The sequence below is a fragment of the Panicum hallii genome, chromosome 6 (genome assembly GCF_002211085.1).
Source record: "Panicum hallii strain FIL2 chromosome 6, PHallii_v3.1, whole genome shotgun sequence".
NCBI classification, from domain to species: domain Eukaryota; kingdom Viridiplantae; phylum Streptophyta; class Magnoliopsida; order Poales; family Poaceae; genus Panicum; species Panicum hallii.
This window is the reverse complement of record NC_038047.1, coordinates 4,099,990-4,157,999: the sequence shown is the minus strand read 5'-3', so window position 1 is coordinate 4,157,999 and position 58,010 is coordinate 4,099,990. Positions and strand designations below refer to the sequence as shown.

Sequence of the window (58,010 nt, the reverse complement as noted above, 5' to 3'; positions counted from 1 at the left end):
CTAAACTTTATGTTTCTTGCACCTTCGATTTTCTAATCTCGACGACACCCTACCTACAAACTCACCATCTCGGGGATATCTCTCAATGGGCGTGGCGGTAAAACACCGCACGTGGCAAGGCGCGACTGCAGCGGTGGGCGGCGGCGCCTCGCGTCCTGCGCTGGAGACACGCGGCCCTATGGCTGCAGCGGTGCAGGGCTCTGGGGTGGCTACGGTGGCGTGTGGCGGGAAGGCGGTCTACGCGAGGTGCAAGGAGGCACGACCGCCGGCACTGCCTCCGAAAGGCCTTCACGGCCGTGGTCCTGGAATGCCGGGCGGGATACGTGCTGTGGTGTGGATGGGATGTTTCGGGTGAAAGCTTTTGCCTGTATTCTTGTTGGTGGCGATGGCGGCGGTACCCTAGGGTGTTGTTCTACCCGTTGGGGGTGTCATCTTGGAGCTCCAATCCCGCGGAACGGGTTCTCTGGGTGAAAACCCTGTCCAGTTCTCTGGACCAGCGATGGCGGCATCATTGGCGTTGTCCTCTCCTTGGAGGTGTCATCTCTTGAGATCCAACTCGGCTTTGGCATTGCTTGACGATGGTTCAAGGGAGCCTCTTTCGGTGGCGGTGCAAGACGGCATGGTGCAGGTTGGCGAGCTTCATGGGAGTTGCTAAGCTTGCGTGGGACAGCGTCGGGAGACGGTGCTTGCAGCATCGGCATCGTAGGATGACTTGGTTTGCAGCGGACTGCGGCGGGTGCTCAGCTCCGCTGGGCTACACCGGTGTGGTACATCATTGAAAGACGGTGCAAGCGACTACCTTGGCTTGCTGGCACGACGGCGGGAGCCATATGCGCAGGTGGAGCAACGAAGTGATGTCGACCTTTGGCGATGGGTTGGTTGTTCGATGGAAGCTCTAGGAAGCAGGGCATCACTACCCTCCATCCTGATGGCGACTTCTGAAATGGATCCGTGACGTGGGGTGCTATGGCGGACGTGGCGAGGCCCCCGCATGCGGTGTTTCTTTGAGGCGGCGAGAGTGAGGTGGAGTCCAACGGCGGAAGTGGCGAGGCCCCCGCGCGTTTGTGATATCATCAACATATCTATGCTATGGTATTATCATGTCGTATGCTACTGGTGACTCGTATTTTCAGATGTTATAAACCAGCTGCAATTACTGTTTGTATGTAGCAAACATGCTGGAATGAATTATTGGATTCACTGTCCCGCGCTGGTGATTACTGCAATTGTCATTGGAATAGCAGCTTGTTGGTAGTCTTACTCGCATCAGACGATCCTCCCTTGTGCTCCCTAGTGTCTGGCATTGACTGCGGAAGATTAGATAATCTGGATCCCTGCTTTACCAATGGTAAGTGCCAACAAGTGTGCTGCTTCCTTCTCAATCCCCTCTTCCGGAGTCCCGGTCATCTTTCTGTGGTATTTGGGCATAGTTCATGAGATTTTTATGAAACTTGTGGCTGCTTTGATAATCTGGAGCTTTTAAGGAAAATTTGTGTGCAAAATACTGTATGAGACCAACAGACCACTCAGATTCAAGATTGCAATTGTTCTGCATTTACAAGAAACAAAGGAGGGACCAATCCTATGGGGAAAATTCACTACATTAGATCAATGACGGATCTATCAGTTACTAACCGAATACATCTCTACAAGGAAGCTAGGGAGAGGGGAATGTACAGATGGGGGTGGTGAGGCTGTTACCCTTGCTATCTAAAGCTAAACTCCCCATGATCAGGTAGGAAGTTGTGAGTCGGAAAAAGAATCCTGTAGACTAAAATCTCCAAAAGGAAGAAACAACCAAATGACATCTTCTCTGCGTGGCCCCGGTCGATGGGCGAACGCCGATGGCTACATCCCGTCTCTCGGGACGGGTGTCGACTTCGACTCCTTTCAAAGCCTGTGTGCGATGGGGCTCTTCCAGCTCGGGGTTAGGTTCGTTGTCTTCCTCGACGGCGGCGGCCGGCGAAGAGGATTTCGAGCTACTTCGGCTTGCAGATAATCCTAGGGTCATGGTTGTAATGTTTATTTCTTTCAGGGTCTTCTGCCAAGTTTGGTTGCTACAACTGCCTCTGTATCGTTACCGTACGTCTCTGTATCCGTACGAGTACATGTACGTTTTCCTTATCTAGAAATACAGGAACGTATTATGAAAACAACACTGATTCTTCTAGGTTTGACCCGATCCAATCCCTTTTCAGTCCAAAACCAAGCACATGCTTAGCACTTGGTGTGCACGAATCACTCCCCTTGGAACAGGACATTTTCTTGGACATTTGATCTGTTCCCTCCTTGCCAAGCTCTACGAATAGAGGAGCGTCGCCAACATTAGTAAGCACCACGTCTAAATTAGTAAGCACCATGTCTAAATCAAGCCCAGGCAACAGAAAAGAGGCACAGATATCGGTAGGCATCTCATTGATCAGAACCAATAGCCTCCTGATTCCCCTGAACTCCTTGCAGTATTTTTTTTTTTAGGGGGTGAACTCTCCCCTTCTAGTAGACTAGATGAGCTGGGTGATGTGGACTTCATCATGTAGTGGGTCAAGTGGTTAGTGGGTTGTGGATCTGGGCCTGAGCCCCAAGTCGCTGTCCGGTAGGGTTGCTGGACCATGCATATATATAGGGCTCCCCTCCTTCCTCCGGTCGAGGGGAGAGAAGGAGGGGACGAAGACCCAGGCGACGGATCTCGCGTCGAGGTTTGCTCGGTTGCGGGCCAAGTTCGAGGAGGGCAGCGGCGCCGGCAGCACCAAGCATCCCATGACTGAGAGCGAGGAGAAGGCCTTCAAGTCCGCGGTGGCCGGTGCCGGCAGCACCGAGCATCCCAAGACCGAGGGGGAGGAGAAGAAGCCCTACAAGGTGGTTCTGGGGTTTGCTCGGGTGCGAGACGACCCCGAGTTGCCCGGCGGCCTCAGCATCACGTTGGACATGAAGTACATGTACGTCTACGCCGTGCTGGGCAGCGGCCTCAACAAGCGCTCGACGACCAAGGCCGCCAAGCCGGCGGGTCCCGGAAGAAGAGGAAGAAGCTGGTGAGGCTCGACAAGGAGCGCATCGAGATGAAGATGATGGAGTCTCCTCTCAGGCCCTACACGCTCCTCTCTGACGACCCTGTCCTCCGCGCCATGGATCTGGAGATCGCCGCCGAGGCCCAGAGGGACATCGACAGGTATGCTGAGATGTGCAGGCAGTACGAGATCCAAGGGTACGCCGACATCGAGTACACCGACCCCGAGGACGACGACGACGAGGACCGCATGGACTGGCGGCCGTGGGCCTACCTCAAGGAAGTGGGATTGGCTGATTGATGATTAGGGGGCCCTCCTCCTTAATTTACAAGTTAATAAGATCCAACTATCCATGCTAATGCTATGTTATTATCCCAGCGGTGTCTGGTGTCAGTATGATGTAATGTGATTGATCCCTCCTGTGAGGTTGTGATCATCAACATATCTATGCTGGTGACTCGTATTTTCAGATGTTATTAAATAAACCAGCTGCAATTACTGGTTGTGTGTAGCAAACATGCTGGAATGAATTGTTGGATTCACTGTCACGCGCTGGTGATTATTGCAATTGTCATTTGGAATGGTAGCTTGTTGGTAGTCTCACTTGCATCAAACGATCCTCCCTTCTTGTGCTCCCTAGTGTCTGGCCATGGCCTGATAGGATTTGAGGATATCTGGGTCCCTGCCTTACCCCAATGGCAAGTACCTTCTCTATCTTCTTGATCTTCCGGAGTCCCGGTCATCTTTCTGTGGCATTTGAGCAAAGTTTATGTATGTTAGCTGACTGCTGGGACAGCTAGCTGTTCGTGAGGTTTTCATGAAACTTGTGGCAGCTTTGATAATCTGGAGCTTTTAAGGAAAATTTGCGTGCGAAATACTGTATTCATCCAAGAGACCACTCAGCTTCTTCGACTTCCAATCAAACATGAAACAACAGCGTTCCACTCCCCAAACCAAAAGAAGCCACAAGGATCATTGATCTAAGGATGGATGATACCGACCAAAGTTCATCCTGGTGTCTTATTAGCTTCAACAGCATCCCCCATATTCCAATGTTTGTCCTAAACACATATTTACTATTGGACAAGCAGGATCCGAGATTACATCAACAGCGTCACAAGAGTCCTCAATATCTTGCAAACAGTCGAACTTGAAAGAGCACAAATGAGAAGTTGGGATTTACAATTTTATTTGACACTGCCAGCTAGCTGCTTGCACTTTCACTTTCTGCACAACACAAAGTGGGCGCAAATCCCATCACCATCTGTGTAAAATGATAGGACAAGTGACAGCTGCAACAGAACTCATGAACAGTTTCATCCGTCAACTTTTATGCATATATCATTTCCTGTAAAACCCCTAAGCCCTTAAAACCATTTTATTGACTGAAACAGAAACAGCCCACCTGAACCACAGAAATGCAACACACTCCCTACATTCTGTAATACATTACTAGATTCAAGATGGCAATTGTTCTGCATTTACAAGAAACAAAGGAGGGACCAATCCTATGGGGAAAATTCACTACATTAGATCAATGACGGATCTATCAGTTACTAACCGAATACATCTCTACAAGGAAGCTAGGGAGAGGGGAATGTACAGATGGGGGTGGTGAGGCTGTTACCCTTGCTATCTAAAGCTAAACTCCCCATGATCAGGTAGGAAGGTGTGAGTCGGTAAAAGAATTCTGTAGACTAAAATCTCCAAAAGGGAGAAACAACCAAATGACATCTTCTCTGCCTACAATCCTTTTTACTAGCCTAGGAAAACGTTTGGTCTCGTCTTGAGCCAATGCACCATCTCCTTGTCGAGCGGGGAATTATTCAACACGGCGTCCATCATAGGACTACCAAAGAATCTCGGGTCGCTCTTGAACACCCATATTCTGTCCTTTGGCCATGGTCTCTGTGCCTGCTTTTCCTGTAACCAACCGTCCAAATTTTTATTATATACAAGATAAAATGAAACTAAGACAGTCAAAGGAAAACTATTCCTAATTCCTAGAATGAAGATGTCAGTTTTCACATTTCACACTTTTGAGACAAAGTGATCAGTGTGATGCCATGAAATGAAATACACATGCTAGATCACAGATGAAATAAACTTAGAAGTCCATGTGCATAACTGTCACCCAAAGTACCCATATCATGCCAAGTAGCACTTACCATGCGTGATAACATGAATCTCACAGTCCTGTTGCCATAAACTCGCTCTTGTCCTGGCTTTGCAGACTTCACGTAGAAGGACGAGACATCTGGTAAAGACAAGCAACCTTTTCTAGCTCTTGTCAATCTAGATTCAGGTTCTGAATTCTGGCTATACCAATAGATAAGCTGGGCTAGGCAGTAATCTTCTGGGTATGTCTTGCAGTACTCCTGGAAGCCTGGTCCCAGTTTATCAGCATATTTGGGACCTAAGTCAAGCGGACTGATATGAACTGGTGGAGATTTTACTGTCTTATATTCCTGCAAGCAATCATACTTGAGTCAGCTCTAAAGAATAGATAGCAAAACCACAACTATCGTTTTCACAATATAAAAGCTGTAAGCTTTCACTTGCTTTCACTTACCCGTACTCTGAAAAAACACTTTGTATAAGCGTACATGTGAATCAAATCTGCAGCAGCATCATGACGGCACTTGTAAGTGCATGAAAGAGTACGCAGCTCATCACGCAACCTGTAAAAGTAGGATCAGATTCCATAAGAAATTGAAGGGTAGTCATAGTGCAAATACAGGGAACAATGATCAGGTTCCAAATTTACCATAGGAGAGAATTCCGGATGCCTCCCTCAATATCTTCAGAGTCCGACGGTTCATGAGCACGGATTTTGGCCTTGAGATCACTAAGTACCTCTTCTTCAACATGAGGTTCCATCGACTGAAGGAGTTCAGCAACTATTGAACAGTCCCCTTTCCAGACGGTAGATACTAGACTTTTCCCAGACAACCTTACTAGAGGAGGAGGAGCATTCTTTGGGTCCCCAAATATGCATCTCATAACATATCTCACCTGAAGATTTAGTAGACAAGCCAATAAGGATACAGCCAATGATACAATATGAATGGCAGTTAGTTATCACCGGACAAGCTCAAGATCAAACATAAAACATTCACCTTGTCAAGTGTATGCACTATTTGCTGTAATCTTGAATTTAAAACTCCCTCTGCCTGAGAGTAACAATAGAATTAGGTTAAACTCACTCAAGTCAGAAAGGGGGAAAAAACAATTAGGAGGCCTGACCAAGCCAGCAGCTAATGTACCTGAACCTCAGCATCATTCTTCTCAGAATCCATGTTTATATCTATAAGGAATTGGCGCTTCTCCTCCACATTGTGCTTTAAGATCTCATCAGGGAGTTTCTGTCTCTCAAGGTATATAAACCGCACCTTTTACAACAAAACTTAATATGAGGACCAAGCTAAATTGATTACGATGTCAAAACAGAAACTGAACAAAAGACAGATATTCCAATTACCAGGTGAGCCGTGTAAGAAACAAGCCATCCAGGCAAACCGGCAAGCAAACAGGTACCAAGACCAGCTCTACCCAAGTCAAATAAGTCTTGTTGAGAGACAGAGTTTGCTTCACAAGCCTGTAGCAGCAGGCTGTGCCGATCGAGCACACCATGGAATTCCATTAACACCTGATTCACGATGACATCAGCAGATGTGAGCATGTCAAAATGATGCAAATGATCAATGAGTATTGGCACTACAAGCATTCCTTCCAAAACTATCGACCAGAATGCTTCCAAAAGTTTACCTTCTCAAAAGCTCCTTCACCAGAAAAATTTAAATAGCTGCCCCGGCATACTTGACTTCCACAGAGGCAGATCGATGCTTCGTGTTCTTCTTTGCTCTAGCAAAATAAGTATGTAAACATAAGACACTGCAGTTTAAGACATAATTTCATAAAGGAATCATCCTTCTTAATGCTATGGGTGTAAAGATATAAAGGAACCAGAAATAGTTCTACTGCGTGTTCGAGAAAAAATATATAAAGGAACCAGAAATGTGCTCACCTCAGTTACAGAATTGTAATCAAATGTGATTTCCTCGCCTTCTGCAATTGGTCGAAGAGTGTAAACTCCAATCATGTATTTACCATCCACAGCTGTCACTCTGGGTTTTTTATTTAGAAACATAAATCAGTGCATATTAGTCTGAGAGAGAGAAAACGTCCAAACATTGCAGACACGTAAACATGCTAGCACATACATGTATTCAAATTATCAACGGTATGAGTTGATTAGCATAGAAATAACGAAGCAACAGGATACTGAACTTGTCTACATAACTTGATAAATTGAAACTCAGAATAGCACTGTGGTCCATCAAATAGAATGACGCTGGATATGCGAGAACTGGGACATTATATTGCTCAATGCTCTAATTTCAGGTCCATGTATAACAAAACATTAAATATTATTATGGAATGCCAAGAATCTTGAAAATAGTATCGAATAATCTAACAGCCCACAGCAGAAATCAACAAAAAGGATTTAGAGTAACAACAGAGCAACAGCATACAACATATATGACAAGAACATTTCAGGTGCAAATTTTGGAAGTGAAGTTGAATGCTACATTTATCAATATTGTTGACTTAACAGGCACACTTGCATAGCCTTCATGTCAACTTTTGCATTATCAAGCATATCAAAAGCAGAACAATCGAAGAATATTCTATAACCACAGAAGCAGGGAAACAGGTAATATTCACAAGTTACAGATCTTAAGCTTAAGAGGAGCTCACTTTGCTTCACAGTTCGGGTTGCAGGAGTGGCAGATCCTACTTGCATAGTTGGCCTTGTGCATTGCATCAACAAAAACCAAGTCATATCCATCTCGGTCTCCCTTTCATCATGACAAAAGTAGAAGGTTAATAAGATGGAAAAAAAAACCATGAATTGGAATAATGTAGGTCACAGGGTAGATATCACTATAACCAGAGGCTGAACATTACCTTTGGCCTTTCTAACATAATGTTGTAAAACTCGGGAGCTTGATCTTCACTGTTGTTTTGTATATGCTTGATACCATCTTGCTTTTCATACCATCTCCAAGAAGGGTAAACCTGCAATGTTTACAAATTGACATATCCATGGCTATAATATTGCCCCTCGTTAGGTGGAATTGATGAATGTAAAAATTAAAGCATACCTCCCCAAAGAACTCGACAACAAAGTCATCTTCACCAAATCCACCCTTTTTGTTACAGACAACGCCAAGACCCTGGAAAAGATGACATGTAGAAAAGACTAGAGCATTAGTAAAGGCTTTAGAAAAGAAAATGACACTGCATTTATGGCAAACTATTGTCGAAGGCGTGCCTTTCTGTAAGCAACACAGTTCTGATCAGGACGATTCCTCATGGCCTTTAGCATTCCCAAGCATATCTTTGAAGTTCGTCTGTCACCACGTTCCTCTGCAGACCTTTGGATTTCTTCAATGACAGGCCTGAGATTGTAAGTCATAGGGGTATTTCCTGAACCAGTGAAATGCCTAACTTGCTTATTCAAGGTGTTCAGAAGCAACTGCATTGAGAATATTTTGGTAAGTTAAAAGGCATGAGATAAGAGATAGGGACAGAAGGAAGCGGGGAGGCACTGTAATCTAGCGCCAATTACCTCCTCAATAAAGATATGCCTGTCAGTAGGTGACAAGTCAAGATCAGCAGGCATAATGTCACACAGTAGATTGTGTGTGTATGGATCTATGCCATACACTTCTTGCTCAAGAATTTCATCTCCTGGTACTTTTCTAGGCTGAAAATCCTTAACCTCTGGAAGCTCCAAGTTTTCAGTGCCATTCTTCTGCGAGAGCAACTTCTCAGAATAGTCATCAGGTAAAGCAACCCGCATTTTTCGTCGTACTTCCTCCTCATCTGCTACAATAAGGTACTCCTCAATAACTTCATACTTCCTAGTAACTGGAGGAACAAGGCTGGCTTTTGTCATGCGGCCACCCAATATACGATCATCAGTCACAGATTCGTTGGGTTCAAGTAACTTTAGACCATTTCCCTTTAAATCCCATGCTCCGGAATGTACATCTACGTCACTCTCGGTATCAGAAACAGTAGTTTCGCTCTCAGTTTCATCACCTTCAGAGTAGCCATCATCATCATCAGATGTTTCACTACCAGAGTCGACATTCTTTTTCTTTAATTTAGATAGGCTTCTTTTGATTTCACGGTCAAATGCACGAGATGAATCAGCTCCAACAGCTACCGAATTTGCTCCCCTCGTTTTGTTTTGTTTCTTTTTGAGTTTTGTGTCAGACGAATACTGACTAATATCCAGGCTGTCCTGGGCTGCTGCTCCATTTCTCTCAGAAATGAACCTTGGGTTCCCTAGCCTCTTGGCTAGCTGTATGAAGGAGACAACAATTTGCTTTATATCTCCCGAATCATTGCCATCTTTGTATCTGGGGTAGGATAGGAAATGTTAGAAAATGCAACGATTTCATAACCTTCTAGAAATCCTTAATTGGGTTAGACTAAGTCATTTTACCTCAGTGCATCTTGGCACATAGAACGGATGTCATGCTTGATGGTATGAAAGCCATGGCGAGCATAATACCCATTTTTCAACCTAACTTCAATCTTAGCAACCTGTAAAATAAAACAGACATCGGTGTGGAGTATTAGTACATCTTATTAGACTGTCAGAAGACTCATTCAAATAATTAGAAAATGGTGATGGTACCTTTGGAATGAAAAATTCAAATCTGTTACTCTTCATGATTTCTCTGAGTCTGTTTATGACAAATTCTTGCATCTTCCTGTAGCTGCTCTCAGCCTGCCTCTGCATCAAACGCCTCATTTGTGCATCTCTTGACAAAACCGCAGAGGACTTTCTAGCATCAAGCAATTTTGATCGTTTGTAGAAACCTTGTCCAAATGAAAGATTAGCATTCTCTCTATTTGAAATATCAGCAAAATAACCATCAAGCTCATCAGAACCGTCCAGCTGATTAGTAAAGTTCCTTGCAACTTTCGATAGGTAGTTGTTTCCATCACTTATCTGCTTCATGGTTTTCATTTTCTGGTGTGACTCCTCAGAACTCAACGAGCTCCTGATCCATTTTACATGCTGAAATTTATTTTTCAGATCCCCTAGATGACTGCAACCTTGGATGTGCACATAAGATATGTGCGGAAGCTGCTCAAGTACTTTGCCAAGGGCATGGGAGCTAAGATTCGAACACCCAGCTAAAACAAGAGTCCTAATATTTTGCTTCTCATAACCAGCCTGAAAGATAAATGATTTTGAGTCCAATGTTAGCAGATGACAAAAGTAATTTCTCAGAGTTCAAACAGATGGGTGAGATACATACCATAATATCACAAAACACAGAATCAGTACAAAGAGCACCAACAGAAGACAGATCAAGGAATCTAGACATGTTCCTGTAATACTTCGCAGCAGCATTCCAGCTCCTGCAGGTAGCTGCAGAAGAAATAAGTGACTTCACATCTGCCCTCATAAAATGGAAGATTCTTGCTAACACATGGCCATTTAGGAGACCCCAACTTCCATTTTCTGTGCTAGGATTCACAGAATCATCATCAACAGAAGCAGATCCAGCACATAACTCTTCAAAACAAATATCCTCCTTCCGACTGGCAAGAATGTCATCCGACAAGTGAATATCTTCATCACTTTGGTCAGGCAGCAACTTTGCCCTTTTTGCAGACCCACCATCTTCTGCAATGCCCGAAAGAAAAAGAAAGGTTATGGACGTCCACAAAAGATGTTCAGTGTTTAACTGGAAGGAATTAAATCAGCATGCAATAGTGGAATAACTGGAAGGAATTAGATCAGCATGCAATAGTGGACAATATTTAAGGTTCAAGACTCCAAATGCATTAACATAAGCAGAAAGTCAAAATTGAAGTGCAGAAATTAGTTTACAATATATGTTGTCTAAGACATGATCACAGTACCTGGCAGGAAATTCCGAGATAATGAATTGTGAGAAAAATATGCTTCAAATTCCTTTTTGGGCTGCTTTGCTGAAATCCATGGATCCAAGACCTCGTTTATAGCTAAAGTAAGTTCCCTGCTCTTGAAATATTTCATGACTAGTTCATGCAATTTACCACGTGTGTAACCCACAAACTGGGGGTGCAACTCATGGAAGCTACCTGATCCTTGATTCACACCAACATTGTATTGATCTGACTGCATATGAGCAGCTGTAGAATTTGAACTTTGTGCCGCACTAGGAACAGAGCAGAGAGATTTTAAATCCTTAAGTACAGGAAACCATGTGTTATCAATCTTACGGAATACACTGCTCCGTTCAACAATAGTGCCCTTTTTAACTAATTCTTGCAATTCAGAGTAAGAAAATGGACCATGCTCATGCCCAGTGCCATCAAGGTAGTACCAGTCACCCCGATTAACTGACAATTCATCAGCAGTACATACACGGTCCTTTGGAATGTTTGGAACAGACTTGGATTTGTGTAAACCTTGGGAATCATGGTCATGATGCTTCTTGAAATGCGATGAACCTTCATGGACAGAACTTCTCTCAGTCCCAATTGAATGAGAGCGTGAAGATCTAGACAGTGGCCGATCAGCTCCTCTGGGTTTTGTACGGGGTTCAACAGATGATTGGTCTTTAACAACACGAGAATTTATCCTAACCACTGGAAGCATCATCCCTTTCACTCCCCTAGGAGGTTGTCTGCTCTGACCTGGCCTCCCAGGCACAGCACTTTTACAGGTGTCACTAGCACTGTCAGTGTCCTCTTCTGTCGATGAGAATGCCCACAATGGTAGGTCATGCTTTTTAGCACGTACAGGGTAGTACAGCTCATCCTTGCAGTGCCAGCGAGGATCCTCATGGCTACCTTTTGGCATTTGACACAGAGGATAGCCTTCATTGAGAACAAGTTTTTTCCTGAATGGATTATCTTGGCTCAATTCATCATTTCTCTTCCAATCACCACCTTTGCAAGACCATCTCCCAGAAAACCATTCGCTAGATTCAACATGATGGTGAAAGTTGTTCTTCTCCACAGAAACAAGGCTGTAAGTGTCTGTTGGTCTGTTGTCTAGGAATTCTGTGCCTCTATTGATCCCATCATCTCCTTCAGGATGTATTTGGAACCTTGTAAAATCTGACATTATAATACAAAAATCAAACATGTCAGCAATAGTAGAACAAAGGCCATCAAAGTACTATATGGTGGACTGGTGGTATCATGACAAAACTACAAGAGAATAATTTCTGTAGTTTTTTGGGGAATGGTTTTCAATATACTGGCAGAAGGAATACTAGGTTCAACAGCAAATGATTAAACATGACCAGAGTCAGCATCTTAAAGTTGGACACCATCTAAAATTAAGTTAAACATATAGCCATGGAAATTAGATAAGAAAAGGTGCAGATCCTAAGGCCAAATGAAAATTAAACTGATTCAGTACCTTCAGGTCGACTCCATCTTTCCCAATCAGCAGGTTTAAAATCTGCACCTAAAAGATCTGCAATTTCCAAATGGCAAAAGGCACCATCATCAGTATAACCATGAGGTACTCCAGGGATTTAGGAGCTGTGGGAGAAAAATACTGGTTGAGGTAGTTGAGGTGAGACAAGAGTGCAAGTACTGAAACGTACAGTGCAATTTTCTCAAACCAACCAAGTACAAAAACAATAGAAGTTCTGTATTTGCATTTAAACCCCCTAAAAAGTGTGGATTGTGCAATCAAAGATACAAACTAACTTTTTTTAGCAAAGGCCAGATCAAAAATCTAGCTTCAAAACATGAATAGATCTGGTACAGGCATACAAAAATTCAAATATAGAGCTTCTGAAGGACAGTTGTGGAAATAGCCACTTTTATGGCCATCAGATCAAAAAAAGCTCCTGGGGGTGCATATGCAAAACAGAAGAAGCAACTAAATTCTGAGAAAATCCAAGGTCGAGGCCATTAGATATTGCAACAGAACACTGTACCCAAAACAAGACCAAGAATACAAGTAATAGGCCCAAACGGCCCAAACCCGGGTGAATGGACATCATAAAACATCTTATCAGCTCAACATCTGACACGATGGGGAGGTTGCCTCCGGCCAAAAAACAAATAGCCAAGAGCCCCGAAATAGATGCAACTCCAAAAGGAACCCCAAAACAACAGAGAACCCCCACCCCAAAAGTCCAGCCCAGCCCACACGTCAGAAGAAACATTTGAATCATAGGTTCAAATAGCAAAGAAAGCTTTTGTTTTTTTTTTACCTCCAATGATCTCGAGCTCCTGGCCAGGTACCAAAATTGATCCATCCATCAGTGCTTCAACTCTATCATCAATGTAGAAATCTTCACTATCTTCTCCAGAAGCTTCCTCCATTTGTTTATCCTCAGCTCCTGATGCAGCCGCCTCCAGAGCTTCATCAAGCAAATTTCCTGGAGCTTCTGGAGGGCTAACCAGCTGTGTTGAAGCATCTGAATATAAAGAGGGGATGTCGGATGGGACCAGTGGTGAAGCTGCATTCTCAACAGTCACCCATCGATTGCTATCAGCATGTTTTATCAGATGATCAGAAAGAAGATATCCATCTTCCACCAGTTTCTTCAAGTCAGCAAGCTTGGAAGGTCCTTGCTCGATACCGAAGTGATCAAGGTAAAACCACCTCCCTAAATCACAAATTGGTTCGGTGGGTTCAGGTGCCGCACTAGTGTGAGGTGGGGTGTCGCAGATATCCATGTCTTCTATCATGTCTTCTGCAAGAACTCCATTTGGCTCCGGTTCTGGTGGTGGAGGCAACGGAGGCGGTACGACAGGTGGCAGAGGTGGAGGTGGCGGCGGTGGAGGCGGCGGTGGCGGTGGTAGTGGGGGTGGCGGTGGCAGCTCAGTGTACTGAGTGCTCTCAGTTGCCTTTTCTTTGGAGATTTTCTCCTCAGTCTTCACATTGCTACCACTCTTGGTCTTTGAAGATTGCTTCGTTGATTTGCTTTTGTGCTGTGGCTTTTCTGAGCTGCTGCAATTTCTGTTCTTCTTGATTGCTTCATGGCTGTCAGTAGCCCGAGAACGTTCAGATGGCGATCTGTCATGACGAAATGGGCTACGGTCTCTGAAATCCTCATGCTGGGCCCTCCCGCGAGGGGAATTATCAACACGACTTGGCGTGTTATCCCTGAAGTGGGGCTGACGAGCTCTATGACGAGGTGAAATATATGGACTGCGGTCTCTGCTATCGTGGTGACGAGCACGCTCTCGATGTGGAGAGCGCTCCAAGCGGCTCGGGCTCCTGTCGTACCTGTCGTGACGGAATCGATCATGAGGAAAACGGCCCAAGATGCCTGGGCTCCTCTCGTGCCTATCATGCCGGTCCCGTGTTGGCGGTGAGACCTCACGATTTCTTCCAGATAAATGTCTCCCAGCAGACGAACTCCTCCCTTCTCCCTTCCTGCGATTTTTTGACCCTGATTGATCAAAGGTGTCAGCTTGGTGCTTGTGATTAATGCTCTGAGGTTCTGCCGGCCGGCTCTTCCTCACACTCCCAGTGCTGCTGCTCTCTGGCTTAATTTCACCAGGCTCTTCATCAGAATCCCGCGAGGAGCCTTTCTGGACAGATGAACTTGGCCTCCTGCCATTATCATCGCCTCGTTGGGACTTGCTATCCCGCCTTTTTTCAGGCAGTGCAATCTCCCCTGGCTCCACCTCATCCTTGCTTGACTTCCTGGCGCTGGCGCTGGCGCTCTTCCCAGAAGACCTGTCCTTCCTTTGCCGCTCCGGCACCAACTCCCCCTTGTCAACCTCCCCGTTCCTCCTTGCCTTCTTCAATGGCACCGCTTGCTTGGTACTGACAATCTCCCCAGGCTCCACCTCTGCAGCAGCCGTCGAAGCCGCCAGCACCTTCCGCCACTTCTTAGGTGGCATGCTCCTCTCTGGCAGCCCGTTGGTCTCGGGCTCCCCATTGAGCAGCTCCCCCTCCTCCAGCTCGGCAGCTGACGCCGGCTGCTGGCTCTTCCGGTGCTGCTGCTGGTGGTGCTGGTGGTGGTGGCCGTGGCCTTTCTCCCCCTTGTCCGGCATCACTTCTCCCGCTCCTCCTCTCCTCACGAGGGCGCTGGCACCGAAGCCCTCGACTGCACGGACGGCGCACGCGACTCCCCCATCTCCCATGGAAAACCTAGGAGGCTGCCGGGGGCCGCCGTCCGCCACGCTGTGACCCACGGCCGCGCTTCAGAACCCTAGCTCCCCGGGGCTCTCCACGCTCATATCCGTCGCCGGCGCCGCAAAACCCTAATCACAGAGCAGCAGCACGTCAGCCAAGGGGGCGGAATCAAGCAGCAGCAATGGGAGCGGGCGCGAATTGGCGCGGGGGGGACCGGGCCGGATCGAAGCGGCCACGGATCGGGGCGCGTACCTGCGTGGAATTGACGCGCGGCGCCTCAGATCGGGAGATCCGCGGCGGCGGAGGCTCGGTCGCCGGCGGCGAGCTCCCCCTCCCCCACGCGCGGCACCGGGAGCTCCCGGGATTGGGGGGGCGGGCTCCACGCCCACCTCGCGCTCGCGCGTCGTCGCCTTCGCGGGAGGGCGCGGGCGCGGGCGCGCTCGCTATCGCCCGGGTTTGTGTGTGTTGGCTTTGGGGGCTAATGCCTCGTTTGTTCGTAAAGCCTCCTCCGCGGCTTCGCTCTTATGGGAACGAAGACGGGGACGCGGCGCAGTCGGTCTATCCCTCTCCCGCAGGAAGGGAGGTCGCCCTTTTACGGGCCAACGTTTTCCGGATTTCACCGGTGGTTCCCGCCGTATTTGCAAACTAGTCCGTCCTGTTTATGCTAATCCTTAGCTAGCTTTTGAGGATCTGGTGGAAGTTTTGGCGAGTGGTAGGACCGATAGTGTATTTTACTCTGCAGAGTATATCTACAATGGGTATGATGTTTTTTCTGAATAAATCGGAGTAAATACGGTATGATCTATATGATCCACAAGGTCGCACCTAGCCTAAATTGTCCTAAGTGGATTTGGCAGCTTTTTTAGAAGCAAAATAAGATTTGAAGGTAGAAATTGATTGTATCATTACTGTTCATAAGACGATCAATGAGGTGGCTGATTTGTCGTGAGTAGATTTGGCGCTTTCTAGGCTCGAGGTGTGATAAGTCACGAAAGTATTGCAGGTCAAAGTTTGGAGTGACTAATTGACAGCAATTTACTTTGCCTGAATAATGACACTTTTGGAAGGTACCTGAGTTAATACGGTATGATGTGTTAATGAGGTGGCTAATTTGTCGTGAATAGATTCGAGTTTCTAGGCTCAATGCGTGGTAGGGTTGAAAAGAACTAAATTAATGTAGGTAAAAGTCTGGAGTAAACAATACATTATGCTATTTTACTCTACATGAATTTTGTGTATTTTTAAATATTTTTTGGAAGGTTTTCGAGTTAATACAGTATGATCTATAAAGTCATAGTTTAGGACTAGCCTAATTTGTTGTTAGTAAATTTAGTTGTTTGATATACAAGCATAATAAGATTTTAAGGTAGGAAATTATTGCGGCATAACCTATTCATAAACCAATCAATGAGGTGGTTAATTTTCCGTGATTATATTCAACAACTTGTATATTTTTTAAGGTGAGATAAAATTCGAAAGTATGAAAGTATTTTAGAGCAAAGTTTGGAGTGAAAATTTTGACCGATGGTTTTTTTTTTTTGCATGTGAACAACTTATTATCTTGTATGAACCTAACACCTTTGGAAGGTACCTACGTTAGCGTGGTATGGTATGTGTGGAAGGTAATATGCAAGAATAGGTATTATTCATAGTCAATTACTGGCTTAGGCCATGTTTGGATACACCCCAATTTGTGAAAGTTAGACTGTAAAGACTGAATTCTTAAAAGCTAGATTGTAAAACCTTGGAGTTATTTAAATCCCTAGATTATAAGGTTTAAATTGCTTCATTAAGATAATTATCTGTGATGCCTCCCAAGACAAGGTCAATAGAATTTGAGGTTAATTTTCAAAAAAAAAGTTAATAGGTATTTTGGTCTTTTGCAGTCTTCAAGTTGGTCAACGTTATTGGTAGATTATAGAAGTTGGGTTCAAAGTTAGGGTGTTTGGATAAGATTGTGAAAGTTGGATTCCACAATCTTGGAGTGGATCCAAACTTGGCCTTAAACTATTGTCACCTTGTTGGTAGATTTGGTAGTTTGATGTACAACACACTATAAAATTTGAATGATAAATTATTGTGGAACTATCCCTTTATAAAATAAATTAGAAGTTAATATGTTACAGTTAGGGGTCTCTAGACTCAAGGTTAGAAACCACACAAGCATACTAGCAATATCTAATTGTTAAATAATGTGAGAGGTAGCCTCATTTACAACAAAATTTCAAGCCAATATATCAAAAAAATTTATCGAAATATAGTTGTACTCCTAATGAAGCCCTTAATTATTTAGTTTTTTATTCTAACTTTTCTTTTGTGAGGTATGGAAGTTTGGAGTACTTCGATCATTCTCAAATTCTCCTCATGGTAAGTCTATCACCTTCTATGGAACAGATATGATAGTTTTGGAATACACATAGTGAAGTATCATTTGGCATGGTTAAAGGTCGCCTAGTAACCTAATCCGTTGCTAGTAGAAAAGAAATATGTTCTTGTGATATCATATGGTTGCTAAATAATTTAAGAGCATACCTCTCAAAAAAAATTCCAAACTAGTGTATTCCACCTAATTGGATTGCACTTCATATGAAGTCTTGGTATTCTTTTATGAAATTAGCGTACATGGAATATTTTTTTTGTAATTGTGTTGCCTATATGATTAAAATACACATATGAACCCTAAATTTACCATTCATGTTTGAAAGTTTCTAGGTTGTATTCAATAAGGTTGGTAATCAGGAAATCACTATGGTATTATCTACTTCATTTACACACTGCTGAGTGATGAGAATATTTGTGGAAAGTGAATATTATTATAGTAAGAATACATATATGACTAGTTCTCTAATTTACTCAAACTGTTTTTACATATATATTGACTAGACTAGTGGGATGGGATATGAAGGGGGCGAATATCACGGGTACCCTCAAAGTATGATCCCAAGGGACTAATCGCGGATTAGTCCTCCTAACCGTGCAGCTGGGCCTAATCGGGCTGTCACGCGGCCACGGGCGACCTTCTACCTGAAGGAACACCGACAGCCCAATAACATGCCTAGACGCAGGGCACGAGCCACTTCGTCCAACCGCCAGGAGTCATGCTCCGCCTTGCCCGCCCCCACGGGTGTGGACCCAGTCTTTTCCGACCCTTATGGGGACGGTTCTGCCTCGCCTGACCCCGAGGGCACGGGCTCAGCCTCACTCGACCTCGGAGGAGGAGCTCCGCTTCGCCCGACCCTGAGGACGGACTCGGCCTTACCCGCCTCCGGTATGTGGGGCCCTCGAGATCCCATGGGAGTGAAGCGTTGCGTCAGAGGTCAAACCTCTGGCGCAGAAACAGGTGAGGTCACGCTTGGACGTGACTCTCGGAGGTGACAGGCCATGACGGCAGACTCCCGCCGTCCGCCATGCTGGGGCTTGAGCCGCAAAACACATCGGGAGCTCACATCGCCCGTCTTGTCGAAGAGCACGTCGTCCGCCATGACGGGCGTCGCGTGGGCAGGCCCGCCGGGAGCCTGCGCCGTCTATCCTGTTGGAGCATACGTCGCCCGCCACGACAGGGGCTCGCGCCACCGGACACACCGGAGGCCCACGCCGCTTGCCCTGTTGGAGCGCACTTCACCCGTCGCGCCAAGGAGCGGCATAGGGACACCCCGTCATCATCTACAGGGCTAACGGGATCCACATGCAAGGAAGGGGAGCAGCAGGATCCCGGGGACCTCCTTTTCTCGCTCCTTATCTTTCTCTCTTTGTCTCTCTCTCCGGTGTATCCGACCTCTTCGCTTACAGAGGGGGACTCTAGACTCACACACACGCACACTTCACCACCAGAGATTTGGAAGTCCGTTCCCTCTCTCGACCGTTTGTAATCCCTACTGCAAACAAGTGCCAGAACACGAGCAGCTCGAACTGGACGTAGGTACCTTCTGCCCGAACCAGTATAAACCCTTGTGTCTCTTTTGCACACCATCCGGGCTAGACGCGCAAACACAAATTCACTAGTCGGCGGTCCGAAACACCGACAGGATGTATAAAGGGAAAAAACACCTAAGCACACATAGTTAATATTAGAGAAAATGGTTGTCCAAAAATGTCTCCTAGTTAATTATCGAACTTATCATCTCCTGCAACCTTCCATATTATTACGTGACTCCATGACAAATAAATAAAAAAAAATGATGTATTGTATTTGTTTTTGCTATGTTTTTGAATTATTAGCCCTTTATAGACCATATTGTGTCTTTAGCGTCATATTTCAATTTTAATTATTGTAGTTATTATTAGTTAAATGATAAATTACCTTTATCCTTTAAATGGTATATTTTGGGATACCACTTGAAGTCTATAATTATGGTGCAATAGTTCCCTATGCATAAGCATTGCATGGATCTTTTGTTTGCATGTGCTTTGACTCTTTGAGTGCATCTCTTGGTAATAAGGTATTTCTTGCTTGACCATGTGCAAATCATTAAGGTACAAACCTAGTAATCGAGGTATATGAAGGTTTTACGCATAAATTTATGCTCAAAGCTCTATGCTAGCATATCTTACCTTTCCATGTCAAAATATATATGGAAAAAATATCGAGCTAGTTAAGATGAGTAAAATAGTAATGTCTATTCATGACGTTATTTATTTTCTTTGTACCTGGATATGTTGAACTAAAGTAGATGAAGTATGCAAACTATTATAAGCTTTGAAATGAAATGCCAAGTGTATTTTACTTCTACTATGTGCAAGTCCACGTTGAGTCTGCTAAAAATATTTTCCACATCGCACCTACTTCCCTTCCACTATAATGGTTTCCTATACAAGATTTATCGATTAATCTTACTATAATCTCGCCGCTCACAAATCTTATTGAATCCAATAGGTGCGTGCATGAGAGATACCAGTCGTAGTGGAACAATGTGCATCTTCTAATGTTAGAAAACCTGAATTATTTGTCTAGATTTTCAAAATGTTTGATTGGAGTCATAGCATGCCGTAGGCAAATGTCCACTTGCAGTCCCTATGCATGGACAATTTGTAGATATCCGAATGGAATTCATAAAAATATATCAAACAAATGAGCCGAAAACACAACTACTAACCGGTGATGAATTACTTTAATCTTTAACATGAACGAAGGAGATCCTTGTGCAGGAGTTATGCTCTTAACATATCTTGTACCAAGTACAATCTACGAGTCTTTGCAACACCGATGCACAATAAAATTTCTTATCCCTCGTGGCATGGCTATAAATGTTACAACAAGTTTTCAAATGCCAATAGGGATCACATTCCAAAATTAGCCCCTACTACGCAGTTACACACTCCTGGACAACACTGCGGATTTTTCTTGTGAACCGCCAAACGCTAGTGGGCAGTGGCCGCCAGGCCCTTGCCGAGCCCAACACCACAAGGCCAGGCCCCACGACTCTCCCTCCTCGGTTCCTCTCTCTCTCTCTCTCTCCACCCATTTCGAGCACAAGCAGACTCGGAGACGCCAAACCGGATCGAATCGAAACCGAAACCCTCCCTACCCAATTCGAGCCGCCGGAGAAGCTTCCGTCGGGCGGCGGCATGAACAAGCGGCCCCGCGACGACCCGTCCTCCTCCTTCGCCTCCGCGCCCAAGCGCCAGTACGGCGCAGGTACTCCCCCTCGTCCCCCTCCCTCCCTCCCTCCCACCGCCCCGCCCGGCGCCGGCCCGGGGCGGGGCGGGGGCGGGGGCCGCCGCGGTCGGGTCGGGTGGCTAAGTAGGATTTGGGGGTTTGCGTGGCAGGCGGCGGGTATGGCGCGCAGCAGGGCTACTCGGAGGAGCGGAGCAGCGCGCGGCGGGTGGCGGACCACTACAGCGCGCGCTCCAACCAGACTCTCGAGGAGCGCGAGAATAGCCCCATCATCCACCTCAAGAAGCTCAACAACTGGGTGGGTCACGATTCGATGTCCCCCCCTGAATCCCTCGGTAGAATGAGGAGCCCCTGATGTTGGATACGTCCTGCCAGTGACCGTGCTAATCGAGTAACCGCGGAATCTCTCTTTGTGTCGGCAGATAAAGAGTGTCCTGATCCAGCTATACGCACGCCCGGGCGACTGCGTGCTCGATCTTGCTTGCGGGAAGGTAAGTGGCACATTGCGTTTACCTTGTACTACAGAGAGCGGTGATAGTGTTAATATAAGCTAATATGTTCTGTACCGCAGGGGGGTGATTTGATAAAGTGGGACAAAGCCAAGGTTGGCTACTATGTGGGGGTTGATATTGCTGAAGGCTCGGTCAGTTTCTATCACATACATTTATGCTATATGTGCACAACACTACAATTAAGCCATGAAATGCTCTATTTTAGCTGTACATTTCACTTTGCATTTTTTAAATTTGAATCCTTGGTACCTGATAAATTCTCAATTGAGCATGATGGGCCTCTGAAGCATATTTCTTTTTGGTGCTCTCTCCTGTTTTTACAGTTTTCTGCCTCTTATTGGTCACAAAAAGGGATTGATAGATTTAACACTTCCTGTTGTAGACTCATTTTATTTGCAACATACTTTGATGTATTTGCATCACTTCAGACCATTTACATATAAATGCCCTTACACTTTCAGATAAAGGACTGCATGACTCGCTACAATGGCGACACAGATCAACAGCGCAGGAAGAAGTTCAGTTTTCCTGCACGACTTATTTGCACTGATTGTTACGAGGTAAAACAGAAAGAAAAAAAGCTACTTGATTAACCATAGACTAGTTGGATGGTTCACTTTTGCATTCACAAATCCACTAACAGAATGAACATGTTGCCAGGCATAGAGCCACAGACTATTCTGAACAGTTTCTTATTGTCTGTAATTTTGTCAAATCATATATTGCCTTATTGAGATGAAAATGAGAATGAAATAATTACCTGATGGATCAATTCCTTTTTTTCTTCCTTAGGCTCGCCTGGATGAGTATTTATATGAGGATGCCCCATTTGACATATGTAGCTGTCAGGTGTGTGATCTTGCTTTGTGGTTCTAGTCCTTGAGCTTTCCATTGACCACTGCTATTGTTGAGAAATGTGGGTTCCACTGTATCCTTCCTAATTGTCATTGCAGCTTTTTATTTGTTGAACCTTAAATCTAAATGGTCATGGATGCGTTCGTAATAGACAGTTATCAGTTAAATAATTTTCAGTAAGAATATGGTTTGACATTTAGTATCATTGCTTTGCACAACAAACAAAATGTGACTACGATGTTCCTAAAAGAAAATGAGTCCATGATGACTAAATTCCTTTTAATTGGTAATTCATCATCAAATATTTCTTTTAGTAGAAGTTGACTGATTAAATTGTATAAAGAGCTTTCTTGGTGTCGGAACAAGGAATTCTCTTTGATCATACAAGCTCCATTATTAAGGACCCTATCTCTATATTTCAGTTCGCTTTACATTATTCATGGTCAACTGAAGCACGCGCTAGACAAGCCTTGGCAAATGTGTCTGCATTGCTTCGCCCTGGAGGCATTTTTATTGGGACAATGCCTGATGCTAACGTCATTATCAAAAGGCTTCGAGAATGTATGTTTCTGTAAACAAACCAACATCTTGTATTGGTTAACTTTATCACAATGTACTTTCTGTAAGCTGTGTGATAAGTATATAAACTCTTCTGCTATGCTCAGCTGAAGGGTTGGAATTTGGGAACAGTGTTTATTGGATTAACTTTGGTGAAGAGTACGCTGAAAAGGTAACTTCGGCTAAAATATTTTATTTACATTTTTCCTTTTTTGGTTTAGAAACTGATGCATTTGATTGTTTTGATGATGGTATAGAAATTCCCTGCATCCAGGCCTTTTGGTATCAAGTACAAGTTTCACTTAGAGGTAACACTGGGACTAGTTTTTCCTTCATTTATGCCTCATTCCTGTTAGTTGAATATGCTTACAAGGGGTTGTTAATCTTGGCACTAGTTTCTCTTAGTTTTTTGAACTTAAATATGGATAGGCTAGCTTGACTTCCCTTGCAGTTTATGGTGCATCTTTAGTATTTTCCCAGATTGACTTCCCTTGCAGTTTCTTTTGTATTGATAGATTCTGGATAAAAAGTTGTGCTGCAATAAAATTCTTCTGAAACATGCAGGATGCTGTTGATTGTCCAGAATGGGTTGTTCCATTCCATCTCTTCAAATTACTGGCAGAAGAGGTATTGAATTGTTTCTCTTCCATGCTGCCTATGCCCCAAATGGTTAGACAGCATCCTGCAGTATGATCTCAATGTTACATATTGTTTCTCAATCTTGCAGTATGATCTCGAGCTGGTTCTGATGAAGAACTTCCATGAATTCGTACACGAGTACTTGCAAAAGCCAGAGTTTACTGAACTGATGCGGAGGCTAGGTGCCCTTGGTGATGGAAGGCATGACCAAAGTAATTTCACTCCGAAACTTGTAGAATGGTTACCCTTGAATGCTGACGCTTTTGCCCTACCTTAACACTAAAACGTAAATTGCAGGTACACTGTCCCAGGATGAGTGGGAAGTTTCATATCTCTATCTTGCTTTTGTCCTGCGGAAGGTATCACAGCACTCATTATTCCCAATTCTGTTAACATCTGAACTGCCCACCCAATTTGGTAAAATATTCCATTTTTCACAGCGAGGGCAACCGCCTAGCCAACGGAGATCCAACAATGCAAACAGAGGCAAGATGTTCCTCAACGAGGGCGATATCGAGTTTCTCGGGATATAGTCAAGTGTACCGATAGAGAGCTTGCTAACAGCTTACCGATTCTATGCTCCACATAGCATGAAAGAAAGTTGTAACTTTAGTGACTCACCTGTCTGTTCCTCCAATTTGTATCTGTTGTATAACTCCACAAACTTAAATGTATAAACCAAGGACACATAATGCAGTTTTGCAGCAATGAATTAATGAATAATAATAGGATTCATAGCTCATCATCAGCTCCAAAATTTTAAAGTGCACTCACAAAATTCACTTGTAAGCACACATTTTGTCGTCTTGAACTTTCTTTGCTGGGGAACGTGGCTTCTGTAAGGTTGATGATACTTCGCTGGTTGCTGAATCATCCATGCAAGAAGTGACCATTCGAATGGTCAACTCGGATGATCCAATGCTAAATTGCTAACTGAAACGACATCAGGCGGCTGCTTTCCCAATGGGCTGATGGGCTTGCGCTCTATGTGTCTCAAATTCAGTGGGCCGTCGCCAGACGACGACTCAAGCTACTGACTTCAGAGCTTGAGCTGAATATTAGTACCATCTCGGCAGTTTGCGGAGAGCAAGCACAGGATATAACGCTGATGCTAGGAGGAGGGAGCACGACCTTACTTGAACAGGATCTGTTCTCTACCGCTTCATCCTTTACCAAAAAGGAGGCAAGCTCTCAAGTCTGGTTGATGAGCCCAGACCTCTGGGCCAGAGCGTGATTAACGGGCCAGGATGCTCCGGCTGGTGCCATCTGACGGCTGTAGAGGATCGTTCCTGCCAAGGCCCCCTGCCCTGGTCAGGGTGGCTCAGAGGTTGTCTGACAGACTACCTAATTTTTTTATTTTTTTCACATTTCACATCGGATAGGTCCTCTGCCTACGTTACAGTCCTTTAATAGAACAGAACACGATTTCTTTACCCAGTACTAAGAGACGTCATCAACATTCAAGCCACACATTTCACAAGCTTGTTATAGCATAGATAGTCTTTTATTGTACTGTCTCCACAAACTGATGATACCAAGGACACAAGCTGTGCATTACATTCATAGTTCTTGACCAAGTAATTTTCGACAGATTCAAAGTCCGTAGGTCCCAGGAGAGGCCCTCATGAGCTATCATGCCCTCTTGAACAGAACAACTAGGATGACCGCTATGGTTAGAGCCATGAAGGAGCCACCGACAGCCATCTCTGCTAAAGAAGGGCCCTTCTCAGATGACGAGCCTGCTCCAGCCTGGGCCTCCGCTGGGTGACCAAACAAGTCCTGGAAGAAGTGGGTAATATTATCAACGACATCCATCACTGTCTTCTTCGCGTTGTCCACAAAGTCCACGAAAGGTGAACCGGTGGGTGCATTTTCAGAGGCCGCGTCTTCAAACTTCTCCGGTGATTCTACTGTGGCGGCTTCCTCAGGGAGTGTCTGAACTAGAGATGCGTCACAGGAGATGACAATAAGAATGGTCATACATGTTGGTAGCAATGATGATTACGATATAGTAACTCTGGCTAAGGAATTATGAGGTACATACTTGTCTGATGTGTCTTGTAAAATTCCATAACCTTCTCATTCTTCAATACGGCATCCCAGACATTTCTATCTGATGCAAGGGAGGCGACAACACTCTAGAGATCAAAGAGCCAAGGCAAAACAGTTTTAGTGAGATTAACAGAACAGAAGACATCAGATCGGATCAATCTAAGTGATTCGTGACCATAGCATTGTATAACAGATCAACATTGTATAACAGATCAACTAATATAAACCATGTATACAGGCTATCCTGCTTATTGAAACTTTGTAACTGCAAAACAAAGACTACACATAAAACTGACTGATGCAGACCAAACACAAGCAGCAAACAAACATGTATCAATGCCTTTCTTCCAAGTTCATAACTATAGCAGATACAGTAACACAACAAATCAGTCTAACAAATTCAGTAAACTCGGTGGCATGTTATCAAGGGCAATGAGTGTGGTGACTTCCTTTGAAACTGATACCTATTAGAGTGTCAAATAATTGATTTTGTGGAGTCTATTAACAGAGGTCAATGCAAAAACTGAAGGAGACCAAGCTAGCATCAACAAAATAATAGTGTCACAAACCTGAGCCTCGGGGCTTGATTTCAGCAGTGTAAATGCCTGGACTACATGTCCAGGCATAGAAGGAATTATTGCATCCGTTGTCAGCTTATTGAGCTCTTTGTCCTGTTCCTTAACAACCTCGACTGGTGACTCATTGAAATAAGACCTGGAAAAAATATTTTATGCGGACTGGGTTAATACATCCGAATTAAATGTTAAACAAGAAGTATGACTACACTCTAAAGATTCAACATAGTTGAAAGCCATCAACGCATTGAAGACATCAAGACAGAGAATATGAATGGTACAGGCGCCTCAAAGCAACACACCATCGAGGGGTATGTTAGATGGACATGGATGATAAAACATGAGTATGCCGCATGTAAGTAAATGGCTGGTAATCTTTTTTAGCATGTAGGCATCAACTAGACAACTTGAGTGGGAGCCTAAATACCCAAAACTGGATTCACCTTGCAGTTCCAAATCAGTCTATTGTGCTGCAATGATGTGTAGGGTTCTTATCACTAGCTGGGGAATCAATTTCGAATCCCAACACCCCACCCTAAAAGACGAACCAGACGCTTCCCAAATCCCATGAAAAGGAACCATTTCAGTCAAGCAGGTAAGGACGACCAGATAGCAAAGAATTACTCCATCTAATAGAGGAGATCGAAATCCTGATAACCAATTAATTCCACTAAAAAACCTGAGCTTTCCAATCAATTCGACAAATTCACTGCCAAAGATGCGATCTCTCACCTCTCTATGGCGTCCCTGAGTTCCGTGGTGGCCTCCTCGGCCTCCTCCCTCGACGGCGGCGCGAAGACCAGCCTGGGCTTCGCGGCCGCCTCCCTCTCCGCCACCGTGACGGCCGCCGCGTCGTCCCTCCAGTCCGCGAACTCCCAGTCGTCCATCTCCCAGGACGCCGCCCACTGCGCCGCCGCGGGGGGCGCCTCGGCGCCCGCGGCGGAGACCAGCGGCGCGGCCTCGGCGCCCGCGGGGGCCGCGGCGAAGGCCGGCGCGGCGTGGCGGAACCGGCCGCCCTTGGCCGCCGTGGCGCCGGCCGCGATGCCGACCTTCGCGGCGGTGCGCATGACTCCTCCCCCCATGGCGATGGGCGATGGCGTTCCCACTCCCCACTCGGTGGCGTCTGCCCTCCCCCTAGCTCCTTTCCCCCTTCTCGTTCCTATATGTGCGGGACAAACTGCAGGAGGAACCTTGGAGTTGTTCGGTGGCGGAGATAAGGGCTCCTGCTGCAGCGAAAAAGTGATGGAGGAGGGTAGATTTGTGACGATGATATTGTTCAGGGTGTTTTGTGGAAACGTTTGGGGGTAAAAGTTCCCGTTCCCGTGTGAATGGAAGGCCGGTGAGGAAGGCGATGAGATTTCTTCTGAAGGAGATAAGAGCGCAGTTGACTTCGATGCTAAGTTATCCGGACGCGGATAGATGCACAGTGGCTGACATGTGGGGTCCTCCTCGCTCTGTCGGACGTGGTCGGGGCGTTTTTTTTTCCTTCTTCTTTCAGCTAAAAAAAAAAATGGTTGGCAGCTCGTATCGTATCCAAACCCAGACTCTTCGGCACAGCAAGTCAGCAACGCTCCCACTGCAAATCCTCCCCATCTTCTAACAAGTTGTGCAGTGATTTGTATGATCCTGTGCGTCGATGATTGATTCTTGTGGTATGAGAAAAGCCGCCCTTTTATGCTAGTTTATTGGTACATGAGCCGCTCGGAAAAACTTTTGGTATGCAACTCGTGTAGGCTAGTGAATTATTGGTGTTTTCTTCTTGGCGGAAAAAAGAGAGATTTCTTAATTAACCAAGAAACTACACTCGTTTTGAGTTGCCTGGATAGCAAAAGATGGCAGCTTGCTTTAGCGAAACTTCGGATTAAGCTGAACAGTAAGCAACTCTATTATTACTTAGTAATAACGATTTCCTTTTTTTCTCAGATATGTATATGAGCACGGATTTTATTAGGAGGAAGAAAGAAACTTTTTTTTTAAGAATACACATGGATACTCATAACGCACGCATATTCACTTCTATGAACATGTATGAGTATCTTCGAACATTGAGCTATCAAATCTTTGAGAGTGACAAACTCACCACATGCGCCTCGCATCGACGTGAAATTATAATCAAACGAAAAAAGGTTTCAACGCATATGTAAAAACATCCTATTGTGACCTGGATTTACAACAACGCCGTTACATGGCCGACTATACACATTTGTACGCTAATGTTCAATTTGCAGCGACAATTACTTATGGCACGTGTATATTAGCTGGCCTTGGTTTTTTCAATGGCTATTGTAAAAAATATCAGGCTGCTCTAAGGTAGACGCAACCACTTGTCTCATGACTGCTGACATTGAGAGGCGGAATTGGACGTCCTTGTCAACCCCCAAACATCCCCCTACCACCAGTCTCATGGGCACCCAACATACAAAATGGGCCTGGAGACCTGAAAGCAGGTGGAATGGCCGGCCCACTTCCGGGGGAAACGTTTTAGTTTAGCTGAACCAAAGCAAGGCGCCAGTAGAAGATTAGCGCCACCTCGGGTGCTTAGAAGGCGCTGACTTTGTTTATAGTCCAGGAGCTGGGACGATGCAGCACGACCTTACTTGAACAGGATCTGTTCTATAGGCTCGTACCGCTGCATCCTGACTAATAAGGAGGCAAGCACTTCAGTCTGGTTGATGAGTTATCGGACCTCTGGGCCAGAGCGTGATTGATGGCTAGGATGCCTCCGGCTGGTGCCATCCGACGGCTGTAGAGGATCGTTCCTGCTGGGCTTTGGCCTGGTCTGGAATGGCTCGGAGGTTGTCTGACAGACTTAATCTTTTGCACTTTATTTTCTGCACATCTTGCCTCGCCTCGCAACATTGGAGCACCTAATCGAGTTCCTCATGCAGCTGGCGCATTCCTCTTTTCGTCCTCAGGCAGTTCAGTTACATGATTACAAACTGTGTACTACCAGTGAGGGAAGATGATGGTTGCATTAGCCAAATGTTCAGATTACATCCCTGTTCTTCTCGGCTGGTTCTGAATTTTAGCAGCAGATACTCTGCCGACGAAGAACAGGCCTGAACCTTGCTGTGTACGTTCAGCATTCAGGCCCCCTGGTTCCAGCTTGAGCAGACAACTGTCCGGCCTCTCGGCACCTTCCCTGTCTATACTGAAGACTGAAACTGAACCCACCATGCAGGCACGCTGCAATTCAGACAGTGCGTATAAGGTCCAGGTCCTCTTTGAGATGTGAAGGATCACTCATAATGCCGCTGTAAGCAGCAGCTAGCTTGGATTGCTGTCTTTCTCCAAGAACAAACTGGTTGTGTACAGCCACTAAGAGATGAAGAAGGGAGAAAAAGGTAATACCGGTGGTTCTTTTACAAATTTCCTTTTGCATAACATTTCCTTTTACAAACATATGCTGTGGCAAAGAATGAGTTGGTCCATTTCTTGCCAGAGCAGCTAGCATGGGCCGGCCCACTTCTGGCAAAACGAAAGGCTGAAGACTGAAATAACCCACCGATGATGCTTTAGCACCACCTCGGCCGTTTAGAAGAGGATGGCACAGGTTATAAGGCAGGAGCTTGGCCAGTGTATTATGACCTTACCTGAACAGGATCTGTTCTATAGGCTTGTACCGCTTCATCCTTTACTAGAAAGGAAAGGAAAGCACTTAAGTCTGGCGTCAGATTGAGAAGTAGATACTTTCTCAACGAAGGCGAGAAAATTGCAACCCCAATCAGCTAATTAAGCTAATTAATTATGATGGCATACCCTATTCTAATTTATGCTCAGGCTCTTTTATGTCAGTTGCTGAAACCGTTGATGCCACCCGAAGCTGAAGCTGGAGTTCGTCGCTGTCTTTTGTGCTAGAACATGAATAGAAGAGAGGACTGATCAGAGCCAAGCTCTCAAGTCTGGTTGATGAGCCTAGAGCGTGATTAACGGCCAGGTTGTGCTCCGGTTGGTGCCATCCAGCAGCTGTGGAGGATCGTTCCTGCCAGGTTTGCCCTGGTCAGGGTGGCCTAGGGGTTGTCTGGCAGACTCTTTTTACACTTTTTTTTTGTTTGCACATACTGCCTCTGCCTGCCAAGCAACACTGCAACATCCAGCCAAGTTTTTGTTAGACAATTAGGTATTTTCGGGCATATTTTAATTCTAAAATTACACAAGCAATTTATTAATAATTTTATGACTATGGTGAGTGAAACAAGGTACATGCACGTGTTCAAAATTAACACGAATTTAACGATAAATCCAATAAAATAGAGGAGTATCACATTAATACCCCGAGGTGGGTCCGGTGCCGAAGGCACCGTTACCAGCTAGAGCAGACATGCTCGATTGGCCTGCTTGAAGTAGTCGAACGAATTCGGTGCAGGAAGTGTTCGCAGTGCAGTCCCTCGAACCAAAAGTAGTGGTACATAGTCGACGAAGGTGTAAGAGCGGCGATGACGGACGGAGGTGCACCGGTGGCAACGAAGGAGTCGGGGACGACGATGTCGATTGTGCGCAGGGACGGTAAACAGTGCGCCCATGAAGACGTCACGGTTCTGGACGAGCAGTCGCGTGAAGACGCTTCCAAAAACCTGATTATCCCGCTATCCCGTGCAGGACCTTCAACGGGTAACGGTTCCGGAGGCACCCGCTCTTGCCGGAGATGGGCGCGTAGCGCTGGCGATAGGGATGTGTGAACAACAGAAAACAGAGGGAGAAAGGAGAGGGGGAGAGGTCTCCTTAGCAGAAGTACCTGCGCGAGTTGTGGTATATCTGGAATGAGAGCAGGGACTAGTTTATATAGGTGAGAGGTGCCCCAGATTCAACGAGTCTGGACGTTCTAATATTCTTGATAAGTGTGAGTTCCTGGTGCCATGAATCACTGGTAACTGCCAAGGTTAATTTCTAGAATTATTCACCAGTAATGGCTAATGTTTTATGACTCAGAATTATTGCATTCAACAGCAAAACATTACTCATCGCACCGTACCGCTCCGAGCCACACCCACGGCCTCGCCCAGTGAGGCGATCGAGCGTGCGCGGGGCTCACCAATCTCCTCTCACTGGCTTCACAAGTGGTGTACACATATTCCACCATTTAAGTCGATTGAGATTCTCCTCAAATATCCATACGGGATAAAACACATAACTCCCTAGCATTTATTCGTGGGTTTTTAATTCTTTTATTGTAAAAGAAAAATGGGCCAAGCCCATAAATTCCAACAATCCCCATCAAAAATTTCAAGCAACACTAGAAATGCTCTCTACTCCACTGTGATTTTTGATATACCAGTATTTGACGGAGACTATTAATTTGAACTTCCATCTTAGTTACTAAGGCTACATTTATTCACAACTGTATAATGGACTATGCCTTGAATTGTTAGTCTTGTGCAAACAAGCTTTATCAAAACCCTACACTGATACTAGGCTGCATAAGTATCCTCACGATTTGGTGCTTATAAGTCATACTCTAGGCCTTTCATGAGTTTCAAGAGATCACCCAAATCTCATAGACTATGACAAGTAGTCAGACTCATATAGGTGTATTCCTTAAAGATGTTCTGCAGGACAACATCTTTATTTCAAAGAAACAACTCCCTTATTTCAAAGAAACCACTTGGAACACATTAAGGCATAAGCCATCCTACCATATAAAATAGAAGAGAAATGCAACTTTCACCTAAATCGAGCCATTTATAAAGGTTCTCTTCTCTTAGTCATACTATAGTTTGTTTCACCATCCTGCTTCATGGCATCTCTGATCACACAGAACAGGTTGCCACTATAGAATGACTCACGTGGGTCTCAAGCCCAATTCCATAGGTGCATTGTCTATCAAATTTCGTAATAGACCCTTTGTAAATATATCTACTAAATTTTTAGCCGTTTGAACATAATCTAAGCCAATAACTCCGGAGTTCCTCAACTCCTGACAGATTTCAACCACCTTTTCACATGCCTTGATGACTTCACGTTGTCCTTTAAACTATTCTCCTTGACAATTACAGTTTGATTATGACAGTTCATTAGGATTGCCGGTATCGGTTTTTCGGTTTTTCAACTATCGGCAAAATCCATTAGGAGTTCACGAAGCCACTCAGCCTCAACAGTGGCGGTGTCTAATGCTTTGAGTTCTGCTTCCATTATTGATCTCGTTAAGATGGTCTGCTTGCAAGACTTCCACAAAACAACGACACCTCTAAGTGTGAACACATATCCACTTGTGGTTTTATCTCATCAACATCAGAAATCCGGTTTGAATCACTATACCCTTCTACATTCTAGTATCTTAGGGTACCCAGCGTACTAAAATCCATATTTCATTGTGCCTATTAGATAGCGCATTACTCTTTTAAGAGCCTTCTAGTGATCGTCTTCTGGGTTTGAAACAAACCAGCTCAGTTTGCTTACAGCAAACGAGATATCAGGCCTCGTAGCATTAGCTAGATACATTAATGAACCATTAATCTGAGAATATCTCAGCTGATCTCTCATCATCCTTTTGTTCTTCCTCAGAACCAGACTAGCATCATAAGGTGTTGAAATAAGTTTATAGTCACTATATCCAAAGCGACTTAAAACCTTCTCCACATAGTGAGATTGTGAAAGAGTCACCCCAAGATTTCTTTCCTTTACTAGCTTTATGTTAAGGATAACATCAGTTTCTCCCAAATCTTTTATTTCAAAACTTTGAGACAAAAAATCTTTGATTTCCTTAATCATGTTAAAGTTTGTCCCAAAAACTAATATGTTATCCACATACAAGCACAATATTACTCATTCACCCTACCAAAGCTATAGTACGCACATTTATCAGCTTCGTTCACAACAAAGCCGGCAGATATCAAAGTTCAATCAAACTTCTGGTGCCACTGCTTAGGTGCTTGCTTGAGACTATACAGAGACTTCAATAACTTGCACACCATTCCCTCTTGACCTTTTGATACAAACCCATCTGGCTGATCCATATAGATCTCCTCTTCCAACTCTCTATTTAGGAAAGCTGTCTTCACGTCCATCTGATGAACGAGAAGGCTATAGGAGGATGCCGAGGAAATAACACTCGAATTGTGGTCAATCAAGCAACATGTGAATAAGTGTCAAAGAAGTCCTCTCCTTCTTTTAGGGTATAACCCTTGGCCACAAGTCTAGTCTTGTACTTCTCAATAGTAGCATCCATCCTAAGTTTTTTCTTGAACACCCACTTGCATTCTACAGGTTTGCACCCATAAGGACGATCAACAACCTCCTAGGTACCATCAGATGTAATAGAATCCATCTCACTACTCATTGCTTCCTTCTAATAGTCAGCATTAGGAGATGAATATGCCTCTTCAATGGTTCAAGGTGTGTCATCCACGAGGTATACAATAAAATCATCACCAAAAAACTTTGCAGTCCTCTGTCTCTTGCTCTTTCTAGGAGCTTTATTGTTATCCTTCTCAGGATGATCTATCGGTGTAAATTCATTATGCACAATTGGCTCAGTAGAGATATCCTTCTCGATAATCTCTTGCCTAGATGAACTTGTTTCATCTCTTATGGAAAAATATTTTCAAAAAATATAGCATCTTTGGACTCCAAAATTGTACCAACATGCATGTCAGGTACTCCAGATTTTACTATTAAAAATCTATAAACAACGCTATGAATAGCATAACCTAGAACGACACAATCCACAGTTGTAGGTCCAAACTTACGTTTCTCGGTTATTGACACACTAACCTTTACCAAATAACCCCATGTACGTAAGTATGAAAGTGTTGCCTTTTTCTTCTCCCATTCCTCAAATGGTATTTTCTCTTTATTCTGTGTAGGAATAGGACATATTATGCAGTCAATATAGCCTCACTCCACCACTCCTTAAAATATCCCGATGTGTCTAACATGCCATTAACCAAATCAATTAGAGTGCGGTTCTGTCTTTTAGCAGCTCCATTTGACTGAGGTGAATAGGGAGGTGTCCTCTCATGAATAATACCATGTTCCTCACAGAATGAAGTGAAAATATTTGAGAAGTACTTGCCACCACGATCCGATCTAACTCTTTTGATCTTTCTCTCAAGTTGGTTTTCTACTTCAGTTTTATAAATTTTAAAGTAATGCAAAGCTTCATCTTTCGACTTCAATAAATAGATGTAACAAAATCTAGTATAATATCGATCAATGTCATGAAATATTTTTTACCATATTTTGTCAACACACTACTCATCTCACACAAATCGGAATGAATTAATTCTAAAGGCGTCAAGTTTCTCGCCTCTGCAGCCTTATGAGACTTGCGAGTTTATTTTGATTCAACACATATATGGCTTGACAGAGGTAAATTTTGGAATTAAATTCAAATTTGCTAACCACATCATACAATCAAAATTAACGTGATAAAGCCTCGAATACCACACATTAGATTCATTAATGTTAACCACATTGTTCACAACTTTATTACAATCATCCAAAGAAAAGCGGAACAAGCCTCCGCTATCATAACTTTTTCTAACAAATGTTCCAAACTTAGACAAAATATATTTATTAAACTTAAAGACTAATTTATAACCATCTCTACACAGTAGAGAGCCGCTGACTAGATTTTCTTGATGGTAGGGGCATGCTGCATGTTCTTCAACTGTACGATCTTATCCGAAGTAAACTTCAGATTGACTGTGCCAACACCAAGAACACACACATGCGATTTCTTCCCCATCAACAAGGAGGCAGTCCCTCTGACCTGGTAAGAAGAAAATAAGAAAATATCACACACACATGAATATTAGCCCCAGTGTCAACCCACCACTCAGGTAAATAAAATACTGAAAGAACTGTAGGTAATAAATTACCGTACCCCGATGTTCCTCCAACCTTGCTAATGACCATGTTGGTAGATTTCACGCCCTTGCGAAGCGGACACTTCCCAACAAAGTGGTTCGGACTCTCGCATACATAGCATTTTCTCTTCTTCTTCTTAAACGTGGTGGTTTGTTTAGTCGTCTTCTTCTTACTCTTGTGGGAGTTGTTCTTTTGAACAAAATTATTATTCTTTTGAACAAAGTTGGCGCTAGCTCCGACAACTGATTTTCCACATATCTTTTGCTCTCGCCTTCTCTTCATCATCAAGAGTATTAATGAGTTCATTGATGGTGAACTCCTGTCTCTTGTGTTTCAGTGAAGTAGCAAAATCTTTCCAAGAAGGTGGCAACTTGGTGATAATACTTCCTGCCACAAACTTGTTGGGTAACACACATGGGTTCTTCTTGCTATAATTTATGAGTTCTTTTGCCAGCGTATGTATTTTATGGACCTGTTCCACCACAGAACAATTTTCAACCATTCTGTAGTCAAGGAACTGTTCCATGACATACAACTCATTACCGGCATCGGAAACTCCATATTAAGCCTCAAGAGTATCCCACATTTCTTTCCCCATTTTGCGATGGATGTATGAGTCCACAAGGTTTTCAGCTAGAACACCTATGATGCAGCCTCGGAAAAGGTTATCGGTAGCCTCGAATGCACTCCCTTCTTCTGGAGTGAACTGTTTAAGCTTCCCCTTTGCCACATACAAAATGTTCATCGCCGTCAACCACAACATCACCCACTCATGCCAATGGTTAAAGTTGGAACCATAAAATAGTTCGGTCTTATAGATGCAGCAAAAGTAGAGACCGAAAGCCTATTAACGTAGTCAGGTTTTTGGATTGTTAGATAATTAGGCATTTTTGGGCAAATTTTAATTCCAAAATTACACATGCAATTTATTAATAATTTCATGACTATGCTGAGTAAAACAAGGCATGTACACTGTTCAAATTTTACATGAATTTAACGATTAATCCAATAAAATAGAGGAGTATCAGATTATACCTCGAGGTGGGTCCTGTGCCAAAAGGCACTGCTACCAGCTGGAGCAGACATGCTCGACTGGCCTGGTTGAAGTAGTCAAACAAATTCGGTGCAGGAAGATGTTCGCGGTGCATTCCCTCGAACCAGAAGTAGTTGTACATAGTCGACGAAGGTGTGCGAGTAGTGACGACGGATGGAGGTGTACTGGTGGCAGCGAAGGAGTTGGGGTTGGCAATGTTGATGGTGCGCAGGGATAATGAACAGTGCGCCGATGAAGACGTCACGGTTTTGGGCGAGCAGTCGCGTGAAGACTCTCCCCAAAAACTTGATTGCCTTGCTATCCCGTGCAGGAACTTCAACGGGCAACGATTCCGGAGGCACTGCTCTCGCCGGAGATGGGCGCGCAGCGCCGGTGATGGGGATGCGTGAAAAGCAGAAAATAGAGGGAGAAGTGAGAGGTCTCCTTAGCAGGGGTACCTGAGCGAGTTGTGGTATATCTGAAATGAGAGGAGGGGCTGGTTTATATAGATGAGAGGTGCCTCAGATTCAATGAGTTTGGACGTTCTAATGGTCTTGATGAGTGTCAGCACTGGTACTATGAATCACCGGTAACTGGCAAGGTTAATTCCTAGAATTATTCACCGGTAACCGCTAATGTTTTATAACTTAGAATTATTACATTCAACAGCAAAATATTGCTCATCTCAGCACATCCCGTCGCACAGAGCCACGCCTCGGCCTCGGCCTCGGCCTCTGCAAGGCAAGCAAGCGCGCGCGTGGCTCACCGATCTCTTTTTACCGGTTTCATAAGTGGTGTACACATGTTCCACCATTTAAGTCGGTTGAGATCCTCCTCAAATAGCCATATGGGATAAAATACATAACTTCCTAGTATTTATTAGTGAGGTTTTAATTTTTTATTGTAAAAGAAAAATGTGTTTTTATGCAAGATGTTCAGACTCTCGGCTTTAGATTCAGAAGCAGATACTTTTTCAAGGAAGGCGAGAAAAATGCAATCCCTATCTACTGCACTGGAGAAACTGAACCCACATGCGGACATGCTGCATCTCGTCTGTGGTCAAACAGACGGTCTGACAGAGTGACAGTGCTTCGTGTGAAAGGTTCAGGCTGCCTTGTGTCAGTTGCTAAAACTGCTGATGCCATCCAAAGCTGAAGCTGGAGATCGCTGTCTTTTGTGCTTGTGCACGCGCACTGGAACACGAATATAAGAGAGGACAGAGCCAAGGTCTGACTGTCTGACCACCGGTGAACAAGTAGCGCTTGCTATTCTTTGGATCCCAGAAGAGTAATCTGACGACACCAACCATCTGCTCCAGACTGCAGTTCTGCACCATGGTCGACCGATGATATGGGCCCGTGTCGCCAAACAAGGAAGAACTCCAGGGATAGGTCTGGGCCTAACTTTGTGACGATGGGTCATACTAAACGAAAGGCAACTGTTTGCACGCCAAAACTGGAGTAGTAAGCAATGTCGAATTGAATAAGCTATTTTTTTCGAGGGCAAAGGTTGGGTACCCTCCCACTTCATCAAAACATACTGTGAGGTTCAGATTCTTTTACCGATACGTCTGACCAGTAACATCTTTACTCTCATCGAGGTGCGTTACCCAGGATTCAAGCATCGGCCCTCCTTTTCGGGAGGTTGGCATCTAAGCCGGCCGGGCTACCCTCCCATCCTGAATAAGCCATTTTTGGTAGGTAAAAGCAAGAGGGACAACTCCACTTATCCGCATGGCTAATAACCTTTTGATTTGTTGAAACCATGTCACACGGATTGGTTTATTAATAGCACTATACAAAGAAAGTTAGATTGCTGGAGTCGTGGCCAAATTATACTCGATCACAAACTGTAAATTTTGCGACTTTTGGAGAAGGAATAGCAAATGCACAAGCAGATGTTTTTTAAGGTTCATCTCCATGTTTCAGTGTTGAACACCTAGTTTTGGGTTGCTTTACTGTTCCTTTTGTATCAATATATATGAAGCTTTCTTGGCCTCTGTACAATGATGAACACATGAACATGATTACATAGTGAAATCCGACGGAATATTAACCGAGATCTCTCTCGTTGGTTGGTTTCTCTCATCCGTATGCTTAGAACAAAAATCTACAAACCACTCTGACCGAGATTCCGCTCCGCTTGCCTCCGTAGACTAGGAGCAAAAAAGAAGAAAAACTGAAGACGACTACGACTGAATTTTCGTTCACAAGAAACTTTGAGAAGTTGACTTCTCACCACGCGTTGACTTGAGTACTACTAGGGTGTAGAAAGGTACCACGGATTGACAGCACTAGAGTCCAAAAAGGAATTAATCAAGCAAGTCAACGTTTCTTCGAGGCAGGCAGGTGTAATGATGAACACAGCAAAACCAAAAGGTGATAATATTAGATTAGATGGAAGGTTGGATCCGCGTGCTGACCAATGTTGCTAGTCCACGGGGCAATAATGGCCAGCCAAGTCGTAGGCCTGACACTCTCCTAGAATGCGTCGTGTCAACGTTGGATGGACCTACCAGCCCCCCCCCCCCCCCCCCCCCCGGAAGGCATAAAGAGGAGGTTTATTTGTAGTATAAAATTAAAAGAAGAGGTTTATTGGTAGTATAAAAAAAGAGGTTTATTGGTGCATGCATCCTTCTCTCTCATGTCGTTGCCAAATAAGCACAGGAACACTGAGATTGTGCATGCTATGACTAAACCTAGCGAGCGAGCATTATTGAACTTTAAGCAAACAGCTGGAGCGGGAGATTTAGGAAGAATCCATGCTTCTCTCGCTCGTACAGCATGTTATTTGAAAATTTCAAAACCTGCAATAATTGGTTAAACTTTAGGCGACCGAGGACATAGAGGGATCGGAGGTGTCATATGCATATGCATGTAATTAAAGAGGAGAACACCAGGCCGAACCAAATTATTAAAATTCAACTTCTAATGACCATTCTTTGGACCTTGGTCTTGATCAAATCACGAGACTCCAAACTTTGGAAAGAAAAGAAGGGACTCAAGACTATATATAAAAAGAAAAGTTTCGAAAGGTTTTATACTGCAACCGTGTCAACCACGGTTCATATATCTATCTATCTAGCACCAGTGAGAATCATAACACCCTTTGCCATAATCTTGCGTTTTGTTTTGATGGGAGAGAAGTATATATATCTGCCCTTTTGACTAAAGTTTATGCGAATTATGAATTTGCCCTCCAAGGGTAGACTAGTATATATATAGCCAGTTAGGTTTGCCATGGCTGCTGGACGGGGAGATGTCTGGTGCACGCATGCAATGGCATTGCAGTACGCGTAGCACGCGTGTGACTCCGTGAGTGCGCTGCTCGCTTTCCGCGGGCACGCGTGCGAGACGACCCCTGGGCGGGGCCCGCGGCCGTGACACGACGCATCTCCCACCTGGCCCCGGACGAGTAGGCTGCTCGCTCGTCAGCAGGACGTCACTTGGGTTAAGACCAGTCTCAATGAGCACATCATCAATTTTGCTAATATAGCAAGGAGAGAGAAGGAGGAGGTTCCATAGAATGAGAGATGAGTTTCATCCCGTAAAACTCAGCCAATACAATTATCTAATTCTCAGTTTTGATAGTTCTATTTTTATTTACATGTCGTATTAGGTTTGTTCTGAATCAAACTTGGTCAACTTTGACCAAATTTATTGAAAAAATAATAATATTTACAATACCAAATTTGTTTCATTCAATCCACCATGAAATGTACATTGATAGTGCATATATTGGATAGTATAGTTGTTGCTATATTTTTCTATAGATTTAATTTTGACTTAGGACAACCCTAATACGGCATGTAAATAAAAACGGAGGGAGTGTCTATGCAAAAATAATGAGAGCCTTTATTTATGCATGATATTTACATGAACTCAAATAACATGAATGGATTGTAGAATTCTTTAGAGGCAAAGCTCTTGCTATTGCTTTAAGAAAACTTTGATTTTATTATAACGTGTAAATAAAATGTGACCCAGGACTGGCGGCACAAGGGAATCTAATTTAATATGTGGAAAAAAAAATGCATGAGACAAGAACGAATTTTGTAGCTATAGTAGTATTGTCATTGCTAGCAGATTAAATATATATGGTCACTATTGCTCCAACACAAAAATTTATAGTTTTAACCTGTTGTACTACCATTGTGTGTTTAACACATTTGGATGCCATCCTTAATTAGGCTCTAAATATATCAAATTAAAGTTTGCGTCATTTATTATTAGAGCGAATAGCTGGTGATTTGGATAAAAACTAGCTGGACCATAATATATAGGGTATTACAGGGAAGATCGACCTGAAGTGAGACTGTACATAGTGGGCCGACTACGGATACAGCAATTAAGCAACTCTTTTTGGTGGTATGGATGGCGCCAAAGATAGGGCCCCTTCCCCTTGGATGTGTGATGGATATATGGAAGGATAAAGGCACACGGTTTATCATAATTTTGTGTGTGGTACACTGTACACGTTTAGAGACTTGACAAGGAGAAAGTCATCGCTGATGTAGGTGAGATAGATCCATGAGAGCAGTGGCGGAGGACCATGGAGGTCTTATTTTTTCTATGGTAGTATATTTCTCTTAATCCTTAGTTTCGATCAGTTAAGTGATGAGCATTTGACAATAGAGAAAAGTAGAAAAAGAAGTAGCCCTCCTCAGCGGTTGTAGAAGTGGGCAAGTGGTTTGTTAGTCATACATCCGCGTGATAAATAGCAAGTTTTGTTGCTTGAAGATTGATTGACTCCGCCATACCTCAATTTTTATCCATCCTCCGCCACTGCATGAGAGGCAGTGTGGCCATAAGTTTTTTTTTCTTTTATTGAGGTTTACCTTCTTATAATTGCCCATGATAAAGTAAGCACATGCTTGGCTGCCATAGCTAAATGGTTGGGCGTGGAATAAAGCAAATATTTTTTAGTAGCGCTCGCCTGTGGTTTCTATTTCCTAAACCCTATATCTTCTTTGGGAAATACCTGTACTCTCCATTGAATAGTTTTTACACCAGTGAAAATATTTATTAATGTACATGTGGTTGGTTAATTTGCTCAAAAAAGAATTGCGCAACTGCCATCAGGATTAATCTAACTTTAATTAAGTTATGCAGTAATTTGTGTATGGTCGCATCATTAGTAAAATAATACATGATCAAATCCATAGGCACATAGATGTAGGGTTATTACATGCCTCTCTCCGAAGGTAAGTAGGGTTACACCACTCCGTTAGATTAGATTAGAGAGGACCACAGCACATCTAATAGCGTTAGGTGCAATACTACTACTACCTCCAATATAATTCACCATCATGCATGCAGATCCTTTCTCGTTCAAATCTAATAAAGAACATGCAAGCAGATCATTTACCATGTCGATCAAGTGCATTTTGTAGATTGCAGGAATTGAACAGCAGCCCCTGCTCGAACATACGCGTATTCCATACACGTTGATCAGTGCTCAACTGTTGATCATAACACTCAGCCGCGCCACACACAGCATGCGATAATGCATGGTCGCCATCTCAGACCATTCAGAAAAACCCCTGAATCCTCTCCTCCTTGATCTTCCTCTCCGATCGTCGCCATCGTCGCCACCGTCGTCTTCTTCTTCCACTTTAATTCCGACGGTTTATATGAAACCATATGTCGCGCCACCATTATTTCACATTGCACTCAACTCTGAATATAATCCATTCAATTAGTTAGACTTCAATCCCTACTTGAATTGCCCACCAGTCCACCACACCACATAGCTGTCTAGCCGCGCACTACCACAGGCCGCCACACTCATTGCTCGCCACCACCACTCTTGCATCGCATGCCCGGCGCCGCCCTCTCCACGCAGCTATCTAGCTAGCTCTAGCTACACATACCTAACAGCAAAACTGCCCAAGAATTCAGCCGTAGCGAGATCAATCCCGTCCCATATAACAGAGGCCATTGCGATCTGACCCGAGAGCTTTGTTTGTAGCTATAGATAGGCATGGCGGATCACCAGGAGATGATCCATCCAGCTGCGGCTGCCGCCGCGGGCGGAGCGAGCCACGGCGGGGACTGGTGGAGCACGGCGGTGTCGTGCTCGCCGGACCAGCCGCCCGGGTTCGGCGCCGGCTTGTCCCCTGCGGGAGCGGCTGACGGCAGCAACAGGTCGAGGTCCGGCAACGCGGCCTCCTCGGAATCGCCGGGGTCCAACTCGCTCGCCACCGGCGGCAGCTCCATAACCTTCCAAGAGCCCGCGGGCGTCGCCGATCCGGGCGCCGTCGTAGTGCCGCAGACGGCGACCGGTCTCGCCGCCGCCTGGAACCAGCCTTACTACTTGTAAGAAATTCTGCTCTCGCTTCTATCTATCACTACTCATGAAGTTTTCTTCTTCTTTTTATTTGTTATATTTAAGTAAAACAATTTCTTCTCTGATGGATTTATGATCATATGTATGCCTGAAATTCTGATAATTAGGGATGGATCTGGTTTCCATGGCTACATGAGCTCATCAAGAGGCGATCAGGTTCACCTCGGCCTGAGGAGCCCCTCATCGAATAATAACAGCCTGATGCTACAAGACCCCCATGATCCCAACCACCAGTTCCTGTCCAACCTTGGACTAGAGCTGCTCTCGTCGCCGACCTCACCGTCCGGCGGTTTCCGGTCGTCGTCGCTGCTGAGAAGCCTCACGGAGCCGTCGGCGGCGGCGACGAAGCCGTCGCTGGGGTTCCAGCAGTATCAGCAGCAGACGATGAACCAGGCGCCCAGCAGCATCAGGGAGGCTCTGCAGTTCACTAACAGCACGCCGTTCTGGAACCCTTCCTCCGGGTTTGCTGCGGCGGCGGCGGCGGAGGGGGCGGCAAGCTTAGGGACTGCCGCCGGACCACCGTCGGGGCAATCTAAATCTAGGCCGGCAAGTCTTGCAGCCAAGGTTCACATATATAGCAAACACAATATTGCATACATCGATGATTGCAGTTTTCCCTACTTTCAGTTGTCTGAAAACTTGTATCTTTTTATCAGTTGCATTCAGCTTTGACAATTTTCAATAATAATTGCATGCCTGAAAATTCCCAATTCCTTTAATTTGATCTCGTATACATGCAGAGTGCACTAGAAGGTGCCGGGGACTCTAGCTCCATCATCACGAAGAAGGCGAACGCCGATCCTACGCCGCTCAAGAAAGCGAGAACAGGGACACCATCACCACTGCCGACCTTCAAGGTATTTGAATTGTTCGTCTCTGAAACTACTTTGCAAATCTAGCATTTGTTTCCTCTGAATTTCTTTCAAATCCTTGTGCTCCAAAAAATGCCGGCCGGCCGGAATGATAATGAAGTGAATATGGATTTCTCTTTCATAAAGTAAGTAGTATTCAGGTACGCTCCACAATGATTTTTTTATATGTTTCAGGTGAGGAAAGAGAAGCTAGGTGACAGAATCACAGCACTTCAACAACTAGTCTCCCCTTTTGGAAAGGTGAGTGATCAAGGTCTTAATTTGGTTAATGGTCCTGCACTTACACGCACTACGTATTATTATTCTGGAAGCTGAAACCTCAGAGTCCAATACTGCAAAGACCCACACCTTTTTAACAAATTCGATCTCTTTGCAAAAAAACAATGATGGATCAACCTCGGCGTGCGTGCTGCGCAGACTGATACGGCATCGGTGCTCCATGAAACCATCGAGTACATCAAGTTCCTGCATCAGCAAGTCGGTGTAAGTGCGCATGCATCTCTAGCTGCAGCTCTGATCGTCCTTTAATCATATACATACAGAAACTTTGATCTAGCTACCAACTTGCATTTTGCTCATAATTGAATAATGGACGCTTGTATATGCAGTCACTCAGTGCTCCTTACCTAAAGAACAGGCAGCAAGTGCCCCATTTGAAGGTACTGATACTGTACACTACATGCACTGCCAATAGCCTCATACATACTCTGGATGCTTGTGAAATAACATATATATGCAACCATGATGTGCCTTCCTTCGGTCAGGTCTCGAGGGACGGCGGAGAGGCGGCAGCGGCGAAGGGGGACCTCACCGGCCGAGGGCTGTGCCTGGTCCCTATATCGAGCACCTTCGCAGTGGCCAGCGAGACCCCGGTCGACTTCTGGTCACCATTTGGTGCAGCCTTCCGGTAGCAGGCATCATATGATCCAGGAACTCTGCTTACTGATAGTTCTACTAATGAAGTCCTAACTCACAATTACTAGTGAGCACATATAGCACTCCATTACTGAAGTTATGTATATGTGTATATATGGCTGAATCTTTGGAATGGGCCCTTGAAGACTTGGATTCATTCTTCAGGTTCATCAGAGAATAAGGTGTCAGATATATCTAACTTGGCAATCAAACTGTAACTGATCATATGTTATCTTCTTAATAATCAGGTGGCATACAGTCGAGTAATATGGGCTACTTTCATCTATCTTTATTCTTATTTTTCATCCTATTTTTTGAAATATCATTTATTAAATGATGGTTTAAATTTAATGGATTGATAGGATTGGGCGTTCGGTTTAAACTAACAATTCGGATTCGGTTCGATTCTTCGGTCTCGAGAATTTTCGATTTTTCAGAATCAATAACCAATGGTGCTCCGAAAAACAAAAAATCGACACTTCCCGTGTTGGTTCTCACTACTACATAATAGCTCATTCGTTCAGCATATTTATCTCAGCTAGTTTTGGACCCAGGATTAGTATAGATATTAGTCCCGGATCCAATAGTTAGGGCTAGATGAGACACTTTTGTCCTGGTTATTTTCAGGATACAATGCATATTTGTCCCGGTGGGTGGCTCCAACCGGGATAAAAGGGGAACATTAATCCCGGGTGGTGCCAATCACCAGGACCAAAAACTGGAACTATTTTTTTCACGCTTGAGCATCTACTTATCTCTCTCTCGTCGAGGCCACATCTTTCCTTTGTTTCTTGCGCTGCCTTATCCTCTTCCCTCTCAATCTTTCTCCCTTTTCTTCCACGCCAGAACGGGCGCCCGGCGGCGAACCAGGCGAGTGGGGACGCGGCGGCGCGGGCCCACGGCGAGCCGTGCTGCGCGGCTCGGCGGCGGCTCGAGCCCGTGGCGGCGGCTGGGGTCACGGCGAGTGGTGGCTCGGGCCTGCGACGAGCGGCGCAGCGTTGCGACGGCTGGGCCCTGGCGGAGGTGGCGCGGCCAGGCCCCAGCATGCGGCTGCGCGGCCTAGCCCCGGCGAGCGGGCTGCGCGGCGGCGGTTGGGCCCCGGCAGGGCAGCGCGGCTAGGCCCAGTGGGGGCGGCTGATCCTAGCTCCAGCGGGCAGCGGCGCGCAAGGGCGAGCTTATTTTTTTACTTTTCTTTCCAAATATGTATATGTATATGTGTCCGGGATTGATCTGCGAATAATTCCTTTGTGGTTGTGATTGATTTTGCTAAGAATTGATTTTCTGATTGCAATTTGGAGAAATATTTGGATTCGGAGAAGCTGGTCTGCGAACGCCCAAGCTGGTGAGCCGATTTTTTTTCCTAAAAGAATATCATTAGTCCCGGTTGAATAGATGCCGGAATAAAAGGGTCAGATACATTAGCGTTAGATCGATAGTTCGTTGGGAAATTGGTGCTAAAGTCGGTTTCCAACCGGGACTAATGGACGATTTTGTACTAGTGTCTTTCGGTAGAACCGAACAGAACCAAAGTTCATTTCAAACATCCTCGGTGTGCCGCGCCGCCGCTTCGTGCGAGTGCACCTGTGCCACTCGCCCACGCCCACTAGTGACCGCTCGCAGAGCGCTCGGAGCGGGGAGCTGGAGTCACTGCCGAGGATAGGTCATCTGGGTAGAAGGATAAAGTTAGGATTTGGCTGTGAATGTAGGTTGCAGGGGTTTATATGGGTCGAGGTGGGTTATTAAAGTTGGGAAAGTCGACTGCAGTAGGAGATAAGGCAGCATAGAGAGGCGATGCAGAGGCAAGAGGAGTGGGCAAGGCAACAACACGAGTACATGCAAGATTTTTTCGCTCAGCAACGACAGCTTCGGGTACTATGCAAGTTTGATATTTTTCAAGTCGTTGCGCACTTTTCATTGCTATAAGATACTTAATCTATTATCAGTTTTTAGAAAACGTTAGCGGCTACCCTTGGATCACAATTTAATTTGCCACCTCTTCCTTCGCCTCCTCCACCACCGCCGACTTTTGTACGATATATGCATCTACCATCTCCACAAGTGGTAATTCTTTCGTATAACTAGCAATGCTCAAATTTTCTTATATATAAGGACTATATACATTTAACTTTGTCATGAGTAGTCATCCTCGAGGAGTTTCTGGCAGCCCGTCCACACCAACATCGACAGCGCATAACATTTCTGGAGGTGACGGCGGCGGCGAACATAATATTACCCCTCATTGATTTATGCTTTTGCGTTTCGTTGACATATATATGTCATTTAGATTATGGATTTCATGCATGATTGCACATATTGGATATATTTCATGATTGTGTGATGATGTATTTGATGATTGTGCTTATGGATAGCTATTTTTATGTTAATTAACTGCTATTTGTAATTCTGGAAAACTATGGAAAATGCAGCAGCTATTTGTAATTAACTGTGTTCATTTTCGTCGATTTTATTCCGTCGAGCTATTTTCGTCGGCCAACCAATGAATATATATATTTTCTATAGCTTTCTGGCTATTTTTGACGGTTTCTGATCGACGAAAATAAGCTATTTTCTTGTAGCGTTTGTCGCCTGTGGTACCGTATATTCGGTTTTTCAGCTTGATTGATTTGGTGCAAGCTAAATCCAATCCCGTAACTGACCACCAAATTTGATAAAAATGCAAACCAAAACCGAACTAGAAAACCCAAACAGCTAACAATTCGATTCATAAACACATATCTTACACACGATCCACCATAACTCAGAAACACCACCCACACACACGACCCGAAGGCACCATGTACCTATGGGCATGCATGTCAATATGCCCACTAGCATGTAAACATAAAATCACTATAAGAAATTTGCTAATGCGTCTTTTCACATGTAAGACCGTCCATGTGGTTTCTGATGGTAGTTTTGCTGGTGGTTTTAGCTAATGTGGTATGATGATATGGACAAACCTGCTCACGTGGCTCACCACACCGCTCCGCACATCACCGTTTGTTCTCTTGCCATGCATGTCTCTTCTCTCTTCACCTCTATCTCTCTCCACCGCTGATAATCACCACGACAAGGTAGACCTAGCAATATGGAGGATCGTTCACATGCCACTTTTTGTTGCCACGTCCATATCCATGTAATGCGCCAGTCAGCGAAACCGTCCTCCAAAATCACCTATGGGTCAACACCTAGTTTCATGTATTGTTCGGGGGTTATTAGACTAACCTCATTGTCTGGGTCATGTAGTAGACTTAGACTCATATTTAGATCAAAGCAAATTCGCACTGATTTTATTGTAAAGAAGATCCCAAGATTACACAGTATTCTCATCACAAGATAGCGTCATCCATAAACTGGGCCTCCCAGTAATCCATGCATTCACACATAATTCATTGGCCCTACTCCTACGAGAGGAGCTATACAAATGTCTAGAGCGATATGCCTGACATTGACGTGTGTCGGCCTTACTGGGCTCTGCCATCATCCATCAACAATCATCATTGGGCCGAATGCGTCATACCCGCCTCCTATTTTCCATCCGCACATCGTTTCCCTCAGTATTATAATTTTTTTAAAACAAAGGCAGGATCTCTGCCGAAAGAATTTATGGACAAGACCTTTAATATTATATTGATGATGGCACAACCTCAATATATAGCTCATTTAAATTAAGCTAAGGTACCATTATTGGCAGTTACACTTGAGGAGCTATTTTCCATCACTGAAGAATCAGGTGGTGGCTGCAACTGGCGTTTGGGATCGCAGGCAGGGCAGCGGGCCTGGCATTCGGCAACGAGCTTGCAACACACCCGCGATTTTTGGCAGCAAAAGCACAGGGCCACTACCCCTCTTGTGGCGCACAGGCTCCTGATGCAAAACACCAGGTGTGTCTTGCTCTCATCTATTGACGTGGAGTTTGTTGTAGCAGCAGCCGCAGCCTCCAGACTTTCGGCCTTGAATAGCCGGGAAGATCGACCTTAACTTCACAAAAAAAAATTATGCATATATTTCAAACATGCACTAGGTATTTAGGTTGAAAATATATAATAAAGATAAGAAAAACTCATACCGCAGATCGATTTACGTCTTGGTCGGAGAGTTTAATTTGGTGGGAATTGGGGGTAATTGGACGTGTATGAATTATGAATTGACAATTTAATTTGCTTCCCGCGGCATCCATTTATGTATACATAGGGTAAATTAAAGCCTCGAGTGTAATTAAGCTAATGTTAATTTAGAAACGCTTCAGGTAATAAACGGCCGGAACGTTCAAAAGGAAAATAATGGAAACTCGCGTCCATAATTCATTGGCATAACAGCTTTCGATGACCAACTAAATAATCTATGCACCTATTGTATGAAAGGAGTCAGTGTCCGAAGTTCTAAAAGGACGAGGGGTGAATTAGAACTACTTAAAACTAACCCTATAAGCTATAGCTGCCACTAGGGCTTGCTCAAAATCTAAATATATTTATTTAGATGTGCAATTAACGTCAGTCTCAGTGGAGGTTTCATGAGGAGTTGTGCAATTAAGAGCATTTTCAGTAGAGGTTTCATGAGGAGTTTTATGGGCATTAAATATCATACCAGATTAGTAAATTTGCTAACATAGCAGGATCATTAAAAGGAGAGAGGAGGGGAAGTTTCATAGGATGTGAGGGGACTTTCATCATCATGACACGTCGGTCTTGGTAACTGGAACTGTGCATTAAGACTGACCTAAGATGCTATTTGCACCCACTTAATAAATTTTTTTGCAAACTAGAACCAAACCAGTCACTCACAATCTACCATCGACACCACTCCTCGCTCTTCGCTCTTCGAGACATTCCGTCTGGAAGTTGAGCGGTTGAGCTCTAATACTATAATGAACTAATATAAGTAAAGGTGTGCAACGTGTTCCCAACCGTTGGAATGATGCATGGCAAAGGCACAATGCACACCCATATCACAGCTCAAACATGAGTAGAAAAGGAAACCTGACACCAGAATCTCTGGCCTGGGAATGCAGGTTCAGGTCCAAGCTCAATAATGGCAACTGCTGCATTCTATTTCCGGACCACTAATGAGTAATCAAGCAACGGCTAAAACTGTCAGCTGCTATTTATAGTTCGAAACGGAGCCAACCAGATAACGTGCTTCGATGGAGATGCTGAGCAAAATTAGTTCCGTCATGATGGCTTAGGAAACGTAGTTTGCACTGGCTGGCATCTGGGGCGACCTAACAGTGCACGCGTCATGGCGAAAAAAACCATAGTCCATGGAGATGGGAGTCCCATGCGTGCATGCACTCCTCATCTCTTGCGCACATGACTTCAGCACCGTTAGCACAAGCAGCAATATTCTTTCAGTTCTATGATCACAATTCCGCTTCATTACCGGAACAATCAACAAATTCATACTACAATCTGACGGCGAGCTTTGCTTAGATGGTAGTTCGGTACAGAGAAGAACAGAAATGACAATACATTGGATGGAGAGATCAGAACAAACAGGCTGAGTAGATGGAGAAACTATGAACGTATATGTGGCATCAAGATACACAGAGTTCCTCCGATCACCTCTGCGCCTATGTCTCCATAGCTGAGCTGCTCGATCCCTGGACAAGTTGATCAATAGCACCTAATAAGTGAGATCTGTCGATGATGCCATGAATTACCTTTGTTTGAAAAGATATCGGTTTCTGTTCTATATGGGGGTCTTTGAAGTTTGTGGAGGAAACAAGTGAGGAGCCTTTATTAGCGCCCTTCCAGCCTTCCGAGGCTCATGTCAGTTACATAACTTTCTCCTGCTTCACCAGTTCTGTACTTCCTCCTTGCAATGCAGAGAGGCTCACTAGGCTGTGGGAGCTCAATGTCATTGTTATCCAAGCTTGACACCACCCACGGCATAAGCGGACGAGCATTCGGGTCGTCTTGCACCAACAGGAGACCGATGTGGATACATCGTAGAACTTCATCTAGTGAACAGCTCTCGACAATTGTTGAGTCCACCAAATTACGCAAGTTTCCATCCTTCCATAAGCCCCATGCCTAAGTCAATCGATCAGCACATAATCATGTGTTAAATACATCAAGGGTTGAATTTCACGAGTTAAATAATTTTGGGGGACTTAAAAAACACTTACATGAGCTATAAGGTTTGGTGAACCTGTGACTGGGCCAGCCGCACTGATCTTCAAGCCACTCACAACCTCCAAGAGCAACACGCCGAAGCTGTAGACATCGGATTTGAGAGAAATGGTGCCTTCCAGTGCATATTCAGGCGACATGTAACCACTGTTTGCACAATAATATCAGAAGAAGCATACAGTTTTATCTTAAATAGTCCAAGAACAATGGTATGTTGGTTGCTTAGAAAATTTACTCTGTGAAAGAAATCACTCACTAAGTTCCCACGACTCTATTGGTATTTGATTGTTGTTCGTCGATACCAAAGATCCTAGCTGTACCAAAATCAGATATCTTGGGCCTCATTTCAGCATCCAACAATACATTGCCTGCCTTGAGATCTCTATGAATTATTGTCAGATTTGAATCTTGGTGAAGATATAGAAGGCCTCTAGCTATGCCTTTGATTATCTCGAATCTTGTGGGCCAGTCAAGCAGTGATTTTCTTGCAGCATCTGTCAAGGATAGATGAAGCATCCTATCAGTTGTGTATATTTCTTTGTTTAATGGTTGAGCACTTGAGCTTTCACAATAAGTGAGCAGAACATACTGAAAAGGAAGGCATCCAAACTATTGTTAGGAAGGTATTCATAAATCAATAGTTTCTCATCTTTATCATTGCAGCAGCCTAGAAGTTTAACTACGTTTCTGTGTTGCAACTTGGTAATCAGAGCTGCTTCATTTTTGAACTCCACTACCCCTTGACCATAACCTTTGCAGAGCCTTTTCACTGCAATGTCCTTATCTCCCAATGTTCCCTATATGAATTAAAAAAAAAATCTTGAATCAGAAAAGTTAGAAATCCAATTGCAATTGACCACTGAAACTACAAGCACAAGCTTCCTCACCTTGTAAACAGTGCCAAATCCTCCTCTTCCAAGTATGGCTGAATCAGAAAAATTCTGTGTTGCGGTGGCAACTTCCCTGAAGCTAATCAATGGCAAGTCTATTTTTCTATCAGCAAGTTCATCAGTACTCCCCATGTTTCCTAGCATCAGCATAGTACAGATTTCCTTGCTGCCTTGTTTTCCTAACAGAAATGTATATAACGTCTCTTCAGTTTTCATTCAATTAGAGAAAACAGAGAGGAAAAAATAATTATATATATATATAGAGAGAGAGAGTGCTTATGTACCTCTAAACCAGCAGATCCAAACGAGCACTATGCAAATGAGTACCAGCAAAGCTGCCAGAACTGGCAGAACAATTTCAAGGATGTTGGTTGTTAGCATGCTACCTGCAAAGATTATAATCATGGGCAATCAACAAACTTCACCCATCTCACACACTACTAGATATGTCAAGTATTTTTCACGCTGCCCCTACTTTAATCAGTCTAATACTTCACAAATATAGGTCCTTTGTTCTCCAGTTTCAATAGGACCCTCTTTATTATGAAGTATGAATTCGAGGAATTCAAACACCTGCCTAGTAAGGTCAGCAGACAAATAAAAGCAAGAAATCATACCGCTTATTTTTTTGGTCCGAATATATAGGTTCTCCCCTCCTTCACTGTACTTCTCCATATCAATCAACATCCCAGTCCATATCAGGCACCTCGTGTCATCCCCATCAATAGCCCTGGTGCTCATGTTGGCATAAGCATATGCCACGCAGGAGCAGTTGCTGCGGCATTCCTCCGTGCATTCATCAAAACTTTTGTTTCCGATAAAGAGGACATGGTCAGGGACCTTCATGCCTGGCAAGGTCAAGAAATCATCTCCACCGCTACACCTTAGCGCCTTCTTCCGGTGACATCCCTCCAAAAATCTGCCATTGATCCAGGCTTCTTCATCATTCGGCTCGAAACCATCAAGACACTTGCATGTCGGGGTTGTTTCACTGTTGTCACAGTAGCCGTATGGACCACAGTATGCATAAACATTGCACTCATGTGCGGGCTGTGTGTACAGGGCTGTCCATGCCGACATGTTGCTGTTCCAGCTTAGTATATTTGCCTTGCCTGTGTAGCTTATCTCCATCCTAATCAACAAAGACACAGAGCCGATCGGGGAACCAATGGACATGTACACCTCGCCATCATCTCTGCGATGTACTGCCATGTAAATTTTAGGATGGAGGTTGTCCATGTAGCTCCCAAGAAGGAAGTAGTTAGTCCACACTGGGCTTCGATGGTGCGGCCTTGTGCTGTTCCAGATGAAGCGCTGCAGGAAGCTATTGGGATCTGCGCCATAGGAGAAGGGTCCAGGGGATGGATCCTGTGGACCCTTCCAGGAAATAAGGTGTTGTACCTGATGCATCTTGTGGCTGATCCTAAGGTTCATACCAGGAAGGAGAGTATCGGCCGGGTGGTCGAAGCTCTGCCATAGGATGGTACTGTTGCCCAGAGACCGGAGGATGAAGTTTCCAGTGTTTTCTAGTGTGGCTTCTGCAGAGATGGTTGTGGCAGGTGGAGAACTCATGATGATGCTGTTGTTTGACCTCCAAAGGATGCGGCCATTGCCCTCAGACAAGACAATGTTTGAGCTACTGGTCAAGGCGAGCATTGCAAAGGAAAGATTAGTAATCGGCACAACACGGTTTGCAACCCAGACGACAGTATGCTGCGGGATGTTGCTGTACCATATACCAACATAATAATGTTTTTTTGTTGAATTGGACAGAGAGAAGAAGCCCAGGGTGAAGGTGCCATCGTCGGACACAAGAGTGTTGCCTGGTGTGAGGGGCTTGCCAGGGACAAGGTGGTCATCGCTGGATGCACACAGATGCATTGAGCTGAATGAACAAGAAAGAAACAAAAGGATGGCGCAGATGGGGGAAATGGAATGCATTGGCACCCTCGACCTCATACTTGCCATGAAAAATGATTAGGGGATCATGGAGGTGAGGATATAAAAGAAATCAGAGGGCAAGGTTGCCTGTACAATTGGACTCTAAGGAGCAAAAGAGTGGTTGAGTTCTACCAAAACTAGCAGTCATACCAAACAACAGTGTTTTTGCTGGAAACGCTAACCATGCGGCATTATTTTTATTTGTTTATTGACCCCCTTTATTTTAAACTATTGATTAACCAAACAAAGAATGATTGGGATCACAAGTTCCACACTAGATAACAAATGACAAGCCACTTCTCGTAGGGGTCACTTGAAATTTTTGTCTCGTAAAATTTGTGAATGGGAAAGCCTTCCATATGTCTCTAAATTTTCTTCCTGGAAGTAAATCTAGGAACCACTATTCCTTTACTGAACTTCGGAGTGGCCAGCTGCCCAGATCCTTTCAGAAATAATAAATCCTCCTAGTTTGTAAGATTCAGGCTTCAAGATCTATTATGCATTTGCATCATAAGATTGAAAGGGAAATGGATGTGTAGCAGAATCTAAGCATGAATGTAGGATAGTACAGCTAAACAAGTAATAGGGAAAACATAAATTGCTTAATCATTTTTCAAAGATTCAAAGGACATGAAGGAGAACCAAACTATTGTGCTGCAATGCAAGATGGCAACCAGAGCTGCATAGCCACCTTATTCATGAACTCACTTAGGCCTTTTATGCAAGGATCTGCAGAGCTTCCTGGCCCATGCCTAGTTGTACAAGAGACACCCCCCCCCCCCCCCCCCGACAATAAATTGAACATACTATCTGAATCATTGCCACTGTGAGTTTTGACTTGATGATAAAACACCATTATGTTGACCTATGTTGTCTCTTGTTGTTGTCTCTTGTTTCAGTAAGAGTGCAGGTATAATGGTACAAAGTTGCAGTCGGAAGTTCTTTGCAGAATTTAGAGTCCAGAAATATGTTTTCCAGTTAACACACTTCGATTTGATCACATGACAGGAGTAGGACAAGCTTTGAATAATGATGACTAGACTAGTTTGAGACACCTGATACAAGATCAGAGGGAAGTCAGTTCAAACTTCAAACTGTAAAAAACATCAGGGTTTGCAGAAATTCAAAGTAATGGTTTGAACTTTCGACATTGAAGAGTTTGAAACATACAGCAAAGTTAAACATATTCCTTTTTTTTTGTGAAACACAATTCAAACGCGGAAAGTTTTGACCTATGGAAGTACAAAATGGAACATTTCACCTACAGTTCAACCGAAATGACCTTCCAGTTGTAAACTGAGAGATGAGGAGAGGGACAAACCTCAGTTCCGAAGCTTCAAATCACACGCAAGGATACTGAATTTCAAAAGAATGGCCACTCAAAGCTTCACATATCCGATAGACATTAGAAGCAACCCCTTTCTTCTCGAGGATGCACAGGAGAATCCTGGTACCATCACCATGTCCAAATATCCCACCATTTCGAAAGGAGAGGGGGATGCGCTGATGAATCCATGCGCTCCCCCCACACGGCCTGCGGTTTCTGCAGCAGCAGCTGTGAGCGGGGGTGAACCGTGAGCATCCGGACCGCGACCTGGAAATACTGCCTCGTTTCAGAGACAGAGAAGAGGGGAGGAATGGAGCCGGAGAGGGTACCAGTGGACGGGGAACGAAGAAGTAGCCGAGGTCAGGGGCGGCGGCGCTGGTGCGGCAGCCAGCAGGCGACGGACGGCGGAGCGGAGGAGCCGGCGGGCGGCGGCGAGGCAGCTACCGGGCCGACGGCGCCAAGGTATTTGCTGTTGGGCCGTCGGGATGGTTGGGGCTCTGTCGATAACGAGATCGGCCGGTAAAAGCTCACTTTCCGTTTTATTTGCACGGGCTGGGCACTGAACAACTTTTATTCCAATGTTCCAGCATCATAAAAAAAAATTGGAGTAAAATACAACAACAGTCCCTAAACTTGTTCAGGTGTGTCATTTAAGTCCCTAAATTCTAAAAATGTAAAATTTTAAAATATATTTTTAGATCCCAGAACTTGTTACAAGGTGTCAGATAGATCTCTAATATCTCAAAATGCATTTTTAGGTCCATAAACTTGTCTCGCGGTGTCATGCACTTCCCTAAACTCTCAAGATGCTATTTTTAATTTAATATAAATATTATTTTGATACTTTAAGTTAATGAATTCTTTTTGCTACTTTAAATTTAATAAAATTGCTGTTTTGGTTTTTATTGAGAATGGGAACAAATTATCTTAATAAATTTATACAAAGTGCATGCAAAATATAAATAGTTAGTAGGAAATATTCACGATTAGCATTAATCTCTCCATTTTAAACGAGAAAACTGTAATATCCACCGTTGATATCAAATGATCTAGATTAACCCATGATGTATGATTAATAAACAGCTAATTCAGAATTAAAATGGTCTTAGTGGTAAGATTTCTAAATGAAGCGGCTGAAAATAAATAGTTTAATAAACAGTCCATTTTGAATACAATTAATTAATGGCAATTTTTAGGGATACGAAAATTTACCTTATGAGTTTAGGCACCGAAATAACTTATTGAGACAAGTTTAGGGATATGACACTACGGGAGAAGCCTACTTTGCCCAGTGTCCCAAACACTCGGCAAAACAACAAAAGCTCTCGGTAAACTCTTTGCCGAGTGTTACACTCGGCAAAGAGGAAACGGCAAAGAAAGGGTCGGCAAAGGCCTCTTTGCCGAGAGTTTTTTGTCGGGCACTCGGCAGAGACTTTGCCGAGCGCCTTATCCAGCACTCGGTAAAAAAAAATAGACGTGACGGCGGAAGAAACGGTGACGGACATTTGCCGAGCGCCTGGGAAAAGCACTTGGCAAAGTTTATGCTCTTTGCCGAGTGCTTGTGTAGGGACACTCGGCAAAGATTATTCTCTTTGCCGAATGTCCTGTTCCAGCACTCGGCAAAGCTAACGCTCTTTGCCGAGTGTCCTGTTCCAGCTCTCGGCGAATCTTATGCACTTTGCCGAGTGCTAGAGCAGAGACCCTCGGCGAATATTATGCTCTTTGCCGAGTGCTGGAGAAGAGGCACTCGGCAAAGGTTTTTTTTTAAACGCCGATTTTCTTTCTCCCCAAAGCCTCACACAATTTTACAAGTTCTCAATAGCCACACAGATGCATCAAACAATCTGATCGACCACAAGTTTTACAAGAGTTTAATGACGAAATTAATGATGAAATTAATAAGCAATGAAAAATAGTTTTACAAGAGTTCAACGGATAAATTCACAAAGTTCACAAACAGTTCTCAAAACCACCGATTACAAGTTCTCAACAAGTTCACAACAAAAGATCATTTGACTAATTTTGGAAACCATCACCAAGTTGGCTAATTACTTTGATTTAGAGATACATGAGGATCATTTGAGGCCGCCGATTGATTCTGCACAAAGTAGAAGAGATTACATGTGAGACAAAAAATAACGTTCGTACATGACTAAAACTTATCCATACCCATTTCTCGAAGTGTTTGCTATATATCGTCAATTTATTTCAATTTATTGAATTTCTTGTGATTATTGAAATTTGAACTACAAGTCACACGAATAATGGAAAACAATGAATAAAAAAAATGATATTCACGTTATTGAAGCATGCGTTGAGACCTTATCGAGAAAAAAACCAGCAAACTTCTTGTCCACGAAATATGACGACGAACTTCTTGTCTAGTTGTTTTTAAAATGTATAAAAAGCAAATATGGTCCGAAAATCATAAAACTTGTCAAGATGTAATGATATCACATGGGGAACCTGTGATAAAAATCTGATGAGGTTTCGTGAAAGTTACAACATACGATGCTTACAAATTGAAAGTTTTCCAAAGAGGCGTATGATTTTATGTGAAGCCCGATTAGGTGTTAAGTATCGTAGATGTCAAACTTTCAAGACATCTTATAAAAATTTTATCACAGTGTCCTCACATGATAACATGACATCTCGACAAGTTTCATAATTTTCCGACCAAATTTGCCTTTTATACAATTTAAACATGACTTGAACACAATTTAGTAGCCATGTTTCGTGAATAGTAGGTTTGAAATTTCTGGTCCTTTCTTCGATAAGATCTCAAAGCATGCTCATTAACATGAATAATAATTTTTCATTCATTTTTTCAACTATTCGAATGACCACACAGTTCAAATTTGAATTATTCAAAAAATTCAATAAAATAAAATAAATTGACGAAATATAGCAAACACTTTGATAAATGAACCTAAATTACATATGTTGTTGAGGAAGAGAATGTAGGATGACAATAGAAAAATTTTTGGACAAAATAAAGAAAAAATATATATATATTTTGCCGAGTGTCTTGCCTAGGCTCTTGGCAAAAGTCCTCTTTGCCGAGTGTCTTCGACTAGGCACTCGGCAAAGCCTAACGCCGTTAATTGCCGTTACGTCCTGACGCTCGTTTGCCGAGTGTCTACCTTTGCCGAGTGCTCGAGACTAGGCAAAAATTTCTTTGCCGAGTGTTTTTCCTTTGCCGAGCGCAGCACTCGGCAAAGAGGCTCTTTGCCGAGTGCCCGATATTTTGCACTTGGCAAAGCCCTAGACACTCGGCAAAGGCCGCGTTTCCGGTAGTGTGATGAAGCGCCCTGACTCAGAGGATCGGTGCTAATAATGTATTGATATACCAGAAAACAGTCTCTGGTACAATACATCACATAGGTGGAACCAACGTCATACAAGCTTTATTTTTACACAGTTCATCACGAAGATTACAATCACTAGAAACACGATCACAATCATCATATCGGCACTAAGCTGCTCTTCACACGTCATCGGCACTACCGCTAGACTATGGCTCCACGAACACAGACTTGGGTGCGGGCACGGACTACTCGACGTCTTCTGGCACGTAGTCAGGATCTTCTGAAAAACATATCAGCAACAGGGGTGAGTACAAAAGTACTCAGCAAGTCCCACCTCGCCCTACGGGAGGGGGTTAAAGCAGATAAACAATGCAATGATCAAGTAGCTAAATAATGCAATAACAAATGCAACAAAAGGGTGACAATTACCAAGCATTCCGGGTTTATCTCACCAATGACCATCACATAACAGGGCTAGAATAGGCTGGATA

At 44.1% G+C, this 58,010-nt stretch overlaps 5 protein-coding genes and 2 non-coding genes across 14 annotated transcripts; 4 read left to right on the top strand and 3 right to left on the bottom strand.

Moving 5' to 3' along the window:
- Window positions 1-4,324: 4,324 nt before the first annotated feature.
- On the bottom strand, window positions 4,325-15,666 carry LOC112897330 (histone-lysine N-methyltransferase ATXR3). The gene is made up of 21 exons (XM_025965607.1): window positions 15,394-15,666; window positions 13,262-15,269; window positions 12,454-12,510; window positions 10,962-12,146; window positions 10,352-10,722; window positions 9,721-10,266; window positions 9,526-9,626; window positions 8,641-9,439; window positions 8,344-8,547; window positions 8,174-8,245; window positions 7,977-8,087; window positions 7,767-7,867; window positions 7,033-7,132; window positions 6,774-6,869; window positions 6,487-6,654; window positions 6,272-6,397; window positions 6,125-6,178; window positions 5,773-6,020; window positions 5,578-5,686; window positions 5,174-5,473; window positions 4,325-4,928 (listed from the first exon to the last, which is right to left on the bottom strand). Exons 2-21 carry the CDS (start codon window positions 15,147-15,149, stop codon window positions 4,764-4,766), a joined length of 6,801 nt encoding a protein of 2,266 aa, XP_025821392.1. The 5' UTR covers window positions 15,150-15,269; window positions 15,394-15,666; the 3' UTR covers window positions 4,325-4,763.
- Window positions 15,667-20,581: 4,915 nt separating this feature from the next.
- On the top strand, window positions 20,582-24,059 carry LOC112897010 (mRNA cap guanine-N7 methyltransferase 1). The gene is made up of 13 exons (XM_025965171.1): window positions 20,582-20,776; window positions 20,908-21,053; window positions 21,178-21,246; window positions 21,327-21,398; window positions 21,729-21,827; window positions 22,060-22,116; window positions 22,545-22,683; window positions 22,788-22,852; window positions 22,938-22,988; window positions 23,245-23,307; window positions 23,408-23,531; window positions 23,617-23,678; window positions 23,760-24,059. Exons 1-13 carry the CDS (start codon window positions 20,707-20,709, stop codon window positions 23,850-23,852), a joined length of 1,110 nt encoding a protein of 369 aa, XP_025820956.1. The 5' UTR covers window positions 20,582-20,706; the 3' UTR covers window positions 23,853-24,059.
- Window positions 24,060-24,447: 388 nt separating this feature from the next.
- Window positions 24,448-24,661, top strand: LOC112898659. The gene has a single exon (XR_003229919.1). It is a non-coding gene; the product is annotated as a small nucleolar RNA U3 (small nucleolar RNA).
- A 113-nt stretch (window positions 24,662-24,774) lies between these two features.
- Window positions 24,775-27,091, bottom strand: LOC112898021. Its single transcript, XM_025966435.1, has 4 exons — window positions 26,679-27,091; window positions 25,941-26,085; window positions 25,364-25,457; window positions 24,775-25,259 (listed from the first exon to the last, which is right to left on the bottom strand). The coding sequence occupies exons 1-4, from the start codon at window positions 27,026-27,028 to the stop codon at window positions 24,952-24,954; spliced, it is 897 nt and encodes a 298-aa protein (XP_025822220.1). The 5' UTR covers window positions 27,029-27,091; the 3' UTR covers window positions 24,775-24,951.
- A 1,442-nt stretch (window positions 27,092-28,533) lies between these two features.
- LOC112898658 lies at window positions 28,534-28,756 on the top strand. Its single transcript, XR_003229918.1, has one exon. It is a non-coding gene; the product is annotated as a small nucleolar RNA U3 (small nucleolar RNA).
- Window positions 28,757-41,519: 12,763 nt separating this feature from the next.
- On the top strand, window positions 41,520-44,140 carry LOC112897229 (transcription factor bHLH112-like). Of its 2 annotated transcripts, none has more exons than XM_025965482.1 (7): window positions 41,520-42,104; window positions 42,243-42,681; window positions 42,876-42,992; window positions 43,182-43,247; window positions 43,425-43,490; window positions 43,616-43,666; window positions 43,772-44,140. In XM_025965482.1, exons 1-7 carry the CDS (start codon window positions 41,770-41,772, stop codon window positions 43,916-43,918), a joined length of 1,221 nt encoding a protein of 406 aa, XP_025821267.1. In that variant the 5' UTR covers window positions 41,520-41,769; the 3' UTR covers window positions 43,919-44,140. The 2 variants fall into 2 exon arrangements, with proteins under 2 accessions (XP_025821267.1, XP_025821266.1); XM_025965481.1 differs by having other exon boundaries at window positions 42,243-42,699.
- A 5,136-nt stretch (window positions 44,141-49,276) lies between these two features.
- Window positions 49,277-54,700, bottom strand: LOC112896516 (receptor-like serine/threonine-protein kinase SD1-8). Of its 7 annotated transcripts, none has more exons than XM_025964514.1 (9): window positions 54,541-54,700; window positions 54,206-54,439; window positions 51,561-52,804; window positions 51,228-51,329; window positions 50,941-51,122; window positions 50,643-50,850; window positions 50,310-50,547; window positions 50,050-50,200; window positions 49,277-49,954 (listed from the first exon to the last, which is right to left on the bottom strand). In XM_025964514.1, exons 3-9 carry the CDS (start codon window positions 52,597-52,599, stop codon window positions 49,661-49,663), a joined length of 2,214 nt encoding a protein of 737 aa, XP_025820299.1. In that variant the 5' UTR covers window positions 52,600-52,804; window positions 54,206-54,439; window positions 54,541-54,700; the 3' UTR covers window positions 49,277-49,660. The 7 variants fall into 7 exon arrangements, with proteins under 7 accessions (XP_025820299.1, XP_025820301.1, XP_025820302.1 ...); XM_025964516.1 differs by having other exon boundaries at window positions 51,561-52,582; XM_025964517.1 differs by having other exon boundaries at window positions 51,561-52,579.
- Between the last annotated feature and the right edge of the window lie 3,310 nt (window positions 54,701-58,010).

Excerpts from the sequence above, each read along its gene's own strand:
- LOC112897330 (XM_025965607.1), bottom strand. The coding sequence starts at position 15,149 with ATGGGAGATGGGGGAGTCGCGTGCGCCGTCCGTGCAGTCGAGGGCTTC. Across the intron at positions 12,511-13,261 it reads GGAGCTCGAGATCATTGGAG|ATCTTTTAGGTGCAGATTTT; the intron begins GTAAAAAAAAAA and ends TGGAAATTGCAG. Across the intron at positions 8,246-8,343 it reads ACTGTGTTGCTTACAGAAAG|GGTCTTGGCGTTGTCTGTAA; the intron begins GCACGCCTTCGA and ends CATCTTTTCCAG.
- LOC112897010 (XM_025965171.1), top strand. The coding sequence starts at position 20,707 with ATGAACAAGCGGCCCCGCGACGACCCGTCCTCCTCCTTCGCCTCCGCG. Across the intron at positions 21,828-22,059 it reads TTTGCACTGATTGTTACGAG|GCTCGCCTGGATGAGTATTT; the intron begins GTAAAACAGAAA and ends TTTCTTCCTTAG. Across the intron at positions 22,853-22,937 it reads GTGAAGAGTACGCTGAAAAG|AAATTCCCTGCATCCAGGCC; the intron begins GTAACTTCGGCT and ends ATGATGGTATAG.
- LOC112898021 (XM_025966435.1), bottom strand. The coding sequence starts at position 27,028 with ATGGGGGGAGGAGTCATGCGCACCGCCGCGAAGGTCGGCATCGCGGCC. Across the intron at positions 26,086-26,678 it reads CTCAGGGACGCCATAGAGAG|GTCTTATTTCAATGAGTCAC; the intron begins GTGAGAGATCGC and ends TATTTTTTCCAG. Across the intron at positions 25,458-25,940 it reads AATCAAGCCCCGAGGCTCAG|AGTGTTGTCGCCTCCCTTGC; the intron begins GTTTGTGACACT and ends TTTGATCTCTAG.
- LOC112897229 (XM_025965481.1), top strand. The coding sequence starts at position 41,770 with ATGGCGGATCACCAGGAGATGATCCATCCAGCTGCGGCTGCCGCCGCG. Across the intron at positions 42,105-42,242 it reads TGGAACCAGCCTTACTACTT|GGATGGATCTGGTTTCCATG; the intron begins GTAAGAAATTCT and ends TCTGATAATTAG. Across the intron at positions 42,700-42,875 it reads CGGCAAGTCTTGCAGCCAAG|AGTGCACTAGAAGGTGCCGG; the intron begins GTTCACATATAT and ends GTATACATGCAG.
- LOC112896516 (XM_025964511.1), bottom strand. The coding sequence starts at position 52,911 with ATGGCAAGTATGAGGTCGAGGGTGCCAATGCATTCCATTTCCCCCATC. Across the intron at positions 50,851-50,940 it reads GATTTGGCACTGTTTACAAG|GGAACATTGGGAGATAAGGA; the intron begins GTGAGGAAGCTT and ends TAATTCATATAG. Across the intron at positions 50,201-50,309 it reads AATAGAGTCGTGGGAACTTA|TGGTTACATGTCGCCTGAAT; the intron begins GTGAGTGATTTC and ends TTGTGCAAACAG.